Genomic DNA, 72,089 nt, shown 5'->3' on the forward strand with positions numbered 1-72,089 from the left:
TGTCTACCGAGCCTGAGAATCTTCACGTCAGGTCTACCGAGCCTGAGAATCTTCACGTTATTTCTACTGAGCCTGAGTTTCTTCACGTCATGTCTACCGAGCCTGAGAATCTTCACGTCAGGTCTACCGAGCCTGAGAATCTTCACGTTATTTCTACCGAGCCTGAGAATCTTCACGTTATTTCTACCGAGCCTGAGAATCTTCACGTCAGGTCTACCGAGCCTGAGAATCTTCACGTCAGGTCTAACAAGCCTGAGAATCTTCACGTTATTTCTACCGAGCCTGAGAATCTTCACGTCAGGTCTAACGAGCCTGAGTTTCTTCACATCTTGTCTACTGAGCCTGAGCAGCACGTCATGTCTACCGAGCCTGAGCATCTTCACATCAGTCCTGCCGAGCCTGCGCTTCACGTCATGCCCGCCAAGTCAGAGACTGTTCACGTCACGTCCGGCCATGATGGCCGCATCGCTGCCCGAACACTCTAAGCCTGCCACTGAGCCTGTCCTCGAGACTAAGCCCTTATTCCGCCCAAGAAAATTTTGGGGGGGGGCTATAGGTTTCCGCCATGGCCGCCCGAATGGTCGTCTCCGCCATGGCCGTCCGAAGGGAAGTCTCCGCCCTGGCCTTCTGCTCAGCCTGACCCGCCCTGATCTCCTGAACTGCCGGTACTGTCCTGGAGTCTTCAGTCCTTGTTCACCCGTTCACACCCCTGTGGAAGACTCCAGGACCCCCCCCCCCCCTCCCTCCCTAGTTTTGCCATCTGCGGTGCGAGGTTGCGCCTGCCAGGAGGGGGGAGTACTGTCACCATCACTGTCATCGTCACTGTCATTGTAATCATCACTGTCACTGTCTTCGTCATTGTCTGCACTACAGTTCCCAGCATCCTCCTTGACCCACACCTGCACCTCCTCTACCATTACCCGCACCTGCCAGTCATCATCGTCATCATCATTGTCTTCAGCTGTTGTCTCGTTATCTTCTGTGTATTTAGTTCCTGCTTGTTTCTTGTGTCATTGTCGGTTATTGTTTGTGCCTTGCACGCTGTCTAACCTAATGGTGTATTCTGAGTTACTTATTAAAAGAATCTTTGTTACTTTTCTATATTCATCGTCTTCATTGGATCTTAATCGTGACACACAGCTTATATATTATTAAATTTGGATTTCATACATTCATTTCTTATTCAAACAAAATCCTAAACAGATCTCCTCCCTTCCTCTTTCATCCTCATCCTTTTCACAAAAAAATGTATTTGTAAAATAACAATGTCTTTTCTTTTAACCAAATGCTTTTTAATCTTCGGTATTGCTTCAATGCAAATGAACAAGCATGCCGTTATTTGTTACGTAGTGACGTATATGTTCAAGTAAGCCAGAAATGCACAGATTCTGCGCAATATGCTGTTGGCGGGTGTTAATTTCAAACCCTGTTCCTAAATGTTAAGACTAGGTCTCAGCTCATAAATTATGGTAACACTTTACAATAACAGTACATGAATAATCATGTACTAATACCTGAAGAATTAATAGTTACTTCAACATGAACTCATGATGAAGATATGAACTAATCATGAACCAGTGAAGAGCCATCCTTAACTACGACAGGAGTCATAAGGATTCATGCGCTAACAACAGCAGCCTTAACTAGCCTACATGTTAGTATGTTTGATAGTTAATGCATTAATTAACATTTAGGGGTAAACTAAATCAACCAGGCTCCATAAGAAATTTAGGTGGAAAAATAAGAAATTTATGTAAAAAATGGCGGCGCCCTGCTCAGCTGCACTGGCTCCCGATAGCACCAGACATTTAACAGAAAATAAGCCACTTAGACAAGTTAGTTCAGCAGTTTATGTGCAGTGTAGCAGCACAAAACAAATATATGATCGTCATTTCATGCTAGAATTGCATAAAGTTCTAGTTTACAGTAAGTACTGTAGACGCGATCAATCTAGAGTAGACGCTCTGCATAGCCTCGGACTGCAACGCCAGCTAGACCCAGCGGCCCATGAACCAGCGGAGTCTCCCACAAGTAGCGGCCACTCCTGGAGGAGACGGTGGCGGTGCGATAGGAAACAGAAGCGCGGCAGTCCGAGAGGGTTAACAGCTAAGCTAAAAGCTAACCCACGCAGAAAACCACTTCCATCCATTCTGCTCGCTAATGTCCGCTCCGTGGAGAACAAATTGGACTACTTGAAGCTGGACTTAACAACAAAACGGGATATGAGAGACTGCTGTGCCATAATTCTGACGGAAACATGGCTAAAATAAATAAATACCTAGGGTTGTGTTTGTTTTCTTCAAAGACAGTCAAAAAATAAGCAGATCTAGCAGTTTTTAAGGTCTTTATGTACGCAATCGTGCTCTCTCTCCATGAAATGCAAAAAAACTCTGGCTGCTCTCTTAAGGGCCCGAGTGTGCTCGTTGTACCACTAGTCTAGGTCCTGGGTAAGATTTGTGTGCGATTCATTTAGCGGAGAATATCTCAACTGTTATAGACTAATATGACCCCATAGAACAACGTGGGATGTGTGCCAAAATCTCTACCCGGGACGAAAGTCCTGAAAATGACCACAACCTGTGACACTATTATCACACTACAGGTGAATGGGACTTTTTTTTTCCTTAATAGATATCCTCATACATTTCTACCAGTTTAATCTTCATATTAAGAGAAATAATTTTTGTATTACACTTTGTCTTAAAAATAAAATAAAATATGCAAATTAGGCAATATCTCATTAAATATGCATAACGTTACATATAAACTTTTGAAGCTACAGATTTTCTGAGGTGATAACAATGTTTACAATGACCATGTAGTGTAAGAGTTCTGGTTTGATATTTTTAATTGTGTTTCTGTAAATGTTCAGTGTGGATGTCGTGGGGAGGGGGCAATGTCCTGTTTTGTGCTGTATTGAATGGAAAATTATAAATTGTATACAAACAAGGGACTTTTTTAAAAGAAACAAAACAAGCATTTGATTAATATACAGACATACAACCTTGCTATTATCATTGGAATGTTAACTTTACAACAGGTTTATTCCCTGTGTTGCTAGGTAAAACTTTCACCAGAGTGTACAGGCATTCAGTGATATGATTTTTACAACTATTGCCTCCCTTGCATTTGCAGTACTTGTAACAACGGATACCAGCTACTCGACAGGGACACCCATGCTTGTGTGCACACTTGCCACACGAGCAGGGATCTGGCAAACCTTCAGGTTTTGAGATTATAATCTCAGGGACTAATAAACTGCCCTTTCTTACAAAACCATAAGCATCTGCAATTAAGATCGAGGTGGTGTCTGTAAATGGTGCTTGGACCCAAAGCTGCTGTTGATAATAGGCTCTTTGTATATGTTTTCTTGCATTAGTTGAGGTGTAAACGGTCCTCTCAAAGTCCATCTTAAAGGTATTACTATCGAACGCAGCAAGGCGCAGGTCGTCAAATGTCTCCATGTCCGTTTGTATTGCACTCTCTGTTAGACAGAGACAAAAGTTGCAAACAAAAGTTGCCTTAAGGATGGCATGTCACTTTTCTATTTTTCAACCCCCATAATCCACAGAAAAATGTAAATTATTTAATTAAATCTTATCTCACCATGTTTCCCGCTGTAGCCCAGTCCAATGAAGTATTATCTACAGTGGGGAGAACAAGTATTTGATACACTGCCGATTTTGCAGGTTTTCCTACTTACAAAGCATGTAGATGTCTGTCATTTTTATCATACTGTAGGTACACTTCAATTGTGAGAGACGGAATCTAAAACAAAAATCCAGAAAATAGCATTGTATGATTTTTAAATAAATAATTTGCATTGTATTGCATGACATAATTTTGATCACCTACCAACCAGTAAGAATTCCGGTTCTCACAGACCAGTTAATTTTTCTTTAAGAAGCCCTCCTCAAACAGTCTCCAACCTCTCCACAATGGCCAAGACCAGAGAGCTGTGTAAGGACATCAGGGATAAAATTGTAGACCTGCACAAGGCTGGGATGGGCTATAGGACAATAGACAAGCAGCTTGGTGAGAATCTTCAATCAATTATTAGAAAATGGAAGAAGTTCAAGATGATGGTCAATCTCCCTCGGTCTGGGGCACCATGCAAGATCTCAACTCGTGGGGCATCAATGATCAGGAGGAAGGTGAGGGATCAGCCCAGAACTACACGGCAGGACCTGGTCAATGACCTCAAGAGAGCTGGGACCACAGTCTCAAAGAAAACCATTAACACTCGTTAAAATCCTGGATTAAAATCCTGCTGCGCACGCAAGGTCTCCATGCTCAAGCCAGCGCATGTCCAGGCCCGTCTGAAGTTTGCCAATGACCATCTGGATGATCCAGAGGAGGAATGGGAGAAGGTCATCTAGTCTGATGAGACAGAAATAGAGCTTTTTGGTCTAAACTCCACTCGCGTGTTTGGAGGAAGAAGGAGGAGTAGTACAACCCCAAGAACACCATCCCTACTGTGAAGCATGGAGGTGGAAACATAATTCTTTGGGGATGCTTTTCTGCAAAGGGGACAGGACAACTGCACCGTATTGAGGGGTGGATGGATGGGGCCATGTATCTTTGAAGATGGGTCGTGGCTGGATCTTCCAGCATGACAACGTCCTGAAACACAGAGCCAGGGCAACTAAGGAGTGGCTCCGTAAGAAGCATCTCAAGGTCCTGGAGTGGCCTAGCAGACAGACTTCTACATGCTTTTAAGTGGGAAAACCTGCAAAATCAGCAGTGTATCAAATACTTGTTCTCCCCACTGTATGTGACACTGGATGGATAAGTTGTTCTCTCACTCTCTCCAGATCTTTTGGAATTTTGTAAAATAAGGTTTCAAAAATGAGTAATTGGTATGTACCAACTTATCTGTTCTTTGTGAGGAATAACTTCATGACATGAAGACACTGTAACTTCATCAACTATGTGAGCACAAGTTGTGATGTACTGGTGATGGCATTTTCCCCATTTTGCAAAAATAACAACAAAAACAAACACCTGTGACAAAACAAAAGTGACCTCAGGTCACTATGGCTGCCAAGTAAACTTTTGTTGAAAAAAAAAAAGTTGGAGGTGATGACAGCAATATTTAGAACAGGTAGGAAATGTAAGCTTTTAAAGTTTAGGTTAATACATAACTGGCAATTCCTGTATGTTGCTAGTCATTTGTAATAGGTTGACAGTTTTTTAGCCATTTGCTTTATATCAAACCAGAATGCTTACACTCTTCTATGACCTTATAATTATGGTCATTGTGAGCACAATCTGTAGCTTCAAAAGTTTATATGTAACGTTACACATATTTAATGAGATATTGCCTAATTTGCATATTTTATTTTATTTTTAAGACAAAGTGTAATACAAAAATTATTTCTCTTAATATGAAGATTAAACTGGTAGAAATGTATGAGGATATCTATTAAGGAAAAAAAAAGTCCCATTCACCTGTAGTGTGATAATAGTGTCACCGGTTGTGGTCATTTTCAGGACTTTCGTCCCGGGTAAAGATTTTGGCACACATCCCACGTTGTTCTATGGGGTCATATTAGTCTATAACAGTTGAGATATTCTCCGCTAAATGAAGTGCATACAAATCTTACCCAGGACCTCTACTACACGGCGTTTGACTATAAGAGAGAGTCAAAAGTTTCTGTCGCAATATCAATTTCTTCTAAGGTATCTGGGATGCAGAGGAGATGAAACTGATCAGGAATATTATTAACAAAGCAATCTTTAGTGGCAGAAGTGATAGTTCTAACATATTTGCAACACAGAGTCGGCTTTGCAGCCTTGCAGGAGGTGAGACTGGTGGACTGGTACAACACAAACAACCTGCTCCTGAATGTTGACAAAACAAAGGAGATCATTGTTAACTTCAGGAGAAAGCAGCACAGTCACACACCACTCCTCATCAACGACACTTCAGTGGAAGTAGTCAGTAGCACCAAGTTCCTGGCGGTGCAGATCACAGATAGTTTGACATGGACCCTCAACACAGCCTTTCTTGTAAAGAGAGCACAGCAGTGTCTATACTTTTTGGTTCCAGATGAGAAGAGCACACCTTCCCCCTCCCATCCTCAGCACTTTCTACAGATGCACTATACAGAGTATACTGACCAGCTGCATCTCTGTCTGGTTTGGGGACTGCAAAGCCACAGACTGGAAGTCTATACGGAGAGTGGTGAGGACAGCGGAAAAGATCATCAGCTTTTCACTGCCTTCCATCCAAGACCTCGCTCTCAAACACTGTCTGACCCGGGCCCACAACATTACAAAAGACTAGGTTGACCGATTCATCGGTTTTGGTGATATATTGGTGGCGATAGATGATTGGTGGAACTATTTTCCAGTTTTTCCAGGTTGCGTCCATTGCTGGAGCAGCTGAGAATTGTGCGCAGTCATTACATGAGAGCGCTGAGAAGAGACTGCTGGCACTATACAGACAGGGTTGCCAGGTGCCAGCAAGGTTTTCCAGCCCAAAACCTCGTCAAAAACCGCCCAAAAAAACGCCCAATTTTTTGTGTGGCTTGTTTCTCGTTTAAACACATTGAAATCATTAACAAGCTTTAAAATGACCCTTTTAAATGAATTTTTCGACTTAGGCAACTTTAGAAACAATATTCAATCAAATGAACGCAAAAGTAGGCTACTGACCTCAGTCAGACTATACAATTAATAATAATAATACATTTTATTTCTAATGTCAGCTAATATCCGCTTTTCTTAGACTCAAAGCGCTACAATACACAAAAGAGAATAACAACAATAAAATGCAAAAAAGCAATCACAATTCAGTAGCCTACATATATTAAACTATAAGCTATAATGTTACGGAAAATAATGCGATCAACTTAGGCTCTCAATAAGTCTGTTTATTGTCAAACGTCAGAACAAAAGCATTCAGTAACATAAAAACATTAAGTGGATATATGGACATACAAAATAACCCACTTTAACATTTAAATTATTTCAAATTGCATCATGAAACATGCATATGATATGAATAACATTTCATGAAAATCTCGTTGATAGAACAGGGGTGTCGACTCTTTGCAGCACATGACTGGCGGGACAATTCTAGGCTATACAAAAAATAATTTCATAGGCGTACGCCAAATATAGGCAAACTTGAGTTTGACACCTGTGATTTAGAACAATTAATACCAAGGAGTTACCAAGCTATTCCTTGTGAGAGGCAGTTAAACCTATGCTTTTATGAAAATCGCGTTGAACATATTATTTAGAACAGTCAGTGAGCTCTTTTCATAAGCAGAACGTTCATGCATGGCGGGCGGGCCATCTCTAAAAAATATAACAGCAAACTTGAGTTTGACACCTGTGATTTTGAACAATTAGACCTAATACCATAAATGTAGCCTATTCCCTGAGACAGGCAGTTAGGCCTAGAGTTTGAATGAAAATCGCTTTGAATAATTGTTATTTAGAATAATTTGATTAACACAATAACATAAACATTAATGTGTTAATAATTTGAACTTGTTAATAAAATTATTCTGAATAACATGTTCAAAGCGATTTTTACATAAACACAGGTTTTTACATAAACACACGTCAGACCGTTAGGAGTGTGAGTTTTCGTGTAAATCGCTTTGAACAATTGTTTTTAAGAATAATTTGATTAACACAAAAGCTCTAGTATATACTAGTGTCAAACTTGCTCAACAACTGTCGGGGCGGACGGAATGTAGCTGATGTCAAGCCATTACGTGCAAGACCTGTGCGCACATCCATCAACCCTGAAAGAAGGGGTAAGCCCATCCTGCTTCGTAGGTCATCTTTCAGCAGTGTGACTTGAGAAAATGCTCTTTCAACTGGAGCGTTGGATATGGGGAGGGTGAGCAATTTTATAGCACCAAAAGCTAAATCCTGGAAACAGTGGTTTCCTCCAGCATCTTTAAAAGATTCCACCTCAAGCCAGAATGCGTCAATGGCCAGGTTGGGAGAAAAACCTACTGAGGCAACATTTCTCAGCTTAGTCTCAAGAGAATCGAGAGAGCCAGAAAAAAACTCTCTAGGCAACTCTCGGACTTTTGGCTTGTAGGACATCACGGCAGCAGGACATAGGAGCTCCAGCTTGGCGAGCAGCTCCATGGATGCAGGCAGGCGCATTTGGTATTGGACCAGGAGTTCTTTCAAAAAGTCTGTGCAACGTGTTTGGACCAGTAGCTTCATTTCAGGGGACAAGGTGCTTGCTTCCAGCTTCTGGCTGAATGTGGCCCCCAAGTCAGTGTCTGCAGGTGAGAGATAGATACTGGTGGAATTTAGGTCCAATTCTCTGAACTGTTTTTCATTATTCATGCAGAAAACGCTAGGCTTGATCATGCGTCTCATGGTTGACATATAAAGCCGGTTAAGGTCTCGGAATACAGCGAGGCTGTCCCCAGTCTCCAACTGGAAATTCTTGTTTACGGCCTTAATTTCAAACAGCAGCGGACGTAGAAAATGCAAGTACAGACTGTTTGTTTTGTCTTTGTACATCTCGCTGAGGAGACGCGCGGCATAACAATGCTCAGCATTAGCGGCCAATGTAAAATGTAAGGTCAGCTCCTCTTCTTGGTCCAGAATTCGGTCTATGCAGTCTGCTGTTGCTAGCCAGCGGGTGACGCTCGGCGATAGTAACTTTAGGGGAGACCCTCCATTGACGGTCTCGTATATGGCTTTATAATCGGTCTGGCGCTTTGCGGAGTGTGAGAACCAGTTATACGTCTCCCTGATCAGATAGTCTATATTGCTGGGCAGCTGTTTCATCGCTTTGTGGGCAATTATATCCAGGGAGTGGCACACGCATCTTATAAGTTGTAAATTCGGTTGCCTCTGTTTCAGTAACGTGTACACCGAATGATGCCTGCCGACCATTACACTGGCCCCATCTGTTACTATCCCCACCATATTAGCAATGTCCAGTGCACACTCCTGCAAAAATCTAGACTGCCTCCACAACTCCATTGGCATCAGCATCTGAGAGCTCCACCAAACCCAAGTAAGTGCTAATAAACCGGTTGTGTTTTTTGGAGCGATATTTTATGCATATGCAGAGCAATTTGCTCACTAGTGTTAGTTGTCTCGTCCAAATATAGCGAGAACGGGGAGTCACTGATGTCCTCTAGTAGCTCCTGTCTAAAATGAGGTGTTAGCAATGACTTAATAACAGCAGTGCATTTTGTTCTGTGCATCTGGAATGCACCTGTCTCGTCTTTCAGTATATCAGATAGTTCATCAACAGCATTAATGGCCGTGTGGCACGCAATGTACGTTGCTATCCGCAGTTCTCGTCGTTTCTGGACATTGTTGTCAGGGTTACTGGACTCACCCACTCTGCTCACTGTAAATGGTCTGACCGTTGGCTGGCACCTTGCCTTATGCTTTTTGGTGGTTGCATGATCTTTGAGATCTTTTAAATGAGCACGGACATCAGCGTTACAGTATTTGCAGTGTGCCTTTCCTTCTTCTGCACCCTGTGCAATCCATGACTTTAAGTCTGGATCTCTTTCCCACTCTTTCCTGTAACTTTTTTTATATTTTGCCCACTTTGGCATATTGACAGTGTCAGTCAGCTAACTAAGTTTGAAAACCCCGCAATCTAGTGTGTTTGGGGGGAAGGCGGTGCCGGCGTGCTTTACGTAGTAGTAGTGAGGGAGTGTCTGTTGTGAGCTTACGGGGCGGCACGTGACGTCAGCCAGAGCTGTAGTGGGTGTGTGAGTGTATGTATGAATGAGTGAGTGAGTGAGACTGCTGCCCGCTGAACAGAGGGTCGCAGGAAGAAGGATCTGAAGTGCCGGTGTTTCGGCAACAAAAACCCGCCGAACTGATCCGAAACCAGCCCAATTTTTATCCACCCGCCCAAATCCATTTTTGCCCGCAAAATAGATTGCAAAACCGCCCAATTGGGCGGTAAACCGCCCAATCTGGCAACCCTGTATACAGAGCCAGAGCGCCCTCTAGAGGACAAATAACAAACTATCACTGGCTGAGTTGTTTATTGTAACACGTGAGGCTGCGCGCAGCACGGAGAGAAAACGCTGCACGGAGAGCACTGACACTTCAGATGCTCATTTAAAACACAGACAGCGAAACGGTATGAAAACAGAATACTAAAGTACATATTGCCATATCATTATAAAGTAATTCATTTTTTGACTAGATGCTGCATTAGCAGAAAACGAACAGAAGTTTGCCGTCGAGGCTGAGAGGACTAATATTAGTTCCTCAAGCGATTAAAACAATGTGACAAAAACACACGCAAACCTGACCCAAAAGTTTTATGTCGCAATTGTTACCATCTATTTGCATTCATTTATATCCAGCTGGTCACTTTTATGCATTCATTAGCCGACGAAGTTTCATATTTAAAGCTGACGTAGCTTTCTCAAAATTGATATGTTCCTAATGACAAAGATGAATTAATGATATTAAGAAGAGGATCTATGACCTCTGGAAGCATCTCTTTCAATAGTTTGGTCGGTATAGGGTTGAACATACATGTTGTCGATTTCGATTCTTGCTCTCCTATAGCAATGAATTAATCAAATTTTTCCTTAGGGAGACTACAATGCACTGCCTCATGCGATACTGTAGTAGACGGTTGCATAGTTATCATTTTCTCCTTATTATTATCAATCTTGTAAGTAAAGTTCACAAAGTCATTACTACTGTGCTGAGACTGCTGACATTATACAGAGTGAGAGCGCCCTCTAGAGGACAAATAACAAACTATCACTGGCTGAGTTGTTTATTGTAACACGTGAGGATGCGCGCAGCACGGAGAGAACACGCTTCACGGAGAGTGCTGAAATATGAAGGTAAAGGAGTAGCAAAACTCGAGAACACGTAGATGTGAATATGAGACCTTGTACAATAAATATTCGTACTTGTACGTGAACATTTACACTCACAGCTCCAATGTGAAAACCTGTAAAATAAAAATCTGAATTTGAATGTTGAAATTTGCACTCGCAGACAATAGTCACAAACCTGTATTCTAAATTTGAAGCTGCAGACAAGTAGTCACAAATGTGTAAAATGCTATTCACAGAAATACAATGACAGACACAAACTTATAACATAAGTAATATATATTTGCATTTAATCTTACATTCACATTCGCAGCACAACCTCAATTAGGCAGTTGCAACTTCTCAAATCTGTCACTGCAATTTCAAATTTCGCGCCTTGACTTTTGCTACTCTTTTCGCGATATATTAGGTGCAAAACTAATTTGTGTACTTGAAACTCAGTGGCGGTGAGAGAGAAAGGGGGGCGGGAGCCGGGGGTGTATGGGGATAAATTGATGCCAAAACCATTGAAAATGGACAGACTAAAAGTCACAAATAGATATTACAACTTGTAAACACAAAACACAATATACAAATAGATTAAAAATCCGCAAACAAAGTCCTCATGATCCGCAAATGTAAACCAAGATATACAAATAGATACAAAGTCCTCAAACAAACTCTTTGTGATCCACAAATATAAAGCATGATCTACAAAAAGATTACAAATCCACAAATAAACACATCCTGATTCACAAATGGAAATCAGTGACTTGTACTTGAAAACCAGAATTTGAATTAATGTAAAGTGATTTGTTTGCAGGTGAAGATCATGTTCTGTTTGTAGATTGTGTCACATTTGTTTTCAAAATTCTGACACTGTTGTTTCGCTGTTGTGACAAAATAATGCCATAATCATTGAAAATGAAGACACTATGAGTCAAAAATGCATATTACAATTTGTAAACACAAAACAAGATCTACAAATAAATTTAAAATCTGCAAACAAACTCCTCATAATCTGCAAATGTAAAACACAATACTGTATGTAAATAGATTCCAAATCTGCAAACAAACTCCTCATGATCCGCAAATGTAAAACAAGATCTACAAATAGATAAAAAAATCCACAAACAGACTCTTCATGACATACAAATGTAAAATGTGATAGATTTAAAATCCGCAAACAAACTCTTTATGATTCGCAAACAGAAATCAGTGACTTGTACTTGACAACCAGAATTTGAATGAATGCAAAGTGATTTGTCTGCGCATGAGGGTAATTATTTGTTTGTAGATTGTGTTGCATTTGTTTTCAGAATTTTGGCACAACTGTTTCGCTGTTTTTACCCATTAAAAAAATCTACAAATGTCCTCTTCACAATTTGCAAACAAACACAGTCTAACTTGTATTTTCAAACCACTGTAAAAAGAAATTCTTACACATTCTGTGCAAAGCTCAGCATGCAAGTGTTGAATCTGTGTTTGCAGATCACAGGGCATTCACAGATTCCTCTGCACACGTCTACAGATCTTTTTGGCACTATCTTTCCGCAGAGTTGTGTGACTACGATCCACACGTGTAGTCAGCCAATCAGGGGTATTGCTTCAATGTGATATCACGCCCCCTCAATAAGCCCTTTTCAAAATAAGAGCTGACACTTCTCGGATGGGTGGGCTGGGCTCACTGCCATTTACCGGGACATTCTAAAACGCTTACCGTGAAAAACGCTTAACGTGTCTTACTGTACTAAGACAGTGATATTAAAAGACCAAACTCAGTACACATCATATTAATAAACCATACTATGTATAAAAAATCAGATGAGCCCAGAAATTGAATGCAACGCGTTTAATTACACGTTAAGCATTTTCCTCCCATAGAAAACTCTTATAAGAAAATGAATAAAAAAGAATACAAAGCAGCAGAGAGAGCAGGAGGGGTAAAGTTGGCGTTGTTGGGGAATTTGGGGCCAGCTCTTTTGAATGCCAGCTCTGGGAGCATTTCGGGAGGCGTGATCGTAAGGCTTCTCATCTTGGATGACCTGTCATAGAGAGGAAGGGTCCTCTTCTTGGTGCTCACTTGGCTCTCCTTCACCTCTTGAATCATGATTTCCCTGGCGCTGTTTACAACATTTGAGCCATGAACATTGGTTGTGATTCTGTTCAGGTTGTCCCACTCGCTGTGAAAAACAGTGTTTCCCTCGCCGGTGATGATGTGAGGGGTCAGGTGGGTGGAAATGTCATCAAAAGCCTTGGCCATTGCTGTCTCAAGTTCCATACTGAAGTCATATGTTTCTGAGTGTCCTAGTCATGAAAGGATGGTTGTGAGCTACAAAGACAGAAAATTGCTTTAGTAAATATCAAAATCAAATACTTGTATCAAAAAGAGTTCAGCATTGACAATGTAGGACCTCGTAAGCAGTAAATTAACTTATAACTCACCTGTTTGCTTCGATAGAGGTGTCGAAGTGTGGCATATAGGAGGATGTGCTTTGGGAGTTTCCACTTGCTGTTAGTTGCTGCTCGACACACATCTTGCGTAATTGAATAGACCAGCCTCTATGTCTTCTCACACTTTTCGCCATCAAGTGTCCCAGGCACTGAGCTCAGAAATTGTACTGCCTTTTCTGTTTCAAGTGTTACATTTTTCTGTCATACACTTTTCTGTGTTACTTTGTTGGAAAAGTAAATTAATTATTTAATTATGTATAACATTCAGTAACAATATTTTATATTAAAGTAAAGTGTAGTAGCTTTTTTTTTTAGTTTCTGGAATATCCTATTATTGGAGCACTAGGAGGTGCTCTACAATTCAATCCACTACAATCCACAGGTGACCCTCAAAACTCCAACACAGAAACTCTTATTCTCAACATAACAGAACATTATTTACAAATAAACACAAACAATAAAGATGCATAAATAGGTCTTAAATTTATAACATCTGCAAATATTTTAAACTGTAGATTCACAGGTCACAACAGTTTCATATATAAATGTAGGCCTATGCTTAAATTAATTATATATATACAGTATATATACATATATATCCATTTATATATACATATATATCCATTTATATATATCCATTTATATATATATTATTACATATATATCCAAAGATATAAATCTAATATTTATATTTATGAAAACCTCGTGGATCTGGATCTGTTTTTTAAATTAAAGATTATTGCAAAAAGTAAAAAATAAAAATACATTTATTAATTTGGAGTGTTTTTTATGGACTGTGTGAACATTGTTCATTAGGCAATAAAATGTAACTTTAAAATGAATATATTGGTCAAATTAAGACTATTGAATGTCTGTATGTAGGCTACAGTATGTCTGCTCTTTGAAAGTAAAACACATAGGCTAGCCTCACAAGCACAGGATTCAGGAGAAAATGTTTTAGTGTTGTTTTAGGTGTACAATATCTATATGTATTGCCTTTCATGTCCATTTATAGTCTTTACACATCAGCTTGGATACTTGCATGGTTAAAAAACTGCTAATTTCAAGACGCTGGTGTCACATCAGGTCGTCACGTGGGTCACCCGTTCAGAAGTTAAAGACTTTTTTTTTTTTTTATTGACAAAAAACAGCAACATACAAAACTCTCACAGGGGAAAGAGAATCAGTAGTTTTCTAGATATGTCACTACACATTTTTCCTTGTGATTTTAGTAGATGTGATCTAAGGCTTAGAACATCTCCACTTACTGCAATGAATATGATATTTACCCATAAGAATAATCATATTGACTAAATCTGATACTGATGAATCTACATTATCCATATAAAAGAGGATGTGTGGCAAGGTGAGAGTAGGGATATTATCAGTCTTAAGTGACTGCCAATTATCGGACCAGAAGCTTTTGGACACTGGGCAAAAAAAAAAAAAAGTGTTCCAGAGTCTCATCAGCCATCTCACAAAATACACAAGGGTCTACATCAAATTTGAATCTTTTTCTAAGAAAGTCAGCTACCAGGTATATCTTATAGATTATTTTAAAGTGAGTCTCTTTGACTTTTGGGAAGATGGGCCATTTAATGAATTTAAATTTGTTTTTTCTATGGACAATGCAACCATATTCGGAACCTGTACACACAATCCTCTGTTAAAAACAAAAAACAATTTAGATTTCAAAGCATCATTAATATATTTATTATTACATTTATTGTCAACTAAAGTACAATCATTAATAACTAAATTTGGTAATGTTGGTAAGGGTCTTAGGGTCTTATTCTTGTATATAACAATGTGCTTTGAATTAACTGTAATAATGGTCCAGGTATTGCTTTACAGATCTTATTGTATTCTCTATTTGTACAGTTTAAATTATATTTGTCTAAGAAATCTTTATATTCCAAGAAGTTACCATTATCATCTATAACATCATTCACAAACACAATGCCCTTTTCATACCAATCATACCTGAACAATTATTTCCTATTGATTATAATGACCCTATTGTTCCATAAGGTGGATCCACATGGAGAAAAGTTATGGGTGAATATCATTTTCCAATATTGGAGAATTTGTTTGTGGAAGTTTGATAATTTAACAGGAATTTTGGTTACCTCAAAATCACATTGCAAAAGAAAATCAAGACCTCCTACTTTTTTAAATAGATGTCTAGGTATGTGAATCCACATATAATCTGGTTGTGATAAATATGTTTTCAACCAATCAATCTTAAAGGTCCCAAACATGAATTCAAAGTCCAAGGCTTTGATACCACCCATGTCATACTCTTTAACGAGCTGTGATTTCTTAATATAATGAGTTTTATTTTTCCACAGGAATTGGAAAATAATTGAGTTGGCTTTCTTAATATTACCGGAAGAAACATACAGGGAGTGACATGGATAAATTACTTTGGAAATACCTTCTGTTTTAGATAGAGTAACTCTACCAAAGATAGTGAGGTCTCTGGTAAGCCATCGACTCAAAGATTTCTTCATATCTATTAATCGGTTAGAAAAATTAACATCTTCCCTTCTGATAGCATTTTTAGAAAATCGAGACTGAATCAAGGGCAACATCAACCATGAATTTATTTCTTAAAAGGATTGCTGTGTCATCTGCAAATTGACTAATTTTAAATTCCTTTTCAAATATTGAGATTCCATGCAAATCGGGGTTGTGATTAATGAGCATGATAAGTGATTGGGTGGCCGGAATGAACAGTTTAAGAGAGATCGGGCACCCTTGTCTAATACCACGGAGCACCTCAAACCTAGGAGTCATACCAGGATTCAGGGACACAGAACGTCTCGGTTACCAATGTAACCCTCGTTCCCTGAAGGAGGGAACAGAGACTTAGTCGATCGTATACCGACTGTATGGGACTAAGTCTCCGTTCCCTCCTTCAGGGAACGAGGGTTACATTGGTAACCGGATGTTCCCTTTCAGTCGGGTAACGTTCGACTTAGTCGATCATATACCGACTGTATGGGATAACGCCTAGTGAGCCCGATCACTCTGATTACTCTTAAAATCAAGCCAACAAGCTTTGGCAGGTGCATAATCAATGCCCCGCTTACCCTGCGGGTATAAACACGGAAGTGGATGCACCTACCAGTTGTTTTTCACTGAGGAGCAGATCGTGCCCCAGTCAGCGGTGGTCCAGTAGAAGTGGCAAGGGGACTAAGTCTCCGTTCCCTCATTCAGGGAACGAGGGTTACATTGGTAACCGAGACGTTCCCTTTCAGTCGGGTAACGTTCGACTTAGTCGATCGTATACCGACTGTATGGGATCCTCTAACACGCCACTACTACTGCCACCTTCCAGTGCCTAAACACAAAGCTGCAAGAGCCTCCACATGGCAGACAGTCGAGCTTAGGTCAGGAAGTCACTGCTGTTCTTCAGGACCACTGGGAAAGCATACCTTGAAGGAGAGGTCTACGCTGCGAAGCCACATCTACATGAGAGTAACATGGGGAAAACACATATGGATCAGGCGCCTAAGCGGGTAGTACAACATATGGGATGTCATTGAGGTGGCTCCAGCCGCAGAAGGGGGGGGGGGGACACACAACCAGTCAATGACGGCAGAGGTGACTCTGCCGAAGGAAGATACGAGCTTACCATAGGAAGCATGCCGTAGAGAAATACACACATGGGATCACCGTAGGGATCACAACATATGGGCCCCACCTAACACAAGTTTCACAAGCATACAAGTGATAGGACTAGTATCAGACGCTCCACCACGTCTACTACCAATAGGGGGCTCGGAGGAACTCAATAGGTTTCCGTAGAACTCACCAGAGTAAATTTACGCACTTATCCAGTCCAAGGAGGGGAATGGCGTAGCAAGCCGACACTGAACTCAGGCTGAGTGAGGCTGACTTCAGTGAAGGAGCCTACTAAGCCGTGAGTTCAGTACACATTAGTGTAATGTCGCCCAACCCCTATCACAATATCTATTCAGCGAGGCACCCATGTCGACGCTTAGGAAAGAGCACACGCTCCAGGTGGAGGGACTCTTAACCCAAGTGGACACGGTGCACCTTGGACTTCCACCAAGATGATGGCCACACATTCCCACATGGGCCAGCCATCGCACAGGGAACCGCCCTCCTTTCTGCTGGTCCCCAAACAGACAAGTAGTTAGTCCGGTACCGAGACTTTGCGTTCTGTTCTACCACCGCAGAGCGAGAGAAGCAGAGAAAAGTCAGGGCTGGGTCTGCCTCCTCCGAGGCAGCGCTCACAGGCTCACTATCTATTCCCATTACAGGAGAGCCTTGGCATATATCCAGGCCAGGGTCCCCTGCAGGAGTAGCCCTGGCCCGAATCCAGGCACACTTTGTCAACTGAAATGATGCAAGTTCCCACCTTCTGAGGAGTAAAACACAATAGGAGAACTGTTACTTAAAACAGGTTTTTAACTCACTGTCTGACTACTTAGGGGACCGCTCCGAGTGTATAGCACTGGAGAAGTCTCCGAAAAGGTAAGAGCTATGCAAGAAGGATGACCCTTTGCATTGCTCAGGAACCAGACGATCAAATTCTACCCCCCTCAGAAGCCGCACCGTGACGTGCCCATGAGAACATCGTCACCTAGAAAGGTGGAGCGGAAGCCGCACCCCACAATTCTAGTGCAGGAGGGAAGTGACAAAATGACCGAACATCTTAGGGGTTCTTATTTCTAAGAACGCCAATGAACCAGTTCTATTTTGGATCACAAGTAGGCCTCCAGTATGGAGGGGGCTCACGCAGAAGTATTAGTATCCATAGCTCTTTCAGAGGTAGATACTGAACCACCAGTGCGGGTGCCATCGATGCCCATCTTTGAGTGACTCAGAGGAAGTCAGAAGGCTCTCGAGGAATAAGTCTAGTTGGGCCGGAACGGGGCAGCTGAAGACTGTTCCATTCTGACATAGCATGCTGACGTGCAAGAAAGCTCACTGGGTAACGCCCTTAGCATGAACCCTGGCGTCAGTTCGTTCCGATACAACCACTATCCCCAGTGAGTGTCGAAAAGATAGGGGAATACCCAACGCAACACGGATGACCCAGTGCAGCCCCGAGAATCCTCCCCACTGACACCTAGGGGGATGGGGTTTCCACTCTCTTATGGCGTTTGCTATCATGAGGCCCTGAGGCGGCATGATTGAGCAGGCCAGAGTTCTACTGTGGAGAAGCGTACCCAGCTTCAGCCCCATCAGAGGTAGTGGCAGGCGATTTTGTCTGACACGCCCAACTTAACTGAGTACATGCCCATTATACATGGCCCCTGCGTTCATGTCCCCAGATCGGGTCTAGAGTCACTGACTCGAAAACCAAGACCTGTACACGGCTAAGGGTTTGGTAGCACACCACGTGAGTGTGGTACACTGCCATGGCCACTAGCGAATCTGGTCATAAAGTCAAAGTTGAAGCGGTCAACACATGGAGGAAACCATCCAGGATGGCTGCGTCTCACACATGCCCCGGGAGCCTCTGAAATTAATCAGTGGGACCCTTTCTCACCCCAATACTGACCGGACATGTCCCCTAAGGAACATGTAAACCAAGTTCACCTCCAGACTAAGAAAGGTTCCTCTCTGTTTAGGAAAGGAACCCCTCTCAGTTGACCTGTGAACCCCACTGGCTATGCAGCACTCGTAGGGTAAGGGCCCGTACCGAGACCTCCACTCCAGATGCCAGGCACGGAATGACCCATGTCTCGCGGAAGAGTGGAGCCCAAAGTACTGATCCAGCAGGTCCTTCGTTGCAACCACTGAAGGACCACAGTTTTACCTGCTGTGTGAAAACTGAACGGGGGCTTTTTATCTTCCAAAAAAGGCCCGAACAGTAAACACAGATCGCAATGAACTCACTGTAACCCAAGTATTACAGAAACGGATCCCATAGAGACCTGTTTCCATATCGGCTGGAGGAATGGCCTCACCGCAACCCTCACCAGTGGGAAGCGATGACCACGCTCGTCACAGTACTACCTGCACACATAGTGACACAGGCAGCACCGGACCGAACGGTTGCCAGACGAACTGAATCGCCTTAGCCGAGTCAAAAATGCACAAACCAATCGAGACGATTAGGAACACTTTTCAGCGCTACAACTGACCACCCCAAAAGGCTCAGCGTACCAGACCTACTCAGAATGAGGCAACGGTTCGGAGGCAGAGATATAGCTTCAGAGAGCCCGTAGGCGGCCAAAGACCAGGTCTGCACTCCTTAGTTAGCAGATTGCGTGAGAAGGCATGAGCGGGTCCTCGAACGCATTACTGCTAACTAATGAAGCTGAGTCTCTAGCATAAGGAAAAAAGCTGAAACAGCCAGGAACACCTCATGGCGCTACACCGGTGAATCAACAGAATTCCAGATACCATCAACCACAACTTCAGTAAACAGGGACTCTACTCGGAAGGCCCGTAGGCGGCCCGAGACTGAATCATGTGTACATGTAAGTGCACTTACCCGTTTCCCTCGTTTCAGAGGATCTCAAAATAGCGTGAGACGCCCAACCGATACCGAATCGCCATAATGAGGGCTGGTGATACAGACGTGGCTGTTGGTGTCAGGCTCCTGGGTTGCACACCTACAGCTCACCTCTGCTAATGCTCAGGGAACAAGAAATTTGCTCTTTCTTTGAAAATGTAGGTACCGCTGGCTCCGCTTTTACGGGGAGCCAGCGACGGAACAGACATACACAAACAAAGACTCCCCCGGTCCTCCACCGAGGGGAGAGAGTGAACCGGTACCATCTCCAAGAGCAAAATCCCATCCCTGGGTGGCCCACCTCACTAGCGCTTGTGCTTACCACCTGGCTTGGCAGCACCTGAGGTGGGCGGGGCGCTACGCCTGCGTCTGGATCCACGCTGAGCCCCGAGTGAAGGCTGCCGCACGTGCTCAGCGGGAGAAGAGGCGGACACAGGCGACGGGCAGGCAGATGATCTACCCCCGACTGCCGGGTGGAGGCAGCAGCAGGCCGTTGGGGAAGGATGTGCCGGATGGCCTCCGTCTGCTTCTGTACAGTGGAGAACTGTTGGGCGAAGTTCTCTACTGCGTCGCCGAATAACCCAACCTGCGAAATGGGAGAGTCCAGGAACGGAACCTTGTCCGCTTCCCTCATATCTGCCAGGTTGAGCCAGAGATGGCGCTCCTGGGCCACCAAGGTGGACATCGCCAGACCGATCGCTCGAGCTGCAACCTTTGTACCCCAGAGGGCCAAATCGGTTGCAGTGCGGAGCTCACCCATGAGCTCACGATCTGCACTACTCTCGTGCATGTCCATGAGTGCCTGGGCCTGGTGGACCTGAAGCAACGCCATGGCATGCAGCGAAGATGCGGCCTGCCCACAGGCCTTGTAAGCTCTGCCCGCCAAAGCAGACGAGAACTTACAGGCCTTAGAGGGGAGACGAGGGTCTCCCTTCCAGGAGGTAGCGGTCGCTGGACACAGTTGCACCGCAACAGACTGCTCCACTGGATGGATCACCTTGTAACCCTTATCTGCACCTCCATCGAGGGTAGTGAGGGAGGAGGAGCTACCAAGCCTGTTTCTGGCAGAGAAAGGTGCCTTCCACGACCTAGTGAGCTCCTCATGCACTTCAGGAAAGAAAGGTACCGGAGCGGCGGGCTGAGAACCAGACCGGCCCGCTCCAAGAAACCAATCATCCAACCGAGACGGTTCGGGGCGCTGTGGAGTATTCCACATGAGCCCGACCGCCTCGGCGGCCTTCTTGAGCATAGCCGCCATCTCAGGATCCAACATCGCCATCGCCACCCTCCCAGAGGAGGGCAACGGCACCGAGTCTTCCTCCGTCAAATCAAGCTCCCCCTCTGATGCTGCGATGGACATCCCATCGACCGGAGTCGCCCCAGAAGAAATGTCCGGTCGGTCCATCACAGAGGGACCGGCGCATTCCTGCTGAGCTTCCCCCGGCTGCGATGCCTGAGAAACGGGAGAAACGATGCCTGAGAATTACCCCTTACCGTAACTCCCAGATCACCCGTACCCTGCGCCATTCCAGGTTTCCCCTGGGAGGTTAACCCAGGGGGGCGCTCTAGAACGGGGCAAAGGCACGGGGACTACACTTCCGCGTTTAACGGAAGCGAGTCTCGATCTTAGCACCAAGATGATCATATCCCCGCAATGAGGACATGAATCATCCACAAGAGCCGCTTCAGCGTGCTCAATGTCCAGGCACGTGACGCAGCTCTCATGACCGTCAGAGGATGACAGAGACTGACCGCACCCAGAAACGCACGGATGAAATGGCATCTTGAAAAAGACACACAAATCACAACCGTGTTTGCTCTTTTAGAAATGGGACCCGTCACCAGTGCCGGAGCACACAGGGGAACAACCGCGGCAACACTCGAAAGGGAAGCACTCACAACTTCCGCCCTCAACCGCGTCAACAAAACACTCTTACTAAGAAGAAAATGCTGTGGAAACAGCTGAAGAGAGCTTCCGTAGCTCGCGACCACCGCTACAACTGCTGTAAACACCGACACCAGGAGAGTCTTCCAGAAGAACATCGCCACACTCGTTGTATAGCCGACTGAAGTCAAGTCAAGTCAAGTCATCTTCATTTATATAGCGCTTTTAACAACGTAGATTGTTTCAAAGCAGCTTCACAGAGATAAGCGTATAATTTAAGGTAACAGAGATTGTTTTGGCTTTATAGCAGAGTTAAGTTATTTTCCATCTAAAGTTAGTTTTGATTGATTTGCTTCCGTCGCAACGATCATTTGTTATTAAATTAGGGGCCGCTAAGACGACACCATTCCCTCTACACAGACTTTAAACGCGAACCTGTGAGAAACGCTGATGGCGTTCACATGCGCATTTAGAATGGGTTCTATAGTTATGTGCATTTGAAAATATGCAGGTTTGGAATTCCCTACAAGCCAAGCCTAAACAAAGTACTTGTCTTTCCTTATAAATTTTGATAAAGAATTTTATTTTATTTTGTTGCTTTGGGGTAGGAACGCGAAACGAATTTTCCCGACAACGCCTTATCTGTAGAGTGGTAGAGGGATCCTCCATAGGGAGAGACTAGTTGGCACTTCAGCACTGCGTTGTCATCGGGTCCAGGCGCAGGTCCTTCGTCAGATCTGGATACGGCCCGGATCCGGCAGGCTGCAGGAAAACTTTGGGATAAACACAGACACTAAAATTAGCGTAGATGCCATTCTTCTCATGATGTAACGAGTACATCAGGATTTATGGGAAGTGTTCCCGGTTCCGGCTGACCTAATCTATGCAGCCTAACATTAAATTATAGAAGTCTATAATGTATTATGTGAATGCTAGGTCAAAGAGATGTGTCTTTAATCTGGCTTTGAACTGACAGAGTGTGTCTGCTTCCCGGACAATGGTAGGAAGACTGTTCCAGAGTTTTGGTGCTAAATAGGAAAAGGATCTACCGCCAGCAGTCGATTTTGATATTCTAGGTATTATCAACTGGCCGGAATTTTGAGATCGCAATAGACGTGACGGACTATAATGCGTTAAGAGCTCGCTCAAGTACTGCGGAGCTAAACCATTTAGTGCTTTGTAAGTAATCAGCAATATTTTCAAATTTATGCGATGTTTAATAGGGAGCCAATGCAGTTTTGACAGAACTGGGATAATATGGTCATACTTCCTGGTTCTGGTAAGAACTCGAGCTGCTGCGTTTTGAACCAGCTGTAGTTTGTTTATTAAGCGTGCAGGGCAACCACCCAGTAGAGCATTACAATAATCTAGCCTTGAGGTCATGAACGCATGAACTAATTGTTCCGCATTTGTCAATGAGAGCATATGGCGTAATTTAGATATATTTTTAAGATGGAAAAATGCAGTTTTACAGATACTAGACACGTGACTTTCAAATGAAAGATTGGTATCAAAGAGCACACCCAGGTTCCTAACCGACGACGAAGACTTAACAGAGCAGCCATCAAGTGTTAGACAGTATTCTAGGTTATTACGTGAGGAAGTTTTTTGTCCAATAATTAGAAACTCTGTTTTTTCAGAATTTAGAAGTAGGAAATTACGAGTCATCCAATTTTTTATATCAGCTATGCATTCCGTTAATTTTGTGAATTGATAAGTTTCGTTAGGTTTTGAAGAAATATACAGCTGAGTATCATCAGCATAACAGTGAAAGCTAATTCCATGTTTCCTAATGATATCTCCTAATGGTAGCATGTACAGAGTGATAACATGAAACTGAAAGGGAACTATATATGTCAGTATAAAACATCTTAATTATTTTACAAAAATTGTTCCCAAAACCTAATAAATCTAAGACTTCAAATAAAAAGGCATGTCCAACAGTGTCAAATACCTTATAAAAATCTAGAAATAAAATAAAGGCATCAGTATCAATGAGATCTCGATAGTCAAGCATGTCTAGTAGCAATCTGGTATGATTATGTATATTTCTACCCCTCATGAAAGCTGATTGACACTCATCAATCATATGTGATAATCCCTCATTCATACGATTAGCATAGGCAAGTGCCAATAATTTATAATCGTTATATAACAAGGTAATTGCTCTCCAGTTATCCAATAAAAGATTATCTTTGTTAGTTTTGGGAATTAGAGTGATGAGACCATGTTTCATAAGTGGGAAAAAGATTACCTTTTGAGATACAATCTAAATAAGCATTATAGAGCATTTCCCTGATATCACTCCAAAAGAAAGATAAAAACTCCACGGTTATCCCATCTATTCCAGGTGATTTCCCCTTAGACATCAGTCAAACTGTCAAGTCTAGTTCCTCAATTCTTAGTTCATCTTCCATAAGTTGTTTAAAGTTATCATCCATTGTCTTTTTAAACCCCTGAATCTTATTTAAGAAAAAACAACAATCTTCTTTAGAAAAAAGGGATTTGCACAAATTACTATAAAAAGCTTTGATTTTTTTCATTTGCTTCTTCTTGATTTTAAACAATAACATCATTCATATTTAACTTCCGAATTTCTTTCTTCGTCTGTCTTTGTTTTTCCAGACTAAAAAAATAAGAAGAGTTTTTCTCCCCTTCTTCGATTCAACGAGCCCTTGAACGAATAAATGCTCCCTTGGCCTTTTCCAGATATATATTATCGAGATGGGACTGTAGATTGTTTAATTCAGTCTGCTCTTCCAGTGTCAAATCATCTTTACAGCACAGCGTATTAATGTGACTAATGATGTCCCTTTGTCTTATCTTTTTAAGTGTTGATGATTGCTTACTTGTCCTAATAGCTATCTGACTTTGAAATTGAACCATTCCCATTTCCAATTCACCTACTTCTCAGTTGTTTAACTACATTACAAAACTCAGTATCTTCCAAAAGGGTATTGTTAAATTTCCATATGGAGTTTATGTTATTCTCTCTTCCACCCAGAGAAAGTGTCAAAAATATTACACAATGATCAGTCAGGGGTGATGCTGAGATTTCACATCTATTTACCTCAGATTGTCTGAGATTAACCAATAATCCAATCTTGAGCACTGGCCATTATTAGATGAGTTAAACCAGGTAAATTGTTTTCTGGTTGGGTTTTTCATTCTCCTATAATCTATTAGATTGGCCTTTGTGATCAGTTCAACTATTGTTTCATCAAATATGTGGCAGTGTCTCTTTGATGGAAGGTGGTCTAACCAAAGATCAGGGGCCAGGTTAAAATGTCCCCCAATTATTACTCTATCCATTGAAAAAAGCATTTTCCATTCTTCTAAGCACTTACTTAAGGATGAGAAGAGATTTTTGCTCTGTGCTCTTTTGTTATAACCATACACACATAATAAAATGTAGTTTAGACCATTAATTTTTTGTTGCGGAAGAGTCACTTTTATGGTCAATAATTTTCCCAGGAAATCTATTTAATAAAATCATAACTCCTGCAGAGTGTGACGTTCCATGACTGAAAAAGATAGAGTCTCCCCATTGCAATTTCCAAAATTTTGTGTCAGCCTCAGTCGAGTGGGTTTCTAAACACAATTCCTTACAAAAAAGAAAAATAGCCTTATGTTTTACATTATCTTTCAACCCCTTAGTATTTAAAAAAATAAAGGACAACATTTAGGTGATAAGTAGATAGCCTATAAAAAAATGCCCAAAAGAGTGTAATGATGCGCAGGAATGAGTAATTAGTCCTAAATCTACATGTTTAGTGTAACTAACCCTCTATACACTATAGAGGGAGTAAAGGAAAACTACAAACCGAACAGCTATTATAGCAAAGGTCTATTTAAATATGGAATTAACTTCGCCTACTTTGTTGTATTTTTCTTAATTTTTGCAGCCATAAAGCTATTGTTAGTAGACTACCATAACAAAAAATATCAAAGGATGACCAGTTTTAAAAACATTTACACAGGTAAACAAAGTAAACATTCAGTATCTGCCATATGCTGGCATGCAAAAATATTTGGAGTCATCAACGTATCATTGACCATGCTCCGAACATAACAACATAATACTTTGGTTCTTTCGTTTCCATTATTTAGTGTAATTTTCTTGTTTGTTTGTTTTTTTATGTTAATGTGTCTCTTTTTCTTTTTTTCTCCAGGAGCCAGTGAGGACTCTGTGTGGAAAAGGGCAGGCTAGCTGCTTCATTCGGTAGTGTGTGCTTCACCGTGTGATGTGTCTGCTGACAAAACTTCCTTATGGTGTGGGCGCGTGGTGTCTGGATTTGGATTTGGGTTTGGACGACCTCCTGAGTTGCAGCCGGCCTGCCTTGTTCCCACTAAGCCTGGCCCTGGAGAATTATTCTTGTCATGTTGGGAGATTCCTGAGAGCGAGATAATTTTATTGGCGCTGGTAATTTTATAATAAAGTGTATTTTTGTATTGCTCCTCACGTTATCTCTGTCTCCAAATGGTAAAACGTACCTCTGTTTCCTTATTGGGAGTTATTTCCCTGGCGCTCCACCAGGGTGGGGGTGGGGGGGGGGCAACCATGCCTGATTCACACACAGACTTCAACATTCAGCATGCAAACCACAACAATGGTTACAATTACATTTTATAAAAGTAAAGAACTAGAACTCTTGTGTAAATGAACTACACTAACTAAACATTTGTCAGTACAACATACTATTCTTATTTCACTTGTTTTTTGTTGTTGTTTTTTTAGACAATTGGTTTGCATGGTTTTTTAAAGTAAGTCTTACTGATTCTATTTTACAGTGTAGAACTCAAATACAGTTCATTGAATTGTACAGTACATTTAATCATGTCAACAGAGGATTCAGCAAAAATAAATTACTGAAGAAGTTCTTGAGCAATTTGCAAATAAAATTATTTAAGTTGTTGAATGTAACTTACATTTGCGCTGTAGGCAAAAGTTGTGTTTGGAAAGTCTGCCATTATAGCATCTGTTAGCAGAAACAAACTAGATGTTTCAGTTCATACCTCACATTTTCTTTGGTTTGCACAAAAAGAAAGTCTCTAAAAGACTTCATCTAAAAAATAATTTCATCATTCTCAGATTTGAAATACATGGTGAGACTTGTGTCTTTAGCTGCAATAAGTTTCTAGACTCTAAAGGTTTCCCTCTGACAAATGTGCCAAATCTGCAACACAGATAGTGTGCACTCTAGCGAGTTCGGTTGTTTAGCAAAAGTACACTGTAAAAAAAAATTACATCCCCAAGTCAAAAATTTCTAGTGACTGATCACATCTAAATTTTTCAATTAGTCTGACGTATTATTTCTCATTGAGCCAATGTTAACAGACTATTGCAACAAGAATTGCACTTGGGCCAATTTAAACATTTAGATGTGACCAGTCACTGGAAAATTTTGACTTGGAGAGGTTAGAAATTTTTTACAGTGTACAGCAAAACCGACTGTTGGTGAGTGTGATGGTATTGGCTTTATGATGTGTTCGAAACATAGATCAAGTATAGCAGTCTGACGTGTCAACTTCTGGTTCAACCAATGGTAGGACGTTGGGGCAGTCCAATGGGGGTCAAGGTTTAGCTTTGGCAGTTACAGTGTTTTCAAGTCATGTCAGAAAGAATGTATTTATGAGATAAAATGCACATGAACATCAGCACAACTCGTAATTATGAGTTTTGGTAACTTTGGATTTTCTTAAGAGTTAGGTGTGTGACGGTGAGAAAACATGTCAGAGGCAATGAATGCAGAGTCTGCCCTAGTGAAAAAACCTATGCCAAAATGTATTTAAAATAGGCCTACATTTTATTCCATACTAACTATACTACAAACCCATTAATATATTTACTGACATATTGCTTGATACTTACGGATATAAATATTTTATTTGGAGTTCTTTATTGCACAATGTACATTTCTTAATATTAAGCCTAAAATGTGTTTAATATCACTATTAGTAAGGATAGTATGATCACTGTATAATTTAAATGCAAGATATTTAAAGTGTACCTTAAGTATACTTGCAATAGTTTCACTTTAGCACAATAAAATATACGCAAGAATATCTTTAGTTGGACCATACAAAAATACTTGTTCCATTTAAGCAGACTTTAAGTATACCAGTTTAATATATTAAAAATACAATTGCAGGGTATTTATATTAAGTACATAAATATGTAAATGTATTTGTAGTATACTTAGCATAAAATAAATGTATTTAAAATACATTTCAGTATATTTATTTTTCACGAGGGTATAAGTACATGTGTTTCTGTATCCTAAGTTAGTTCAAGCCTGGATCCTCTTACTAATTTCTACGACCTTTGGAAGTCTGGAGAAATTTGTCTTTAGTAAACTCTCTCTCGATACTTTGACTCCTGGTCTTCATTGAGCACACTGGTCTCGTGATGGGCTCTAACTGTAATTCTCCAACATTACGTTTTTTTTTTTTTTTTCATTTAAATTAACCATTGTGAAACGATGAGGGTTTTCTGCTTTTCCACTTGAAGAGTGTAGTTTTCACTAACTCATTGTTTTCTGATTCTATTTGCATCAATATTTATTTGGAGAAAGGTTTCATTTTCTAACTATAGGTAGTCTAAGTAATGATCTATTGATGTTAAGTTATTTCCAAATCTGTTGGTTTATATGAAGTATTAATTGTAACACAAATAGAGCTTCTCTAAAGTGTACAAATCATTTTTAAACACAAATGACTAATTTAATTGGAAGTATTTGAAGATTTTCATCATCCTATTAATATGACTTCAAATATATAAATGTTTATAATATACTTTATTACATTTACATTCATATCCATAAAAAGATTCCTATAATATTTAGAAAAATATACAAATAGATACTGTACCTGTCATTAAAACATCATAAAATAATGTCAGATTTTTTAACTGTTATTAATGATCGACCATAAATAGCTTTGTACCTTAAAAAAGCCTCCATACATTTGATTGCTACATCATCTACTTCTGGATCAAACTTGTTTGCCAAAAGATGGTGTTGCCTCACAATCCATTTCAAGTCCCCAGCTCCATAGACACACACTGCCCGTCTGTGCATCCCAGTGCATGGTGGGTAGGGAGCCCCACGCTTTAGATCTCCTTCATGGTAGCTCCACTTCACTAGACGAGCAATTGAGTTCATGTCTGATTGCTCGTACTTTCTGTTTGGAGGGTTGGATCCTGGTACTGAATGCATCCGCTGTAACGTAGCCCACATGTGCTCATCTGGACTGTATGTGTCTTTCTCCCATTCCATGAAATCTTGAATCTCTTTGCTTTTGAAGATGTGATCCACAAACTCTCTTGAAACCACAAAGTAAGCATTTCCTGAGAACATAGGGCTCTGTATTGGCGGGGGTGACTTTGTAACATCGGTCCGAGTCACAACATTCGTAACATTGTGATGATACTGCCAGCGCACCTTTTTGGAGTTTACGGTCTCGGACTCCAAACTGTTCTTTCCGTTCAGGAGTTTTAAAGACTGAATAATTTCTCCATTGGTTTTAAGGGGGAAATCACTGCCACAGGTGTTGAGCAGATACCTCCACTGGACAGGTGACTTGAGCAGACCCTGCATGCAGTTGATGTCCGCTTGAACTCGAGACCAGGAGGCGTAGATCACATTCTCCAGTTTGCTGGCCACAAACACGTTGGTCAGGCAGGACACAATGGCCCTAACTGCTTCTTTAAAGATCTCAGGTGACTTCTGGTCCACATGAACACAGTACACATTGTCAGGAGTGTAAATGGCTCTTAAGAGCCTTTCAAACATCTCAATCTTCTCGTGGATCACCATTGAGTAAGCAATGGGGAAATCTCTCTCCTCTTTACTGAGAGAAAACATCAGAAACCCTCTGTCTCGGATGTAGGATGGACAATCCTTGGTTGCGTTGAGATAGAATGATTCTGACAGCAGGAATTTCCTCTTTTTTTTCGAGGCCAAGAGCTTCCCGAAAATGTCCTTGTCCACTCCGTCCATGTCTCCTTGGATAATAGCAGAACAAGCCTGTAGTTCTCCAACATCCTGCTTTAGTAAGTGATTCAATACCAGCTCTTTCTTATGAGGACAATTTGTCATCCGTCCTAGATAGATCAGCAAAAAAAGGGACACTGAAATGGAGATTATTTTCAGAATCCTCCGATTTTTAAATCTCATGTTTAATTCTTTAAAATTATATTTTTCCAGAAACAACCTGTACCAGTGAGGTATAAAACATCTTGTGACAAGAAAGCGAATCTTGTAAAAAGGGGAAGGGCAGACTTCTGCGAAAGAGATTAACAATTATTGCACTGAGGTCGATATGAATATCACCAACCAGGAAGGTGTGTATTAGGCAAGGCAAGGCAAGGCAAGTTTATTTATATAGCACATTTCATACACAATGGCAATTCAAAGTGCTTTACATAGAAGAAATTAAAATAATAAAAGAAATAAGAATAATTAAAACAGTTTAGAAAAATAAAATAAAATACAGTACAAACAGTCGGACGAACAGCGGCACAGTGCTCATTCAGTAAATGCACAGCTAAACAGATGTGTTTTGAGTCTGGATTTGAATGTGATGACTGTAGGAGCACGTCTGATCTCATCTGGAAGCTGGTTCCAGCTGCGGCTGATTCCAAATACGTACCTCTGCACACTTTTTTGCAGCGCCACAAATATGTACCACCCGGTACGTATTGCTACAGTTTTGAAACACAAACGTCCACTGGAGTCGCTAAAGAGAAGGACTGTATGTGACATTGCGATCGACAGTCAGAGCAGAGGTATGTGGTAGGCAGGCCTATATCCCATTATCCTAAAACTATTTTATTTTAGTGGTAAATGTTAGTGATATGTGTTGTTTTACTGAATCATGTTTGCTGTAATGGTAAATGTAACGTTAGAATCACGTGAGTGCTCATGGCGTCGGTAGGACAGGCCCATAGACCGTATATAAACGGGACAGGCCTGGGTGATTTAGCTGAAGTTCATAAAGTTACATGCGCATACATCCTCAGAACCCCGGCAAAGTAGGTTTTATCCAGGTCATTTTTTCAGTAGCCTAACGGTAAATGTGACGTTAAAATCATGTGAGCACTCTCGATGAAAGCAATGCCCTTCGATTAACTTAACGTTACGCATCCTGTAGTATTTTTTTGTAGTTAACTTTTGGTGGATAACGTTAGTGAGCTAACCCTGAACTGTCTGAACGATAAATATTTGCAAATACACACTATTATCATATCGTCAGTTATGAGCGCATCCATGTTTGCAAACAAATGCGAGATATGCATTACTTTAAATGTAGATGAGCTTAATCTGTCGTATAGAACTACAGATCCCATGAAACTGTCGACCAATTAAATACGTGATGCCATAATACTGCGTGTACAAACGTGTATTGTTTTATGCACTACGTGGTGTTTGTTTTTACAGTAAGAAACTACATTTCCGTGTAGCCAAATGCCTTACATTAAAAACAATTTTACATGTGCTTGCAGGTTCCAGTCATATCAAAGAGGAAGAAGATTAAAGTTTTTTTTTAGCCTATCAAGGAACAGGAGGTTAGTCTTTTCATGTAGCAACAACTTGTGCCATAGCCATAATTGCATATGAGTGCGTATTACTACATTTATTTATATATTGTACATGCATTTTAATGTAGCAGCTTTAATGTAGTTGGATGTTTCCGCTTTCCCAGCAACACTAGCCAAGCACAACAAGCTCTAACAATTGTTGCTCTTGGCTTTGTGAGCCTACTCTGCCTGGAGTTTCTATGGTTTATATAGCAATTTGGTTACAGTTCCCTTGCTAAAATATGCTGCGTTGATTTGTTTTCAGATTGTCACTGACCCTGTATTTTCTTATAAATGTATTGTTTTTATAAATTAATTATAAACTTCATTTTAACAGATTTGAATGATCAGATTGAGATCATCTGTAATCTCACTATCTCTCTGCCTCTTTCTTATATTTCATATATTTTTGTTATATTTCAGAATATATTTCAATGTATTTGGAAATATATGCCACATATATTTTCGACACTTTTGGGGACCCATACAGAAAAAAATACATTGAAATATATTCTTAAATATAACAAAAATATATGAAATACAAGTATGAAATATATTTATTGGGCCAATTTAAAATATTTGCATATATTCCAAAATATATCCTGAAAATATATTTCAAATATATTTCTTTTGTGTATGGGGATACTTTATTAAAATTGTATAATTCTAGAAACTGCAAGCACATCTGAAGCTGCAACTTCCAAACAACATTTTGGAGATGTAGATGCACACCAGATTATTGGTAAGTTTACCTTAAATGTTTTTAACCATCGGAACTGTATCACTGTCTTCACAAAGTCCCTCTGAATGAACAAAAGTGCCAACATTTTATGATAAATGTTAAATGTACAAATATCCGAGAGATTACTTGTTTAATGTTTTGTGAGTTTGTGCTCTTGGTTTACGAGCTTGTAACAGGTAAGGAGTTGTAATGTAATTTTATTTTTTATTGCAAGATTTACAACTACAGCTACTCCAAAATGCAATGGATTGTGATGAACCCAGATCAGCAGCATCTCATGATTGGGCATTGAGGAAAACCTTGTCTGAAGAACGCTGGCATGAAGCAAGGCCAAAACTCCTTGACAGTTTGCTTGCTTCAGACTGTGTGCATTATGGTCCTTGTGATCACTGCAGCTTGAAAGAAGCAGTCATCAGGTGCAAGGACTGTTTCCCGAAACCCCGTTACTGTGGACAGTGTGACATTTCTACGCATCAACATCTTGTTTTTCACAACCGAGAGACTCTTATAGATGGGTTCTATAAACCTCTCCCACCATCAACTGCTGTGCAAGACCTCAGTGGCCAAAACGTCATTTATGAGCAAGGTAAGAAGTACTTGAAAGCTTATATATAAATATATTTTATATATAAGCTTATAAAAACTTGAAAGTTTTTATTTTAGTTAATATATTTTTCCTTTCATCTAGTGTGTTTGCTGCCCATTACACAACCTGACAAAATTTGTGATTGTGACCCTCAAAACCTGGCTGTTGTAGCTGGACGATCAGTTGTACTCATCTGTATAAATGGTTTGACTTGCAATGTTTTGTATTGTATTTGTCTATTGGCTTAACCTGCTGACTGATGTCTGAAAAGTATCAATGGCTGTCTTTACACTTGGCATTAACATGCGACCTGTATCCGGATGTTGTCCACATACACATTGAAAAGACAAGTGTAAACGCACTTCTGATGGGAATGTTATCCGATCAGTGTGTCCAGGTTCGGAGGGAGTCGAGGACGCATTGTGATCAGATCTCAGTGTAATGTAAATGCAATGCAGCCATCGTGTCTGCATTCACAGGTGGACGTCACACAAGACCCACCCACTGTCTTTACTCCCCCTCCTCTCTCCAGGAATTGGTGAACGTAGCTGTGTGGTTTTTTGATACAGACGTGTGCGAAGTACATCGATTCGCAAATGTACTGAAATGTTTGCTTTTGCACCCTAAAGTTGCAGAACCCTAGCCTGACGTCATCATATTCAGATTCTAGTCAGAATATGAGTCTGATATTGCTCCGTTAGGCTCGGATTATGGAGCTTGTTTCAACCGAAATGCCTCTGCACCCAATTGAATAGACCTACAACCAATCAGAGCAGAGTAAATGGCGTATGTAGGAAGGACGACAAAAACATCTTTCTGATCGACAAATGCCTTGATCGCGGTTCTCTGTTCCTCTTTTAAAATAAATGCGCTGTCGATATCTTCTATGACAGAAGACATATTAGATGGCGGAATCTACACATTTCAGTTCTCCAGCGGCAGCCGTCTTTGTTGTAAACCAGTGGTTCTCAACCTCTCCTGCAGGGACCCCCTGACAGGCTATGTTTCTGTTTTAACCCTGAAATGGCACACCTGATTCAATTCCCCAACAGGAATTAGTCAATTAATCAATTAGTCAACTACTCATTAAGCCTTTAATTAATTGAATCAGGTGTGCCATTTCAGGGTTAAAATAGAAACATGGCAGAGGTTGAGAATCACTGTTGTAAACTAATTCAACCCAAGCGCTCTTTGGTGACATAGATTATTACGTTACTGTTGATCATCTGTCCATCATCGTATAAAGCCCGTCTTGACAACTTTATTTTTCCGAACAGGCTGGCATCCAGGCTAGCAGAACCCACCACTTCAGGTCGACCGGAGCAATCCTTTTTTTTTTTAAATGTGAGATCCGATCTGTTATCCAGATACAGAAGCCACTTGATGTGGACAGGTGTAAACACACCGTGTCCCGATTGGCTTATTATCCGATCTGCTTGAGCAAATCACAGTGATCGCATGTTAATGCCAAGTGTAAATGCAGCCAAAGTGTGTTTACTATTTATTTATTTTCTTTTGAAATCTTTGCAGGTCGCTATGACATGTTCCTGCCAGTGATGAATTGCAGAGTATGTCTTGCATCATGGACACCTGAGGTGGTGGACCTGTTGTTTAGTGGTTACTGGCCAGGCACTGTCGAGTTTCAAACCATATACCAGGTAGACCTCTTCGCATCGTTTGAGGACCTGAAGATCACTGCACCTGGGCTTTCAAGACAAGCCTTTGTGAAAATGTTACAACAGCGCTCACAACAATTTGGAAGGGTAAGACTTGGAAAGTAATTTGTTTTCTGCATTTATGTAAGTCTTACTGGCATGTCACTGTATTCAAATTTTTATAATTTCAGAGTGGTAACATTTGTGGCAACGTCTTCCAAAAAGCTTTCCTTGAATGGACATACTGTCGTCATAAAAGAGAAAAACTCTGCGGCATTGATCACTTCTCTTGCCCAGCTTGCACCCCAGATACAGTTGCTGTGTCTGCTGATGGAAACCGAAAACTATACAGATTCAGCAAAACAAAGGGGTATATTATAACATTTACATTTAATCATTTAGCAGATGCTTTCATCCAAAGAACAATAAAGCAATCAGACCAACAAGAGGGCAACAGTATACACGTGATGTAAAGTCTCAGTTAGTCTATTACAGTACACATAGCAAGGTATCATTTTATTTTTTTAATCAGAAAAATAAATATAAAAGTATAGAATAGAAAAGAAAAGGTAAGTGCTAGTATTAATTGGTCAGCTGCTGACGAAAAAGATGTCTAGACATTTTTTTAAAATCAATATGTTATTGATAACATTACTTTGTCCATATTTCTTTTGAATATTTTTTGTCATTAACATATTTTCTTCCTGTAGGGCAGAGGAACAACCATTTTTTGATGGAGTTTTTCTGGCTAATGACAAAGATGTAGCAACATTTGTTGATTGTGTTCGTGAGAAGACCATTCCAGTAAGATATTTGTCAAAAGATTTGGGATTGTACACAGTGAATCAGGATTTAGTTTGTATATATATTTGATATGACACTGTTACAGGTACATGGAAAAGGCATATGTGGAACATCAACATGGGCTGCAGCCAGGGAGACCTCTAAAAAGACAAATACCAAATGTGATGAAGAGGGCCTAGAGGTGGCAGTTTGCAGGCACAGCATATTGCTTAGAGGTCTGAACATGTTTAGGGGCGAGATATTTGCGTACCCTCTGTTTCTGCAGAAAGAACTGGCAACAAAAACAAACTGCCAGTTCTTCTGCACTGACATCATGTGTCGGTATTGGCCGTATCTGCAAAAGGTGGCTCAAGCTTTCCCTGAAATGCAAAACTTAACTGAGATGAAGCCATTTCTCTCAGTTATGCATGCAAAGGGGCACTCTACAAAATGTGAGGTAAATGTATATTTTCGAACAATATGGTAACTAAGCCTTTTACCATTTTGACATCCATGAACTTGATATTTTTAGTTTGGACATCTGGTGTGCATGCTGTAGGTGCAGTGGGGTGGCAAAAACCAAACGGGGGCAGGCACAACGATTGGTGAAGAAGTTGAGCAAGTGAACAGCTTTTTGTCCCGTGTGGCTCTAACTACAAAATACATGAGTAAGGCTGGTAAGTGGTCCTTTTTTACAGTTCTCATGTATTGTGCTTTGGTAGCATTGTAATTGTTAAAACAGCTTGCTTTTTTAATTTATTTTTTATTTTTATTTTTTTATTTCATTCATCATACTCTGTGATTAACCACTAATTGAAAAGCACATTTAAGCCTTTCATCATTGCAGCACGAGTAGATATGATCACATTGCATGCCAGAGGATGGAATGAGCGAAAGAAAAGAAACCTGCACAAGTACTTGTCTACACGGTACTTGAAGGTAAGTACAAAATAAAAATTTCATCAATGAAGGTTAAATTTCAATTAACTAAAGTCCGCTGATACAGTATGTTGTACATACTAAGCATCTAATAATTTCAGTATTGCCGAAGGTTTGTGTGACTTTCCATTAATTATTCTTTTGAGACTATCCAAAAGACAAAGGAAGTCAAAGAGGACATTGAGGCTATAAAGAAGTGCACGCAAAGGTCTGATGAGGAACTGCAACAGTGGGTCACTGATGTGAGACAGTGGGCAGTTGACAGTAAGTATGTACTTGTTGCTGTCTCCTATCGATAGAAAATTATCATAAATTAAAAAAATATTATGCTGGTTTCTGTTTTAACACCTGACCTCTTGTGGTCATACCAAACAATATTAAAAAGCTTATTATGATTGGAAAACTGTGTTTTTAAAGGGGAACTTGGTAACTATTTCAACTTAATAAAACCGTTTAGAAATCATTTGGATGGTTAAATAACCTGTTCTGGTGACAATGGTGACTTTCCCCGCACCCCCCAGCGTTCCCAGGCGGAAAACCAACCTTGCAACATGGGGACTAACGTCCCGGTAAGTTGGAAATATGAAGTCTCATGAGAAGCGAGAATGATCGAAAAACACAAACTGCTTTACGGCAATTCAACATACACACACACACACACACACTCCCATCATACTGTGTGTGATGTATTACCCACCTCGGTAGAAAAAGCTCCACGCAATAAAGTTGGCCGGCTCCGATAATAACAAAGGCACTTGAGCAGCGGTAGAAAGGTAGACGAGGTTGCCACAAGTGAGGTTGTTGTTTGTTTTTTTACGACAGTGTTGTGAAATATACGCCTCACAGCAGTAGGGGGAGCTCGCTGAGAAAACATGCGACAACAAAAGTGGAAATCAACGAAGAAATGGCTTGAAATGCCAAGTTAATAATTAAACTTGGGTGATGTAGCTTTCTCCCTCAAATTTATAATACTTATTCACCCTTGAAAAATGAGCAAACTGAACAAATGTTTTCAGATTCTTTGGCAGAACATTTGTGGATGTCCTTTTTTGTTTTTACATGTGTTCCTACTACATTCTTCTTATTGAATCCTCCTTTTACCATATTTAATGTATAAGGTGTTTTATAGAAATAGTATAATTGTATAATAGTATAACCTTCACAAATACTTTACAGCACCAGATGATCTCAGAACAGATGATCCAGTGGCGTTGCAACATCTGATTGAAGGCCTATTCTTGGGCATCCAGCAGAAAAAGAGGGATCTGTATCGAGTAACCGGTAAGTAGCCTCCATGCCTTCATGTACTTGTGGAGTTCATTTTAAAATGTGATATCTATAGCTATAACTAAGTAATTTAAATTTGATCACATCTTACATCATATATGTCCAATGTTACCATCACCCAACTCCCTGCATTACTTGAATGTTGGCCACATTCCAGGTTATTTATTATGGTTAAATGACCAGAGGTGTAGTCAAAATATTCTACAATTGCATTTTTAGTCATTGATGATATGTAAGCTTTATAACATAATTTGTAAGGTGCCTTTTGGATGTCCATTAGCACAATGACTAACTTTATGCATATCCTCAATTCTTTTTGCTGAGTTTTTTTTTTGCTGCAGACCGTAACAAACAGCGACACAAGATCCGAAGACGGATTAGAGAGGATAAGAAAAAGCTGTATAATGCCATATCCCAATACAATGATCTTCCAACCACCACAGAATCTGTAGATTCAATTGAAGACCTTCTGGCAACAGAAAGCCCTATCTGGCCTTGGGATTCTGGTATGTAAAGTTTGACATTGATAATTTTAGTGAATCTTCATTTAAACATTTAAACGCTTACCTCATTAAACTCCGACTTTCAAAGGAAAGAGGCCCATGTGCTTTTCATTTGTTTTGGAAAATCTGGGACAGACAATATTACATTTTTATTTTTAAACCGTTTTGTTTTTGCCAACTCTAACTACACAAGAGAAAGTGAGTAAAGGTCTGACTCCTCAGATTAATGTGTCAAGGTGGCTCACCCTTTCCTTTTCCACACTGTAGATTCAACACCAATCACTTGTTGCCTATGTTGTAGGGACAGAAAATTGTACCATTATTGGATTTTACTCCCAATAGGCATTAAGAGGTAGTATTTTAATATGGTGGTTAATTCAATTGGTCATTTGTCTTCATAGAACCTGACACTTCCTTAGGCATGAAGAAGGTTTTTGACAAGGTGATGCAGCTGGAGAGACTGATTGAGAAAGAGGCTATAATTGTAGAAGAAATGAAACAACATTGGACTCATCTTACAAGAACCTGCAGGGCCTTGAAGGACCAGGCTAGTGTACTATCAGATGACCTGGCCACACAGAGTGAGTACTAATTTCTTAATGCTGTTTACTTCATATAGTTATATTAAACTGCTTGCAGATGATACTTCATACAAACTGCCATGTTGATGTTTTGGTTAATTGCCTTTTTATTGTATATCCCAATTTGATTTTTAGGCTACCCTTCAGGACTGTCTGGTCAAGCTTACCATGGCCTGCACAGTGCTGTCCTCCAAAAATGTGAGGAGCTCAAAACAGACCTGGTAGCTGTGAAAGAAACCTACTCCCAAATAGTGGTAAATGGGAATGGTGGAACTGTTGTTGAAGAAGAAGAAGATGATGATGATGATGAAGACCCATATGAGCATGTCTCCACAGATGCCTCTACAGATGATGAATTATAGATTCTCTCCTCTCCACTGCACAAACAGGTCTCCTGACTCTGAGTAGCTCAAGTTAGCTGGGCCCAGTAATTGACTCTCCCTCCTTTCAAAGAAGTAACTTAAATCTGAGGTTCTCTGGTCTAGTCAGATAAGTTTGTGAATCTATTTTGAAGCCAGGCTCTCTCCCCATTGTAAATAATAAAACCTTGAACCTGAATTTTCTATCACTGCCTGACTGATTCTTAATTTCTTTAATAAAACAATTATCATCATTATTTCAGTTTGTTATAAGTTGTAAATTTTATCTTGTACACGTTTGTTCACCACATATTTTCTACGTTGACAAATGGATCAACAATAGAATACACTTCTTTTTTTGGTTACAACACATGGAAGATCACATGTAATACATAGTCTAGCTGAACTTGCAAACCTGATACTGCACGCTTAGTGATGATGTCATTGAACCTTTTGATTATAGGCTTAATAAGTGAAATGGACTATAATCATGGTTAATTATTTAATTTGCCTTTTGTGGCACAGATAACACCATTTTTGCTTTTTAAAAACCTGGATGCAAACAACTGTTGGATCATGACATCTACCATATGGACGGTGCCATCACTGAGGATGGTGAGGGGAAAAAAATGAAGACATCTCATGGATGACATCACACAAACATACTGACAGATAGGTAGAGAATGACCCCATTTTATTTGTATTCTTGTACCACTTTCAACTATTTTGCCTGTACACAATTATAATATTAATACAACTTTTCCAAAATGCTTTGGGGAAGTGGTTGCAGATACTATGAAGGACAACATGCATCTGTTTTTACTTTGTCAAAACACACATAGGCCTATAGGGTAGGCTAGTCTTATTTTTAAGCACCTATTGTCAGCATGAAAGAATAGTAAAGTCATTTATAGGAAAAACTATTTCGGTTATTCTATAGTTGTGGTAATATAAAAATTATAGTAATATGTAGCATTTATTACCAGTAAATACTATAATACAGTAGCCTATACTAAAATGTACTATAGTAAATAGTTTCACGTCCGAAAGTATACGCAAACTAAATACAAACAACGCCATATTCACCCAAATACCATTATTCATATGAATCGTATTAACCCTTGCTGCTAACACAAAATGCATGATTGTTTAGCTATGCTAACAGCACATTTTTAAGCACAAACGGGGGCAGTTTAGTAAAGCCATATGGCCAAACAAACGTTTTAAAACTTCGGCTGCAGTAAAACCTTTATTCTGCTTATAGATGGTTTTATAACCCTACTTAAAACGACCTATTTTGCCAACAGGACGAGCTGTGGTGCTGCTAATGTTTTTATTAAGCTACTCCAAAATATCTGAAATAAACAAACAATCTTTCTTTTTCTTAACATATATCATCTAAATACAGTGTAAGTACGTCTTCGCCTGTACTATATGTTTGATATATTCCGTAGATGTATCTTTTTACAACCCTATTTACAGCAATACTTTGCTAACTGGAAGAACTACAAATATGACGCTAATTTGTATCAAGCCGCATTGCGCTGCTATAGGGAATTGTAGTTTAAATCAATATAACTTATTACTTAGAAATCGGAAGTTATAAATACTGAATTAAGACTACACCTAGGGATATAAGTGAATGTTAATCGCATTTGTGTGATAATATTTTAAATATATAACTGCTAAATAGGTGAAAATCATCTTTGACCATAATTGACTGCACCCCCTTTAAGTGACTCTATCCACAAGAGTATAGTCACACAGCTAAAGTGAAGGGCTCTTTATAACAATTGGTCCCATGCCTGTAGCCCCTTCTCTTCCTGAATGACAAGGCTTTCAACATGTGCTGAGGTCACGGTTCAGAGGTCAATATTTCAAAGCAGGACCCATTTCTAATCTTCAAACTGCCATATATTATTCTCCAGGCCGAGACCTTTCCAAAAATGTATTTGGGTTAGTCCTACGTCAGGCTTTAATTTCAACATTTCATGGACACAGCCCTGTCCCGGGCATAGTTTCAGTGAGGCCTTTGGAGGCTCAACCTCCAATCCCACAGGCAATGCCCTCACAATTGTGTTTATTACAGTAGTGCACATATTTATGTACCCCACCTAAGTAAAATATGCACTATTTAAGTGTTTTTGCACGAGTCATGAACTTGTGAGCATCTGCATTAGTCTAGAGTCAGCCAATTATGTGTCAGCCAATTATGTGTCCAAATGGTACTGGAGGTTCACACAACAGGAAATGCTATCACAATTGTGTTTATTACAGTAGTGCACATATGTATGTACCACACCCAAGTAAAATATTCACTATTTAAGTGTTTTTGCACGAGCCATGAACTTGTGAGCATCTGCATTAGTCTAAAACAGTGGTTCCCAAACCTGTCCTGAAGGCACCCCAACACTGCACATTTTCTTTGTCTCCCTAATCAAACACACCTGATTCAACTCATCAGCTCATTAACCCATGTGATAATGAGCTGATGAGTTGAATCAGGTGTGTTTGATAGGGAGACAAAGAAAACGTGCAGTGTTGGGGTGCCTTCAGGACAGGTTTGGGAACCACTGGTCTAAAGAGTAAACCAATTTTGTGTCCAAATTGTACTTTCATAGGAAGTTCACTCAACAGGCAAAGCCATCACAATTGTGTTTATTACAGTACTGCACATATGTATGCATCAAGACAAAGAAAGAGATTTCTCCATACAAGTTTACAGGATGTCAGTGAAAGTGGATATGATTTATAACTATATTGATGTACATTTAGATGATGCGATATGGAAAGCACAACAGAAAAACATGTATGGTTTATTATTGATTTGATGGTGTTCATTAACAAGTATGCTGAAACTACAAACAGTATATACATATTGCATACATAGCCTACATACATACACTTAAAGTATAATATGGAAATACTAAAGTAAAGTACATTATAATCAATGTACTTCAGATTTTTTACATGGAAAAATAACAATGATTTATTTAAAGCAGCACTAAGGAGTTTTGGACTGAAACTAGCAAGCTCACTACCAAACAGTGATGCAAAAACCTCACAAACACCACCAACAATTAAGTTGGCAGAGATTGAAACTGTCTTTGCACAATACAAGTCAGTAGTCTTATAGGTTAATGAACACGTGAAAAGCAAATACCGGTAATGCATTGTAATAACATGCAAAATTACTTTTAACGTTATTAATCCGCTACTTGGTGATGCCAGTCAGGAGAAACAGCAGCTTTTCTGTTTTTGTTGTCAGAAAAAAAGAAACAACTAAATTCATAAGAATAGTCCAATTTTAGTTTTTGCTGATATCTTATTTCATTTTTGAGTTTTGAATTTAAGAATGAAGGCAGGTAAATAAAAATTAATAAATCTTAAAAGCTTCGATGATATAATGGACATTCTATAAAAGTGCTGGAAAGGAATAGCAATAAAAAAGCTAAAAAAAAAGACCTTTACCCATAGTTAGTATTTTGTCTGTTTCTAATAAAAATACATAATCTGAACATTTTAGCAAAGGGCCATTATTTATATTGTCAATACTTTCCTGAAGATATGTTGGCCTTGATTATCTCTAAGCTATGGGTGAAAACACTTAGTAGTTTTGGTTTGAAATCTAAAAATCAAAGTGCACTATTTTCCAACAGTTGGGTTTCTGATGACAATCCCCTTATACTGTAAATCACTTCATAAAAAGGTCTGTTTGATATAAAGGCAAGGCAGGTTTATTTTGTACACATCTTCAGTGCACCGGTGCTGTCCTCAATGTCATCGAAAGTGCCTATACTGCTGTATGCATTTACAGCCTGTCTGTGTTGACTTCTGAGTGACCTCCGATTGATGAGACTGCTGAGCCCATATGTAGCGTCCTCTGTCAAGTCACCGAAACCTGTAGAGGAATTGCAAGGAAAAACAGAAAGAAAAAGATGACGCATCGTCACACAGCAGTCAAAGCCCCCAAAAACATGACAATTCCAAATATCTACAAATATTCTACAGTGCTGCATTAGTAACATCAAAATAACCTTTTAATCATTATCTTTACTTGTTAAAAGAAAATGCACCTTCATGTAAATGATTCAAGATATCATACAAGTGACTATAAAAATTTGGGTGGAGAGCTTGTGAAATTGTGATAGACAAGCATTTCATTTGTGATTACTACAGCAGAGTAGTATAACATGGTGCTGATATCATATGACAAAAAGTGATTAACACAGTGGTCAACTTCATAATAAACACAAAACTACTTCGTGTCAGACAATGTTCATAATTTTCTTACCATATACCCATTCTCTCATTTCTAGGTGAAGGTGAGCTTTTTAGGGTTTCCAGGTCCCAAAGTGGATCTATATAGCTTAAGAAGTCTAAAAAGACAAGATAATTATTATTAGTGTATGAACCATTATTTTATATTTGTTCTCTAATCACCTGATATTCATACTACAGGTTATTCTGTTCAATACTGTTCAGCTTGTGTAAAACAAGTACCATTTGTTTCTTGGAAATTGAAACAGTTCTCTTTCTATGTATTTCAATCTATTGGTAATTATCAGTCTATGGTAATTATATGGCAATATTAAATCAATTTGATGCTTTGAAGGCATAATTATTGCATTGCCAATGAATAATAGATCAAAAGATACAACTACTACTGGTCTTCTATCCAAATATAGAGGCAGATAACGATGGTACATCTACACGGCATGCCAACTACTGTTCCACTTCCTGCCCTGGGGTGGAACCAGCACCATAATGATGTTCTCCGCTCAATGTCATCTGGACAGAGGGACACAAACCTGAACATTAAGGGCATACAGTAGAGTAAATGTCTCCAACTACATCAAATTTAATTAATCTAAAGTCTAATCAAAATTTAAACTGCCACAAAATATAACAGGTTTCTTCCTGGACCATGTCCTACCCACCCACCAAGTTACAAGAAATCCTGCTAACAAACAATATATAGACAGTTATATATAACTACATACACAGACAAACACAGGTGAGAATATAACATACAAAACTGACATTTAACACAGGATTTTTAATTAGGTTATTTCAAAAGATCTGTATGTACTGTATATAGCATATACAATGTAGGCAATGAATAACAAATCAATAACTTTGTTTATGTTTGTAGTAATTTTATTCATTATAAAATACAAAATTCAAAAAAATGTTTAATTCATTATTCAAGAAGGGAGGAGGGCTCCCAGGAGTCCTTCCATTTGGTCCCACTGTAAAGAGACAACGTTTTGAGTCAAGATTTACTGAGTAACTTAAGTCAGGCAAGCAAAATGGTATATCATTTTATGAAATATAACTATTAAATAATATTCAAACATTTCAGTAACTGTTGACATTGTTAATGTTTAAAATGTTGTGTATGTAATAAACTGTACATTAGTACACCTACCAGGTCTTGCATGGAACCCAACAAATGAGGACCTCCTCTGTTCCCTATAGAATAAACACAAAAAAAATCTATCACAACACAATATCCAGCAAGGTTTGTCTTGGCACAAGTCATGCAATTATGGTGGCAGCAAGTACAGTCTTTATGTCTGGAGTCCTCAAAAGATACTTTGTTGGAAAATATTAAAGCTACACTGTGTGATCCCCCCCCCCCCCACCCCGGTAAAAACCAGTAAAAAGTTATATGACTACCCAGTGAATATTAATTTATGTTCCTTTCAATTCCGAGTGCGTTTTAACTCCTACGGTGGCCGTATTATTCCAAGATTAACATGGCTTCCAGTTCAACTTCGTCCATGAGTATCACTGAGTGTAAAACGCGAAAGGCGAAGCTTGAATTTGCAGCTATGTCCCTCTTTGGCGAATGTATTTTCAAGATGAAGGCGCAACATCGCTGCCACCATTCGAGCGACTCACTCGTATGGCAGATTCTACGCTTACGAGAATACTTAATTAGTTGGTGGAAGTAATTGCACATGAATGAGCACGTATACTTTTGATAGAACAAAGTGTTTTTTGCTAAGAATCAACTTAAAAAGATATACAGTGTAGCTTTAATATGTAATAACATTTAAAAATAACATTTACTGCTGTAAGATGGTGTTTCAAAGTGGTACAGTACAATATCATATACTGTCTGAGGGGTCTAGTAAATTAAATGAAAACCTTGTGACAGTTTCTATTCATGTTGACTTTACATTACCAACTTTTCCAAAGAGTTATCAATTTTTATCTATGCATTAATGTTTTCAGGGTTTCTGCAAGTTTCAATAAGTAAAATGTAAGATTTGTAAGACATTTTTTAAGACCATTGTGAAGGGAATTTAAGACCTATTCCACATCAATACTTGCAAAAAAGTATGAAGCTATGAAGGAAAGTCAAAGTCAAATAATTACTTGAAAAGTACATTAATTTACAGAACTGTGTGTGCAATTGTAGGTTTTATATTGGTCAGACAGACAACAAAGAACTACAACAAGTACCATTCAATAAATTCCAACATAATTAAGACCTACCTAAACATTTAAAACTTACTACGTAATACCTTAATGTATTTAAGGAATGAAAATGTACTTTTTCTACATATTTGATAGTAACCGAAGTATTGTTCGTATAGCAGTCTACATCATATGAGCAATACGTAAAGCCAAATTATTTTCTGTTATTGTAAAGTAAACTTTGTATGTATCTTGTTTGTAAAAATGGTTACAATAGTGCTCACTGCATGAACACTAAATCCAGATTATTGTTTTCCAAACATCTAGTTGTCGAGTCAAGTGCTCAAACAATGCAGATATTTTTTTTAAAGCAGTCTTAGACTGTGTTAGCCTGGTAATACCAAACTCTGCTACTTCGCTTTGCTTCGTAGACAGAGTCTGGCATGGCATAATTGAAAAGCGTTTTCTTTCTCGCGGGGGGTCGCTTGTCTGAAGCTTAAAATCATTGGTTACCCGTAAGCCAATCACATAACGTTTGGTTATGGCGTGTGTTATGCGCAGGCTCAGCTGCATCGAACTTCCAATGTAAACACATGTATGATGCGAAACCAAAAACATCGGGCGAAATACCGGAGTGAACATGGCTGTGAACGACTTTTGCAGATTATGTGAAGTAAAAATCTACGCATCCACGGTACAATCAGCGTCTACGTCACAGCTCTCAGCCTGCCCTCTGTTCGTTGATTGGCCGGCTGTTTTGAGGCCGGAGGAAAACTGGGAGATAGGTCGCTATCTCAGACTCAGTACAGAAGCGAACTGAAATTGAGCGGAAGTACGAAGTCTGACGTAGTCAGGCTAAGGCTGTGTCCACCAAACCGTTTTTAGCCAGCTGATAACGTCTAGCTGTGAGTGCTTGAGAGCGTTTTGGCAGCGCAGCATTTTTTTTTTTTCAGTAGAGATGCTTTGCTTGTTGTTATTATACGGAATATCCGCGAAAGTGTTACTACTATCTAATTTCATAGAATGTTTGTTTCTGTGTTGTTTCTATATAAAAATGTCGATAGATTATAAAGTATTTGCTCTGGCTCTAGTTTAAAATTATTTTGTTTCATTATTATGCTTGTTGTTGTCATCTGTTTACTTTGTATGAGCAGAGTGTGGCGGTTGTGTGGTATTAGTCCCGCCCCTCCTCCACTGTGATTGGACGGCTGAGTAAAAAGTGACAGTGATGAACACTGCATTTTACCCAAAGTTGAACATTCTTCAACTCTTGGCGACCGGTAAAAAACGACGAATGCTCAGTGCATCAGCGTGAAAAAGACACTCAGCGGCGCTCCCATTGAAAACTATTGGAAAAATATGGCAGTCGCGTGAAAAAACACTTTCGTGGACACAGGGCCTTATTCATTGTAGAATCAAAAAGGATTTAAATATTAATAATGAGTGAATGCGAGTACATTGATATAAAGCAAGACAGTTGAAAAGGCTTTAGAAAGACAAACCTCTCTCACTCTTCTTTTCAAAACCTTGGAGTAGTCAAAGTTGTTTTGCCTCACTCTCCTACAGCATTCTGGACATTCATCTGAAAGACAGTCAATATAACATTGAAATAAGTATACCAATATACCAGTATAGACAATACCTAACTGTGACGGCAGAATCAATGTGTAGTTGATACATCATATCATTTTAAATAGAGAAAATGTACTTAACACTTTTTTTTTTGCTTCATCTTGCTGGCTACCTTCTGTTGGACTGGATCTGTATAAAAAACATACAAGATACCTTTTATTAAACACAATTTCTGTCAAGACCACTATCGTCAAATATGATTGACAGTTAGCATATAGTTTGGATTGGTGGTATGGTTCTGTTCTGTGCAAGAACTCTCTGCGCATCCATGCAGCCTAACATAGAATCATAAGAGCAGACATAAATGTATTGCAGATATCATTAATTCATTTTAATGTACAATATAATTAAGAGAATTTAAGTCTGATTCAGGGGTAATCAGAATGCTATAATGACTGACGAGAGGAGGAGCTGGGGATGGAGGAGGGTAATTCGCTCCTGAGAAACGTGACAGCTGCTGATTACTGAAGGAGCTTATATATGTATACAGTAATAGGCGTCGTATTCCTATAGGTAGAAGTGGATCAGCTGATGCGAGCTTGACTAATGTGACCTGCCAGAACTGACGCTATGCTTAATATTTAAATACAGTAAGTTATTACTAATTTAGAATATACAGTATCGGTCAAAAGTTTGGATACGCTTTCCCATTTCCCTTGGATGGGTAGGTGGGTTCAAATTTTTTACTGGTACTATATTAAAAAAACATAGTTCTGTGATAACATACTTATTAACATAGTTCTAATAACACATTACTGACTAATAAGGAAATATACTTCACTTTGTCTTTTTTTTGCTTTCTGGCCCCAGGGTCTTGTGGCTTTTGATGAGCCTGTGGTATCAGTGGCAGTAGCTTCTGGAGTGGCGTTGGTCTCAGTGGCTTCTGGAGTGGCGTTGGTCTCAGTGGCTTCTGGAGTGGCATTGGTGTCAGTGGCTTCTGGAGTGGCGTTGGTCTCAGTGGCTTCTGGAGTGGCATTGGTGTCAGTGGCTTCTGGAGTGGCATTGGTGTCAGTGGCTTCTGGAGTGGCATTGGTGTCAGTGGCTTCTGGAGTGGCATTGGTGTCAGTGGCTTCTGGAGTGGCGTTGGTGTCAGTGGCTTCTGGAGTGGCATTGGTGTCAGTGGCTTCTGGAGTGGCATTGGTGTCAGTGGCTTCTGGAGTGGCGTTGGTGTCAGTGGCTTCTGGAGTGGCGTTGGTGTCAGTGGCTTCTGGAGTGGCGTTGGTGTCAGTGGCTTCTGGAGTGGCGTTGGTCTCAGTGGCTTCTGGAGTGGCGTTGGTCTCAGTGGCTTCTGGAGTGGCGTTGGTGTCAGTGGCTTCTGGAGTGGCATTGGTGTCAGTGGCTTCTGGAGTGGCGTTGGTGTCAGTGGCTTCTGGAGTGGCATTGGTGTCAGTGGCTTCTGGAGTGGCGTTGGTGTCAGTGGCTTCTGGAGTGGCATTGGTGTCAGTGGCTTCTGGAGTGGCATTGGTGTCAGTGGCTTCTGGAGTGGCGTTGGTGTCAGTGGCTTCTGGAGTGGCGTTGGTGTCAGTGGCTTCTGGAGTGGCGTTGGTCTCAGTGGCTTCTGGAGTGGCGTTGGTGTCAGTGGCTTCTGGAGTGGCGTTGGTGTCAGTGGCTTCTGGAGTGGCGTTGGTCTCAGTGGCTTCTGGAGTGGCGTTGGTGTCAGTGGCTTCTGGAGTGGCGTTGGTGTCAGTGGCTTCTGGAGTGGCGTTGGTCTCAGTGGCTTCTGGAGTGGCGTTGGTCTCAGTGGCTTCTGGAGTGGCGTTGGTCTCAGTGGCTTCTGGAGTGGCGTTGGTCTCAGTGGCTTCTGGAGTGGCGTTGGTGTCAGTGGCTTCTGGAGTGGCATTGGTGTCAGTGGCTTCTGGAGTGGCATTGGTGTCAGTGGCTTCTGGAGTGGCGTTGGTGTCAGTGGCTTCTGGAGTGGCGTTGGTGTCAGTGGCTTCTGGAGTGGCGTTGGTCTCAGTGGCTTCTGGAGTGGCGTTGGTGTCAGTGGCTTCTGGAGTGGCGTTGGTGTCAGTGGCTTCTGGAGTGGCGTTGGTCTCAGTGGCTTCTGGAGTGGCGTTGGTGTCAGTGGCTTCTGGAGTGGCGTTGGTGTCAGTGGCTTCTGGAGTGGCGTTGGTGTCAGTGGCTTCTGGAGTGGCGTTGGTCTCAGTGGCTTCTGGAGTGGCGTTGGTCTCAGTGGCTTCTGGAGTGGCGTTGGTCTCAGTGGCTTCTGGAGTGGCGTTGGTCTCAGTGGCTTCTGGAGTGGCGTTGGTGTCAGTGGCTTCTGGAGTGGCATTGGTGTCAGTGGCTTCTGGAGTGGCATTGGTGTCAGTGGCTTCTGGAGTGGCATTGGTGTCAGTGGCTTCTGGAGTGGCATTGGTGTCAGTGGCTTCTGGAGTGGCATTGGTGTCAGTGGCTTCTGGAGTGGCGTTGGTGTCAGTGGCTTCTGGAGTGGCGTTGGTGTCAGTGGCTTCTGGAGTGGCGTTGGTGTCAGTGGCTTCTGGAGTGGCGTTGGTCTCAGTGGCTTCTGGAGTGGCGTTGGTGTCAGTGGCTTCTGGAGTGGCGTTGGTGTCAGTGGCTTCTGGAGTGGCGTTGGTCTCAGTGGCTTCTGGAGTGGCGTTGGTGTCAGTGGCTTCTGGAGTGGCGTTGGTGTCAGTGGCTTCTGGAGTGGCGTTGGTGTCAGTGGCTTCTGGAGTGGCGTTGGTCTCAGTGGCTTCTGGAGTGGCGTTGGTCTCAGTGGCTTCTGGAGTGGCGTTGGTCTCAGTGGCTTCTGGAGTGGCGTTGGTCTCAGTGGCTTCTGGAGTGGCGTTGGTCTCAGTGGCAGTGGCTTTGGGAGGATCAGTAGTTTCTGTGCTACTTGTGGCCTTCTTCTGTCTTTGAAAATGAACTTGCAGACAAGACAAACATCACACACACAAGAAAAATTAAACAGTTTGCCTTAATCTCAGTGCCACTTTATTCCATATAGCCAATGACTAATTAATTGAACCACAAGGAAGAGGACCTGCGGGCGAGTGATGATAACAGGCTAGTATTTATAATAAGATTGATTTCTACATTACAGGTGTGTTATGTTATGATTAAAAAGTAAAATTAATTATCTACAGTCTATATCAACAAATATAGTCATCGAGTTCCCAGTCAAGGTAATAATGTCTCTTAATGTCTGATCAGAGCATTCTAGATTTTCTGCCTACTTTTTATCTAGCTTGTTGACTTGGCTTAACTGCTAAAGAAAACAATTGGGTGATCACATGCTGCTATCCTATTATGGCTGAAAGTAATGCTCATACTTTGCATCAATAGAAAAATAAAGATAATGATACTTGTCGGTTCACATTCCTTTGGGTTCCTTAGGGTTACCAGTGTTTTCAGATTAATCCAGAGCTTCATATTTGTAAAAAAAATACTTACTCTTTAGCACAGCTTCATACATATGTTTAACCCTCTGAAGCAAATCAGGATCCAAAATATAATCCCCTCCTAGGATGACATCGGCCACCAAGCTTCCTTTACACTTCTTCCCCAAAAGGAGTATGGGGAAAAAATCAAGGGCAGCAAGTTTGTCAAGCTGAAATAAAAACATTATTAAATAAAAAAAACATGCACCGAATACAATAATTTAATTTAAATATTAATTTCATGACAACAGTTTAATGGTCATATTAAATGTACAACTCATATCAAGGAATTCATTACTAATACTACATGTTTCACCAGCCATGTTTCCATCAAAATTTGGGGAAAAAACATCCTCAATTTAGCAAAAACATTTTACAGTCGCTTGAGGTGTTTTTTTTCTTTTTCAAAAAAGAGTTAATGTGCTGAATGGAACATGGTAACAGCTTTGCCCAAGTTCTGACATAAAGAACATTTAAGTCATATCACTGATCAGCTGTTTACGCAGTCAGGCACAATACTAAGCGGGGGAAAAGAAACTAACCAGGAAACCCTCAGTAGCGGCGAGCAAAGAGCCCAGCACTAAATCCCCATCTGACATGCGGTGTGGGAAATGTGGTGTATGGGAAACCGCTTGGGCGGTGTTGCTCGGGACCCTGAGTCTTACTGATCATGGATCAGCCTCTGGAAGGTGTGAGGCCGGTAACGGCCCCCATAGCACCGAGGTCCCATCTCCTGTTGTTTGCAACCCAAAGCTGGTGGGAAACGGGGCGGGTTAGGGACAGCTTCAGTGTGGGAGGATCCCCTCGCAGGATCTTAATTAATTCCCTCCAACCCAGTTGATAGAAATACACCTGATTGATATTTTATACTTTTTTGAATCATTTCAAAAATTCACTTGACAATTACATGGAAACATGGCTATTGAGTGGTAAACTTTACTGTGTTAATTGACTTAGCTTCATAAATTCCTATTAGAATCCTGAACTTTGACCTAACCTTACCAACACATGGCTGCTATTGAGAACAACTGTCCTGTTGTTGTTTTTCTTGATTGACTCCTTCCATTCATTTTTTTTATTTTGAAAGTTGCATCTTTTCGCTGCAACTTTTGATTTGTATGGCTGCAGTTCTTTGCAAAGTGGGCAAGCCTTGTATGCAACACTTATTAGGGTGTTGCACCCTAGACACATTTTCTTAGAACTTCCTGGCATCTCTAAAATGAAGTAAAAAATTAGATTAAAACCTTAATACAACTTGTTTTTCGAACATGAGATCCAGTAACAAGAGGTAGAATTCTTTAAAACTAGGTTGTTACTATAAAGGGGTTAGTACTACTGGCTAACCTAGCCACTTGCTAATGCCAACTGTCACGTGTCACCTATTAGCCGGGACGTCCGGCCTAATTGATTTGTCCCATACGCGACGTCCCTTGTCCCGTTTATTGTCTGCTACGCTGATCTAACCACTGACTGATAAAACAGAAACAGCAGCAGAGTTACAAGCACATGTAAAGTCATGTTTTTCCTATTTCCTGTATGATTGTTAAAAGGCGCGTGACATGTCTGGGGTTTCTCATTCTAGATTTATGCAGTAACGTTAGGCCAAGTTATATTGTTATTACTGACACATCATGAGTCTAATGACAAAGAAATGCATCAATTATAACATTTAAACAAAACGTGATCATTACTTATTATGAACCTCGTAACTTACCTGGACAGAGCGCAATGAGAAATGAAATCACTAAAGAAATCACCCAATCGCAAAGCGGACTGGCTACGTCTCCATAACAACGGATGCTTAGGATCACGGGTAATGCTGGCATCCACTAATTAATTAAATTAAATTAATTAAATTTATTTTAATTAAATTACTACCCAAAGCGAATCCCCGTTCTCACAATCGAAGGAGAAACAATTAAAACTGATGGTATTAGGCGATAAGGCTCATGGGTTATTATGTATATTACTGTTAGATTTGACACACCAAACCGATCGAAAAACGGTATTTCTCAAAAAATAAACAGCAACTTTTAGAAGCAATAGCCGTAGCACAACTCTGCAGTCTCGTTAATTAACGGGTAGAATATATTTACTATATTTTGACTGGAATGAATCATGAGAAGCTTACAGAATATAAATCAATAAAAACAAGGACAAAAATATCTCTGATTAAATGTTGAGTAATGTAGTGCTTAAAGTAAATAATAATAATAATAATAATAATAATAATAATAATAATAATAATAATAATGACAAATGAGGGAGAAAAAAAAAAACTGTTCCCGAGTGGCAAAAAGAAAAACGTGGTGCAGACACAAAATATAGCCTACTTCCTATTGAAATAGCGACATTAGATCGAAAGTCGTGCTGAGAGACACGAAAAAAGGGGAAATTTGTGTTCAAGAACACGAATCAATAGTTAATATTTCGTGCCGTAAGAATAAACAATGTCACTCTTTAGCTGTGATATATTCCTCTATTTTTCTGGGAGTGACTATGTTTTATTATTATTGTTTTATTTTATTTTTTTATTTTTATTTTCATTTTTTTTATGCATTCAATGCAGTGCTGTTTCTTCTTTGTAAAAGGAATAAAAAAATAAAAAAATAAAAAAATGTCACTCTTTAGCGACTCCAGTGGACGTTTGTGTTTCAAAACTGAAGCAATATGTACCGGTTGGTACATATTTGTGGCGCTGCAAAAAAGTGTGCAGAGGTACGTATTTCCCATGAGACCAGGTCTGACTCTAGGGACACACCGAGATTCCTGACTTGATTTTTAGTTGTTTGACCCCTAGAGTGAATGTATGCGTTCACCTTGAGAACTTCATCTTTGTTTCCAAACGCAATGACTTCAGTTTTGTCTTTGTTTAACTGAAGAAAGTTTTGACACATCCAACTGTTGACTTCGTCAATGCATTGGCACAGGGAGTCAATGGGGCTGTAATCATAAGGCGATAGGGCTAAGTAGATCTGTGTGTCGTCTGCATAGCTGTGGTAAACAATTTGGTTCTTTCTCATTATTTGGCTCATTGGGAGCATATACAGGTTGAACAGGAGTGGTGCAAGAATTGAGCCTTGAGGTACTGGATGTCCACTCAGACTTATGGTCACCTATACTCACATAATAACCTCTCCCATCTAAGTATGACCTGAACCATTTTAGGACTATCCCAGAAAGCCCCACCCAGTTTTCCAGCCTGTCAAGAAGTATGTTATGATCAACAGTGTCAAATGCAGCACTGAGGTCGAGTAGTACCAGCACTGATAATTTACCTGAATCAGTATTTAAGCGAATATCGTTTATTATCTTTATGAGCGCTGTCTCTGTATTAAGGTATTGTATATCACGTCTGACCGCTTTGAAGAAGCTATTTGTTTTATTACCAGATCTGTAGCCTGTATGTCATGGATTTAATATTCTTTAACTTAAAGGTTTTTATAATCACTCTAGTTAATAGTAATCTATAGACTCTGTTCTTTCTTACTTACTTGTCTTGTTTCTGGTCCAAATATCTAAAAATTCTTAAATCAAGATACATTTAAGTAAAATGGCATAAGATATTATGTGAGTTTTCACTTAAGACACACTTAAGTTTCACTTAATTATCTGCCAGTGAGGTATGATAAATAATCTTGTTTCTGATTGAATTAAGATACTTACATGTACATGTACATGTACATGTACATTCATCTTGATTTGAGAATTATTTTTTTCATATATTTTTATTGGATACAGCGTTCAAACAATATTTGCAACATAATACAATATAAGTCTCCATTTTGTGTTTTCAGACTGAACAATTCTTCAAAACAAATGTCTTTTTGTAGTTTCATCCCATATTCCTCCCCCCAACCCCGGTAGCCAGTTAGACACACACACACACACAAATAATAATAATAATAAAAAAATAAAAAAATTACCAGACAAATATATATATATATATATATATATATGCATTAGGGGTGTAACGGTACGCAAAAATCACGGTTCGGTACGTACCTCGGTTTTAAAGTCACGGTTCGGTTTATTTTCGGTACAGTAAGGGAAAGAAATGCAAACATTAAACTGCAGGTTGTTTATTACTATAAACGTTTTTAACAATTTGTTTACACTTTTTTAAACACTTTTTAATATAATAAAATATATATAAAATAAAAAAAAGAATAAGAAATAAAATACTGCTGCAAAGTTCTCCACTAAATAAAATACTCTCAGTCTCAAACCAATATCACATAATAAATTTAATGAAAAATATAAATAAATAACTATGATTACAGTGCAGCATTACCAATCCCAGCTTGTAGGCCTGCTCATATTTAAAAATTAAGACTGGGAAAAAAAATGAACTTTAATTGCACAATTTGCTGTAATTAATTGCAATTCCTCCAAGCTTGTAATCATCAATAATTAAACTTAGAATCACCTAATTAAATGAAACACCGGGGAAAAAAGGAACAGAAAATAGCCCTATATTAAAATAATATTAAACATATATATCAATGTATTATTATTTTTCAATAATCAATCAACAATCAATTTAAGATTTTTTTTCTTTTTTTTACTAATTATCAAAATAAAATATATTCCTACAAAGCTAACGTTATTATTACCAGAGCATGTGATCAGAGCAGGTCATTTTACCATTGTTGCCAGCATGACTATACCAGCTCAGCAAACAGAAGTCCACTAGTACTGAGAAATTTCACCTTATTTGAGCGGACTTTGCTTTTCCAGTGCATAATCGGTACATGATTGGAGTGTTTGGGCCGTTAACGACAGAGCAGAACGCGCAGCGCAAACACGGACTCGAACATTGAACAGAGAGCAGAGAGCGCAGCGCGCAGACCATGGCGTAGACACACACACACGCGCGCGCGGAACGGAGAGTGCGGCGGCGCACACGGAGCGGAAAAGCTTTTTTTCGCCCTGCAGTCGATTTCATTGGTTTAGGCAGAGAATGTCTAATATGGCGAGAAGTTTCACTCTCAGTACACTTCCGGCTTCTGAACTGGTTGCAGTTCCTCTCTGATTCCATATGAGGGCGCTCACAGGACGAGTGCAGAATGAATGGAGGTCTATGGCGCAATACCAATAAAAATCCACTTTTCTCAGGATATAATTTTTTGTCTAGTAATTTGAATGTAGTATTCGAAAGGAGATGCAAATAAATTACACATTGCTGGGTGTTAGATTTTTTTGAGTCACTTATTTGCTTTAAAAAGTCTTTTAAAGTGTCAATGACGTCATATACATGTACGACCAGAGATACTGCTTCACGGCAATCCTTCAGTCACTTTGGTGCGTTCGCGCTCTGCACTTTCTTTTCACTCGAGGCATCGACAACACAGCTGACACAGGTAAACACACTTGCTAGAAGAGTTTTTGTTTTGTTTGTTTCTGGTCCCGCTGCGGATGCCACGATGCCATCAAGCGGTTTCTCTGGTCGTAATCAGTCCTTCACTGACCAATCAGCGTTCATTAGCAGAATGCTAGCGTGTTATGGGCAACAACAACTCAACCTGTAAGAAATCGAAAGGACATAAGTACTCGTTCATTCAACTTTCGACCTAAAACCCATGTTGAACTTGCAAAATCTACAATCAGATTTGAGATTTATCAACGGCAATCGGGTGAAAGAAATACATTTAGCCGTCTAGCCCCATAGACTCCCATTCATTTTGCACTCATGGCGATCACCCCCAGTGGAACTCTGCTGGTACTACAACCAAAATTCAGTACAATAGAGCTTAATAGGGAGTGGGCAGGCTCTCCGTAGACGGGCTCTGGTTTAGGTTACAGTGACGACGGGTAAAACTGGTAAAACTTTAGAATCAGCTGCAGGGCGGGATTTGCGCTGAACGCGGAGACTTCCGCCACTTAATATGTTCGTGTGGAAACACGAAAATGTACCTATGTTCCGCACACAAAATATTGCATTCGGTCATTCGGTACACACGTGCACCGAACCAAAAGCCCTGTACCGAAACGGTCCGGTACGAATACACGTACCATTACACCCCTAATATGCATATACATACATACATACGCATATGTACACACGCACATAGATACATAAAGCTCTTAGAGAGCGAAATCAGGAAACAAAACAACAAATAACAAATAAAACAAATGAGTAAGTTAGGAGGACTGAGTGAACTGTAGAGAAAAGTTAATAGTTGCCGACACCCAGGGTGCTGTGCCAGGCTGCTAGGATTCAAAGATCAGCAGGAATCATGAGGGCTATGGCTCAATTACCCCTATAAAGTGGCTTATGGTGTGGCGGGTAGGCAGTGAAGTATAGCGAGGTAGGAACCTATGCAGACAAATACTAAATATGCCACTACAGTGACATTTCCCTAACGGAAAGCTGGTTCACATAATTAAGATTTAAGAATTTTTTTATAGAAAATATAGAAAATACTAAGGAAAAAAAAAAAGCTGCTTTTTTTGTTGCAGTGTTTGAAGTGTCAGTATAAGCAATTACAAGAATTCTGTTCTCCTTTTTGGTTCTGTCCTTTAAAGATATCTATAATCATAGCTCCTCAACCCCAAAACCAGGTGTGCGAGAGTAGGTCCAACAAATCCAACAATATTTGTGTAATAAACATTTACAACTCATTTTTTCTGGTCTTGGTATTTAAGGGAAACTGGCAGAATAGTGTTTGGAAATCTGTAACCAGAAAACCCTCACGCAGTGCTGTGTGAGTGTCTTGAGTTTTTCACTCAGGGAACTCACACACTGCTGTATGTCTCTCCGCTGTCAGGTATGCATTTCTTTGTATTTTCAAAATTGTAATTGTGTTACACATTGTGCTCATAGAAAACACATTACAGTTGTTTGTGTTACTACATGTACAGTACACATAGACAAGTTGAGTTTATTCTTCGAAATACATGACTGCTTTATTGTAAGTGTTGTATGCAATAAATTGGTTAAAGGTTGTAGATTAGGGTTATAACTTTTTTTACAACTTCATGTTCCTGTATTTTAAGTCGATGAACGTTTGCCTATAAGCAAAGAAATGAACTTTCATTTCAATATCGTTTTAGAAAAAGGTCACCCTGAAAAAAAAAATTTGTTTTTGCCATTTGGAACTTTATATTTAATATGCATATTGCATGTGTAACCGTGGCGTGAGGTCACACTTGATCCCGACTATGCCACCGGGGTTGTATACCCACGGAAATAACTTAACAGCAACGCAAGTTCAAATAGACAGTACTAGATGGAAGAACGAAGATGTGACTTTCAAGCTCAAAACTTTTATTGAACAGGAGTCATGAACTCTGAATCAACAATCAACTTTAATGGTGAATAATATAAAAGAGGGATCACAATTTAATAAATATAGACATTAGGTCAATTATTAAAATCACAACCCACCAGTCTTAAGACAGGAGTGACCAAACCTGTGGGAAGAAGAGAAAGAGTCACTGGGCCACGGACCCGCAGCCCTAAGAGCACACACCACACATGCACAGTTCTCAAGATCATTAACCAACCACTTCTAAAGAGAAGTGTAGTGAATAATACAAACCACTCTACACGCCCAAATCAATACCCATGCAGTGCAGGAAATCTCACGCCACATGCAGTGAAGGGAGGAAAGGCCCAAATGACCCCAGAGGAAAGTACTTCCACACAGGCTGGCTCCTAAAACACAGAAGATATGAATTAAAACTCCCCTTTACACATCACATAAACCTCAGCGGTTGGTCTAAACCAAACTCAAATAGTAAAATCAATTACAGACATAAACAAGAAATCAATTCAAAACAGAAAAAATCAGTATAACCATAAATTTAAGATTTGCATAACAAAAATAAATCATAAGCAAAACAGCAGGGCCTAGACGTCAGAGGCCCACATGCATAGAATTCCACAAAGAAAGATCTGCCAAATAAAAACAAAACAAAACAAAACATAACATAAATACCAAACAAACCATATTCAAATCTGAATTTAAAAAAAAAAAATGTTTATTAGACATTAGACATAACAAACATCAAAAAACACAATAACATGACATCCAAAAAGATAACAATCTAAAAACAATTTTTTCAAAGAAAAATTTCAGAATAGAAAAAAAAAAAAAAAAAAAAAAAAAAAAATTTAAGGGGATAAAACCAATCTGTTATGTATAGAAACCAATAATTGGTACTACTTAAAAAAAACATATTAAATCAATTTTTAATTAACTTCAATTCTTTAGCAAATATAATTGTATCACTACATTATCAATACAATTGAGAGACTCAATATACAATTCAAATTCACTCAAAAAAAACCTTCAAACATGGTTTAGAATTACTCAATTTACTCTTATGAATATGAAATTTACCTAACAATATCATAAGATTCATCATAAAATTAACAGAAGCAATTTTCGAATCAAAATAAATGATAACATCTTTGGATGCAAGTTCACAATTATGACCAGACTTCTGTTGAAAGTGCCTAGAAAGATCATCCCAAAATTTTTTAGAATGATAACATTCAAAGAAAAGATGTAGAATTTTTTCTGGCTGATCCAAACAAAAAGTACAATTTTCATCAATATCCATAAATTTTGCTAAAGTATAATTACTAACATAAATATTATGAAGAATTTTCAAATGTACTTCTCGAAGTTTGTTAAATATACAAAACCGAAAGGGAAGCAACCAAGCTTTTTTCCAGATAATCTCTGAGAAGCAAATATTCCAGAAAATCTTCCCTCTAGGCTGAACAAATCTATTTTTATAAAATATATTTCTAATGAATTTATTTGAACACTTTTTACTGGTAATGTCTACACCATTTAAATAAAGAATGGGATCAATTCTACAAATGTTAAGGGACATCATATGACTTCTCATTAACATCATTAGACCATTAGGAATGGCTTTTATTACATAATAATACTCTTTATATTTAATAGGAAATGCCCACTTATTCATGAAATTTTCATAAGAAAGAAACTGAGCTGACTGATCTAAAAGGTCAGATAAGAAGTAAATTCCTTTATCTTTCCAACTCTGTAAATAAAGAGATTTCCGGTTTACTGTAATATAAGCATTATTCCACAAGATTGCTTTATGTGGGGAAAAGTTATGTACATAACATAACTTCCAGGCCTTAAGAGCTTGTTGGTAAAAGTTGGATAATGTCACAGGCAGTTTGCTAAATGTCACATCCACCGTCTGTCTTCCTCATCTGTCTCTGCACTACACTCCCCAGAATCCTCCTTGGCGCACACCTGCACTCACTCTCCTCACTCTCCCCTGAGTAATTATCATCATCACCTGTACCTCGTCATCTCACCCCTTTATATTCAGCACACACCCTTCAGTCATTGTCTGGTCTTGTCAATATGTCAACACATGACACAGACTCTCTGCCATACTTACCTGTTGACCTACCTACGATCCTGATCTTCTCAGCTAGTCATCATCCCGTCTTCATTGGAACCCCTTCATCATCTGCAAGAGAATCTTCATCATCTGCTTCTGCAAGAGAAAGAGAGACTTTGTTATCATTCAGTTAAGCTATCATCTGATATTCAACTTACTGTTTACTCACCTGTTTCGCTGTACCGATCCATTCTGCAAATTAAAGCATTTAAACTTACCATCTTGCCTGCTTCGTCTATACGAAACCTGACAGAAGACCAGACCAAGATGCAGAATCCTTTGGATTCCAGGTTGAGTCAGCTTTCATTATTCTACCCAGCCCCGTTCATCCGGTTGGTTCCAGCCGAGCCGGCATACCAGTTCGGGTCCGGAATGCCACCATCTCCAGCCATCTTCACCACGCCACCCATCATCTTCCGGAAGTCAGCCGAGCCTGCACTTCACGCCAGTCCAGCCGAGCCTGCACTTCACGCCAGTCCAGCCGAGCCCGCACTTCACGCCAGAGCTGCCGAGACCAAGGCAGTATGCGTCATGACCGCCGCGCCTGTGACTGACAGCGTCGTGCCCGCCAAGCCTATGTCTGAGGTTGATGACTTCAGCGATCTTCCTCCTCTCATCGGCCCTGACGACCCAGAGCCGTTCGCCTGCCCGCCAGAGTCTGTGAGCGTCGTTCTCCCAGAGCCAGAGTTTTCAAAGCCCTCTTCATCGCTGGTCCCGTCCAGCACAAAGCCCTCATCGCTGGTCCTGTCCAGCTCAAAGCCCTCATCGCTGGTCCTGCCCAGCACAAGGCCCTCTTCATCGCTGGTCCCGTCCAGCACAAAGTCATCATCGCTGGTCCCGTCCAGCGCAAAGCCTTCATCGCTGGTTCCGTCCAGCTCAAAGCCCTCTTCACCGCTGGTTACGCCCAGCTCAGAACCCTCTTCACCACTGGTTCCATCCAGTACAGAGCCCTCTTCACCGCTGGTCCCGTCCAGCACAGAGCCCTCTTCACCGCTGGTCCCGTCCAGCACAGAGCCCTCTTCACCGCTGGTCCCATCCAGTACAGAGCCCTCTTCACCGCTGGTCCCGTCCAGCACAGAGCCCTCTTCACCGCTGGTCCCGTCCAGCACAGAACCCTCTTCACCGCTGGTCCCATCCAGTACAGAGCCCTCTTCACCGCTGGTCCCGTCCAGCACAGAGCCCTCTTCACCGCTGGTCCCGTCCAGCACAGAGCCCTCTTCACCGCTGGTCCCGTCCAGCACAGAGCCCTCTTCACCGCTGGTCCCGTCCAGCACAGAGCCCTCTTCACCGCTGGTCCCGTCCAGCACAGAGCCCTCTTCACCGCTGGTCCCGTCCAGCACAGAGCCCTCTTCACCGCTGGTCCCGTCCAGCTCAGAGCCCTCGTCGCCGCTGGTCCTGCCCAGCTCAGAGCCCTCTTCACCGCTGGACCTGTCCAGTTCAGAGCCCTCTTCGCCACTGGTCCTGCCCAGCTCAGAGACTTCTTCGCCCCTGGTCCTGTCCTGCCCAGAGCCGCCTTCGCCCCCTGTCTCATCCAGCCTTGAACCAGAGCCTGATAATTTCCCCAAGAAAATTTTGGGGGGGGGGGGGGCTATAAGTCCTCTGGGGGGGACCGTGGAGGCCTCACCGACACGGTTCCCAATGCCGTCCTGGCCGCCCGAAGGGTCTTCACCGCCGTGGCCGCCCGAAGGGTCTTCACTGCCGTGGCCGCCCGAAGGGTCTTCACCGCCGTGGCCGCCCGAAGGGTCTTCACCGCCGTGGCCGCCCGAAGGGTCTTCACCGCCGTGGCCGCCCGAAGGGTCTTTACCATGGTCACCTCCTCAGCCTTCACCATGGCCACCTCCTCAGCCTGCTTCACCATGGCCGCCTGACCAGTCTGTTCCGCCATGGTCGTCTGGACCATCCTGGAGTCCGTTCATCTACACCCGGTCCACCTCCCCATCACGGACTCCAAGATGCCCACCCCCCCTCCCGTGTTCTGCTGCTTTCGGCGCGGGTCGCGCCTTGTGGGAGGGGGGAGTAATGTCACATCCACCGTCTGTCTTCCTCATCTGTCTCTGCACTACACTCCCCAGAATCCTCCTTGGCGCACACCTGCACTCACTCTCCTCACTCTCCCCTGAGTAATTATCATCATCACCTGTACCTCATCTCACCCCTTTATATTCAGCACTCACCCTTCAGTCATCGTCTGGTCTCGTCAATACGTCAACACATGACACAGACTCTCTGCCATACTTACCTGTTGACCTACCTACGATCCCGATCTTCTCAGCTAGTCATCATCCCGTCTTCATTGGAACCCCTTCATCATCTGCAAGAGAATCTTCATCTGCTTCTGCAAGAGAAAGAGACGTTGTTATCATTCAGTTAAGCTATCATCTGATATTCAACTTACTGTTTACTCACCTGTTTCGCTGTACCGATCCATTCTGCAAATTAAAGCATTTAAACTTACCATCTTGCCTGCTTCGTCTATACGAAACCTGACACTAATAATCACATACTAACAAAAAATTTAAACCTCCAATCTTTTTAAAGATATTACATGGAATAAAAAAACATATTGAGTCTGATTTTAAGAAGACAGTTTCTGAGCCATTTTACTTTGAAAGTATAATTTAAGTCGAAAAAATCCAAAAGCTCAAAACCACCTTCATTTCTTGGACCATGAAGAACCTCCTTTCTTAAATGATGTTTATTCTTCCAAACAAATTTTGTAAATAACTGGATAAACAAATCTAGATACCCCTTCTGCTTTGGTTAATAGGACTCTGCCTATGATAGTCAAGTCTCTTTGAAGCCAATTATTAAAGATGTTTTGAGTTTTTAAGTTTGGGGAAAAAATTTAATTCTTGTCTTTCCGCTATATCTTTTGTTACATTTATTCCTAAATACTTAACCTTGTTTTTTACTGGGATATTACATATATTTTTTTCTTTTGAGTCATAGAGACACATTATTTCACATTTACATTTAGCTTTAATCCTGAGGCATCAGAAAATGCACCTACTAGCTGCAATACTGCGGGCAACTGTTTTTTATCTTTCAAAAAAAGAACAGTATCATCCGCAAGCTGAGTTAGTCTAAGCTGTTTATTGAAGATGGTAAGTCCTTGAATATTTGGAGAATTCAAGACTTTTATGGAAAGAAACTCAACTACAGTGAGGAACAAGAAAGGGGCTATAGGACAACCTTGGCGCACTCCTCTACAGATGGGGAATCGTTTAGAGGTGTTAGGATATAAATTAATCGAGCTATTAATACCTTTATGGAACATTTTAATTATAGAAATAAATCTTTCCCCAAAACCAAAGGATTCAAAAGCCCTATACATAAACTGATGCTCAATCGTATCAAACGCTTTGTGGAAGTCTAAGAAAACAATTAAAGCCTCTGAATCTACTAAATTTGAGTAGTCTAATAAGTCCAAAATTAGTCTAATGTTCCAACTTATGTGCCGTCCAGCCATAAATCCAGTTTGACACTCATTATTTCGTCTAGACCTTTTTTCAAACGAACTGCATAAACAAGAGATAACAATTTATAATCTACATTTAATAATGTTATAGGGCGCCAATTATCCAAGATCAATGGATCTTTATCGGGTTTCGGAAGGAGGGTTATTAATCCCTGTTTCATCGAAGTCGATAACTAATTCGAATCAATACATTCCTTATACATTTCGAGTAAGGGGTTTTCAATAATATCCCAGAAGCAGAGATAAAATTCAACTGAGAGACCATCTGTGCCTGGCGATTTTTTTCTTCTTCATTGAATGAATAGCTGTAAACAACTCTTGTTTCCTTAGTTCTTCATCACAAAGGTCTCGAAATTGAATAGAAATAGATGAGACAGATTGCTTAACTGGCACAAAAAAGTCGGAACATTTATCAGTTTCAAAAACTGATTCATATAACTTAGTGTAGAATGATTCCACATAATTTGTAATCAATTTTGGATTTGAAGTTAGTACATCATTAATTTTAAGAGAGGAAATCATTTTTCTTTTATAATTTCGTTTTTCTAGAGAAAAAAAATAACTAGTATTCTTTTCCCCCTTTTCTAAACCACTTGGCTCTTGAACGAATGAATGCCCCTTTTGCTATATTAATATATATATGATCAGTTTGAGTTTGTATTGTCTCCAATCTGACTTTTTCTACTTCTGTAAGATTAACTTTTTTCAAAAGAAAGTCTAATTCTGTCATAAGAGCCTTTTCCTTATTCAAATTTTAATTTTTAACTTTCTTACTAAAATAAACAGCTGACTGTCTAACTTTAAACTTAAATAATTCCCATTTTTTAACGTGAGACATTTTCTTATTTCCAAAAATGAGTTGAGCTACTTCTCGAACCTGGGTAACAAACCTGTAAGTGGACATTACTTTGCTTGTGTCGTTAATATGAGTTAGTCACGTCCGGGTAACAGACGCACCCTGGAACTGATATAAGCAAGCTCAGTGGCTCCTCTCGTTAGAGATACATCCACATCGGAGCAGGAAGCATTTGGCGCATGTAGTACGCTGTCTAAACGAATGGCGAGGATTAAATGGATTTTCCCAACCCTCTGTTTAGATGTTTGTACCCTTGGTAAGCGGAGCGAGGTAGGTGTTTGATTTTATTGTTGTTGATGTTGTGGAAAAATCGATTGTGTAATGCTAATTTAATGGAAGATGTGTTTTGATGTGCGTATTGTAAGATTTATTGTGGCTTTGTTTGTTTTAGTTTCACGGTGCGTGAAGAAACAATAAAGATATTTGCACCGGTCGAACTCTACACGGGTTTATTGATGCCAAGGACTGCTACAGTGAAACTCGACGCTACGTAAGCCATCCGTTGCTTGTCACGGCGTTAAAGGTATACTGAAGTTCTCTTACGAGAGGTCTCTCGTACTGCATAAGGTATCTTACGCTAGGGGAAAATCCTTTTTCCACGAGATATTGAAGCCAAAAATTATCCTTAATTTTGAAATAATGCAAAACGCGTTGCAGCAGCATGCAGACATAGGCGAGACAGCTCGAGCCTATCGAGCGAGGCCTGGCGTGACGCCAGACCCAATGAGGGTGCTTCGCGCCCGCTGCGTCACGTCCCGCCGAAACGGGCGTGGTCTAGGCCTATAAATATCGCTCGCAGGCAGCTATTATCTGATTTTTCATCCTTCAAGCGAAGCACACGCATCGCTGGAGCTGGAGAGAAGCCGCGCCGTCGAGAGAGAGCACCTTTAGCGGGACGAGTCACTGAAGTCGCTGGCCGCGCCGCCTTCCTTGCCTTCCTGCTGCGCTTTCCGGCGCCTATATCCTTTCATTCTCTGTGTTGTTTGTGTGTGTGTTGCTAACGCGACACACATTCTAAAAGAGCAGCGTCTTTTTAAAGATGCCTTCCTGCGGCTCGTGCAGAGCCACACTCAGCGACGGGGACCGCCATCTTATCTGCGTTTCCTGCCTGGGTGAGGATCATGCAGCTCTCGCGCTCGCTGACGGCGGCTGCCCTCACTGCGAGCTACTGCCCATGGCGACTCTGCGGACTCGCCTGGCCTCTTTCGCCGAGACTGCTCCCCCGCTCACCGCGGCATCGCACCGTAAAAAGCGCCGTGCCCAGCGGGTCCCGGAACCTTCCCCCAGCCGCCAAAGCTCGCCGGTTCGCCCGCCTGCTTCACCGGCTTCGTCAGCCTCTCTTCCCGACGGACAGCGGCCACCGGCCGCCGCCGCTTCCGTTGATATCGCTGACGAGGAAGCCCTGCTGGGAGAGGAGGATTCCTGTTCTATCCTGGCGTCAGGCAGTGAGGATTGGGCGAGCTCTGAGGACCTCGCGCCCCCTGCCCGCACTTTTTCAGGCAAGAGAGCGTCCATTGAGATGGAACTTATGCGAGTACTCGCACAGGCCGCGGCGAGCCTCGGCCTCGAGTGGTCTTCGCCCGAGCAACCCGCTCGCAACCGGCTAGATGGCTGTTTCCTGCCTGGGGATCGCGCTTCGCCTGCTTCCAAACCAGCGCCTTTTCTTCGTGAGTTACATGAAAAAGTCGCTAAATCCTGGAACGTCCCCTATTCAGCTAGAGTGCGTCCTTCTGTTTCGCTGGCATTCTCTGCAGTTGACGATGCCAAAAACAGAGGATATCATTCGCTGCCGCCGGTCGAAGAGGCGATTGCGGCCCACTTATGCCCGCCCTCCGCTGGACGGCGCGCTAACCTGGCCCTACCCTCTAAAGCTTGCCGCACAACGTCAAGTCTGCTCCGCCGTGCTTTCTCCGCCCCCGGGCAGGCCTCGTCAGCGCTGCACACCATGGCCACACTTCAGATTTTCCAGGCCGATCTCCTCCGAAGGCTGGACGAGACGGGACCTGAAGCGATCTGTGTGCCGGACTTAAGGAGCGCCACGGACCTCGCTCTCCGTGCCACTAAGTCCGCGGCTCAGGCTATTGGGCGTACGATGGCTTCTCTCACTGTTACTGAGAGACACCTCTGGCTGACGCTCTCGGACATGGCCGATTCAGAGCGCACCGCCTTCCTCGATGCCCCGCTTTCTCCCGCCGGTCTCTTCGGATCCTCCGTGAAGGACTTCGCTGAGAGATTCGCTGAGGTACAGAAAGCATCTCAGGCTATGAAGCACTTCCTACCGCAGCGCTCCAGTTCTGCTGCAGGCCGTGCGAAACCGTCTGCACAGAGCTCTCAGCCCCAGCCGCCGCCCACTGCCACTGCTGCGCAGCGCCGCCAGGCCCGAAGCGCGAGACCGCGCTCCCGCTCATCCGGCCGCCGCCCCACCATGCGCGGCCCGCGGCCTAGGATTGTGGTAAAGCCCGAGGCCCCGAAGTCGTCCTAGCACGCCTAGGAAAACAACGGTGTTCGAGTCCCGCTGCGGCCGGACTTCCACCAAAGCTATTCGCTCGTCCAGTTCCAGAAAATGTGACTGTTCCAGTGTTTTATGCAGTCAACAAGCCGGTTCTGTCACCCGCTTGCCTGCACGCAAAAGCTGTTTTTACGGCTACCCAGATAAATCCCCAAGAGAGCGTATTTTCTGGTGTCCCGGCCACGGCCGATGGTGTTTTATGTGTAGAAAAAATGCCCACTGTCCAGTGCCCATCACTACACACAAGCACAGCCTGTCACACAAGGCTCGCGCACATAAAATCGACCCAGATCGATTGCGCTTTAAACGTTGTAAATGTGCCCACTACCCAGTGCCCACATACACCACGTTGTGCATGTCTCACGGTTTCTGTAAAAACGAAACCAACAGGCATTCGCTTCACTCAAGCGAAAAATGCTTTCAGTGTAATGAATGTGCCCGCCGTCCCGCGCCCACATCTACACACAGACATGACAGTTCCTACGGGACTCGCCCAGCCCTCCCCCTCTCGGTTGACCACCGTAGAGGAGTCTAATGCGGGCAATCTGCCCGCTGTTATCAGCGCGCCCCCTGCCTCAAATGTCACGAGCGCGACGACTATGTTGCAGTGCACCGAAGCATCTCTATCGCAGGGCGAGCAGAGCGAGCTTCGTCTTCAACCCCTAGCTATTCATGCGGATGCATGGGCAAAGCTGCCCGGGGTTTCGAAATGGGTGCTAGACATTATAGAAAGAGGCTATTCGCTGCAGTTTCGCCGGCGCCCTCGCCGTTATACGGCGTGCGTCGAGACCACGGTAAAAACAGAAGTAGTACATTTACTTCGAGCCGAAGTGACGAAACTATTGAGCAAAGGGGCCATAGAGCCTCTCTCTCAAGTTCAGAGCGAGGGAGGGCTATACAGCAGATACTTCCTGGTACCCAAAAAAGACGGGGGTCTCAGACCCATACTAGAGCTAAGGCAACTGAACAAAGTGCTTGTGAAGCGACAGTTCAGGATGCTCACGACCAGGAAAATCCTCGCGCACATTCGCCGAGGAGACTGGTTCGTGTCGATAGATCTGAAGGACGCGTATTTTCAGATACAAATAGCGTCACGTCACAGGCGATTTTTGAGATTCGCCTTCGAGGGCCAGGCATATCAGTACACAGTCCTGCCGTTCGGTTTGTCCCTGGCACCCCGTACATTTACGAAGTGCATGGACGCGGCGCTCGCGCCCCTCAGAATGAAGGGCTTGCGAGTACTGAACTATTTGGACGATTGGCTGATTCTAGCGCAATCTCGCTCAGTGCTCGTAGAGCACACGACCATTTTACTCGACCACCTCGAGAAATTAGGTCTCAAGGTCAATTGGGCGAAGAGCTCTCTGTCTCCCAGTCAGAAGATATCTTTTCTGGGCACAGAGCTGAACTCGCTGTCTATGATAGCGCGTCTATCACCACAGCGCGCGGTGGACGTTCAGCGCGCAGCGAGCTCTTTCCGCTGCGGCGCTTCTGTCCCGCTCAAGAAATTTCAGAAGATGCTGGGTCTCATGGCCTCAGCATCCTCAGTGCTCCAGCTGGGCTTGCTCCGCATGCGCCCACTGCAGTTCTGGCTGAAAGCGCGAGTCCCACGCCGAGCGTGGAAGTCCGGTTCGCTTCATCTCAAGGTCAATCAGAGGTGCGTTGCGGCTCTGAAACCTTGGAAAGTGGACGACTGGTACCGATCAGGTGTAAGCCTGGGGACTTCCTCGAGGGTGAGGGTGGTGTCTATGGACGCATCCACCTCGGGATGGGGAGCGCTGCTCGAGGGCAGACCGTTCTTTGGCCAGTGGTCAGAACGCGAGAAGCTCCTGCACATGAACGCGTTTTTGTCCCCAAATAAAGGGACACCACGTTCTGGTCCGGTCGGACAACATGTCAGTGGTGTCCTACATAAATCGCCAGGGCGGCCTCAGGTCCAGAAACCTGTACAGGCTAGTGAAACGCCTCCTGGTGTGGGCTCAGTGCAATCTGCGCTCGCTGAGAGCAGCGCACGTGCCGGGGCTCCTGAACATAGGACCAGACAGACTGTCCAGGAACAATGTTCCGGCAGGCGAATGGTCTCTACACCCACAGACAGTCCAGCTGCTGTGGAGGAAATTTGGCAGAGCGGAAATAGACCTGTTTGCGTCTCAAGAAAACGCTCGCTGCCCGGAGTTTTTCTCCAAGAGCAGGGACGCGCTGGCACATGTGTGGCCCCGCCGCCCGCTCTATGCTTTTCCCCCCGTCTCTCTCCTGCCTCAGGTAATAGAGCGGATAAGGGAAGAAGGATGTCCAGTACTGCTCGTAGCGCCGCTCTGGAAAAACCAACCTTGGTTCCCAGCTGTGATGCAGCTAGCGAGCACTGTCCCGTGGCCAGTGCCAGTGAGGAGAGACCTCCTCTCCCAGGCTTACGGCTCGATATGGCATCCTCACCCGGAACTGTGGTCCCTTCATGTCTGGGCCATCAACGGGTACATGCTGAGCTCCCTAAGGGAGTGATGAACACGATCACACAGGCTAGAGCTCCGTCTACTAGACGCCTCTACGCATCAAAATGGTCAGTGTTTGCGGGCTGGTGCACAGCCCGTGACGTGTCACCCACAGCTTGTGGAGTGACGGAGGTGCTTTCCTTCCTACAAGAGCTGTTGGAAAAAGGTAGAACCCCTTCCACGCTCAAAGTTTACGTGGCGGCTATAGCAGCGTTCTCTAGAACAATGCTTGGTCAGTCAATAGGAAGGAACGATTTAGTTATTCGCTTCCTCAGAGGAGCTAAAAGACTGAATCCTCCCAGACCTCCCTCAGTCCCTGTATGGGACCTTTCTACGGTTCTGGAAGTCATGAAAGGTGGCCCATTCGAGCCATTGCAGACGATTGATCTGAAACACCTGTCTTTCAAGACCGTGTTTCTGCTGGCTCTCGCTTCGGTGAAGCGCATAGGGGACTTACACGCGCTCTCAGTGAGCGCGACGTGCATGGAGTTTGGGCCAAATGACTCGAGGGTTATACTCAAACCTAAGCACGGTTATGTTCCAAAATCTCTCAACACACCGTTTAGGGCGCAGGTTGTTTCCCTGTCAGCCCTACCGGTCCCTGATGAGGAAAGAGACGCGAACCTCCTTTGCCCAGTCAGGGCGCTGCGAGCTTATGTGTCTCGCTCGTCTGCTTTCAGACAGACAGAGCAGCTCTTTGTTTCGTTCAGTGGGCGTTCTAAGGGACTAGCCGCGTCGAAACAGAGCCTATCCAGATGGATAGTTGATGCTATTGCGCTAGCATACGCTTCCAAGGGCGAGCAGTGCCCTTTGGGTGTCAGAGCGCACTCCACGAGAGGCATGGCAAGATATTTGCCTTGCAAGATATTTGTACGGCGGCGGGCTGGGCCTCCCCGTCTACATTTATAAGGTTCTATAACCTAGAGGTTCCCGCCCTGCAGGCCAGGCTGCTGTCGGTCTAGTTACCAGTATTGTCTGTCCTGATACTATCAGCCCAGAATGCTGTGTCTGATGAGCGCGGCTCATTGATCGACAGCGTAAAGTAATAGCACTAAATGTGTGCGGGCAGAATGTGTAAGACCCACTTTTCCATCAGTTCAGGCCGTACTCCGCCCTGTCTGTGTGATGTATTAGCGTCTAAATGACGCTGCTATGTGTGGAAGAGTACGGTTTCACCCCTCTCTCTTCCCGGACTCCCTGTGAGTTCCATGGGTGATTGTGCACTTTATGAACCCCGGGCTTTCGCCCTTGGGTCTATGGTGTCAGATCCCTGCACGCACGACGTTTTGCATTGGGTCCCCTAGCGTAAGATACCTTACGCAGTACGAGAGACCTCTCGTAAGAGAACGTACTCGGTTACTAACGTAACCTCGGTTCTCTCTAGAAGAGGGAATGAGTACTGCGTATCTTGCCGTGCATGCACACGCTCTGGTTGCTTCTATGATGAAAAACCAGATAATAGCTGCCTGCGAGCGATATTTATAGGCCTAGACCACGCCCGTTTCGGCGGGACGTGACGCAGCGGGCGCGAAGCACCCTCATTGGGTCTGGCGTCACGCCAGGCCTCGCTCGATAGGCTGCTGCAGTTGCCGCAGACCAGCCAATAGGCGCGCAAGCTGTCTCGCCTATGTCTGCATGCTGCTGCAATGCGTTTTGCATTATTTCAAAATTAAGGATAATTTTTGGCTTCAATATCTCGCGGAAAAAGGATTTTCCCCTAGCGTAAGATACCTTACGCAGTACTCGTTCCCTCTTCTAGAGAGAACCGAGGTTACGTTAGTAACCGAGTACGTTCAGCACACACAAACGGGGATGCGGCTGTAGAAAGAGACTTTGGCTCGCTGGAGGGTGAAATCCGCCACAGCTATATGAACTGTCTAATAAGTTGATCTGGTGTGACGACCCAAAAGCTACCTGCTTATATGGACAGTTGATTTAAAATATTTAAAGGTTTTAATATTATTAAATGTGAAATGTGGGTCTGTAATAATGTGAGGTTTGAAAATAGTTCAAAGTTTTAAAGGTATTTAAGGTAATTTGTAATCGGGTATTTTCAATTCTGACCTAGTAACGTCTATTGGGAATTTATAATTATTTTTGTTTTTGAAATACTTTAGTATTTGGTGATCATTTGTACTGTATTGGTTACTAACTTTGATGTGTATTTTCTAAGTGTCCGATGTTTGATATGATTGGTGACATAGTTTAATTGTTGCATTAAAGCTAGGGTAGGTAATCCTGTTCAGAAACACTTTTTTTTATACTGGGTGAAATGGTCCTTCCATCCTGAGAGTAGTCAATACATTATGTGTTTAGAAAAAGGAATGAAAACAATCAGACCTCTGTAGCAGCTGCAGGACAGTAAACACTATGACCAATCACTGCCACTCGGTCCGAGTGTAAAGAACAAATCAGGTGCCTTCATGTCTCGTGCCCGCGCCACACTGCGTGCACTGCCCTGCGTGCGCTCATCACATGTCACCGTTCCCGGAAATATTCAGCTCAAAGCACCTGCATATGCAGTCAGCGAAGGCAAACAAGGCAAAAACTACTTCCTCGGACCCTGCCCGCACTCTTGAACGACCTCCTCTGCTTCGCCCTCAACCCCGGACCTGTCCTCGAACCGACGATGCGGTACTTGTCTCCGGACTCGGACGTTAGTCTTCATTAGAGTCAACAATGTTTTCATCATGGAAACTCTTACATGCAAAACACCGTATATGTTATGAATCTTACACGAAATTCACCTTCATCACAGTGTAACTGATGGTAATGGAAAAACGTGTATCAATGCAACCTGTTTTTAGTTTTGCCTTATAAATATAGCTCGTTACCTATAAATATAGCTCGTTACCGAATCAAACTTTACCAGTATCGATATGCTAGCTTGATAGTGAGTACTAAAATAAATCTTATTTGTTTATATTCATAGTGATAAAGTTAGGTATTTTATTACATGTGATTCTGACATGATGTCACTGTATGTACTGCGCTCCGTCCTCTCCACTCGTCTCAGGTAATAAATGCGTCTTCCAGCTGAGCCTGAGCGTTTGGCGTCGCGCGTTCATGTGTTTTGGGGGCGTGGCTTTGGAAGGAGCTCAGAAGGGAGGGGGTGGGAGTGAATGGAAATAATGAGCTGTGTTTATTGCAGATTAAAAGGTCTACAGTCACTCGATTTTTATATTCTCTTTTTCAGAGTACTTACATTTTAATTATGTATTGGTATATAAAGACAGTTTAAACAAATTTGGAATGTTTTTTTTTTAGA

The 72,089-nt window shown here is 41.6% G+C and overlaps 2 protein-coding genes and 1 long non-coding RNA gene across 3 annotated transcripts; 2 read left to right on the plus strand and 1 right to left on the minus strand.

The window, feature by feature from the left end:
• Window positions 1-25,904: 25,904 nt before the first annotated feature.
• Window positions 25,905-29,454, minus strand: LOC307161794 (beta-1,3-galactosyl-O-glycosyl-glycoprotein beta-1,6-N-acetylglucosaminyltransferase 3-like; the record flags this gene model as incomplete). Its single annotated transcript, XM_079876738.1, has 2 exons — window positions 25,905-25,998; window positions 28,583-29,454. 2 exons carry the CDS (start codon window positions 29,452-29,454, stop codon window positions 25,905-25,907), a joined length of 966 nt encoding a protein of 321 aa, XP_079732864.1.
• Window positions 29,455-31,883: 2,429 nt separating this feature from the next.
• On the plus strand, window positions 31,884-34,570 carry LOC307162389. Its single transcript, XR_013821917.1, has 5 exons — window positions 31,884-31,959; window positions 32,174-32,545; window positions 32,648-32,749; window positions 34,076-34,308; window positions 34,392-34,570. It is a non-coding gene; the product is annotated as an uncharacterized lncRNA (long non-coding RNA).
• Window positions 34,571-35,404: 834 nt separating this feature from the next.
• LOC307162390 (uncharacterized protein) lies at window positions 35,405-38,857 on the plus strand. Its single transcript, XM_079877641.1, has 8 exons — window positions 35,405-35,440; window positions 35,543-35,660; window positions 35,831-35,922; window positions 36,069-36,186; window positions 37,099-37,203; window positions 37,551-37,715; window positions 38,114-38,293; window positions 38,429-38,857. The coding sequence occupies exons 1-8, from the start codon at window positions 35,408-35,410 to the stop codon at window positions 38,653-38,655; spliced, it is 1,038 nt and encodes a 345-aa protein (XP_079733767.1). The 5' UTR covers window positions 35,405-35,407; the 3' UTR covers window positions 38,656-38,857.
• The last annotated feature ends 33,232 nt before the right edge of the window (window positions 38,858-72,089 follow it).

Source organism: Squalius cephalus (genome assembly GCF_949319135.1).
Source record: "Squalius cephalus genome assembly, chromosome: 7".
In the NCBI taxonomy this organism is placed as follows: domain Eukaryota; kingdom Metazoa; phylum Chordata; class Actinopteri; order Cypriniformes; family Leuciscidae; genus Squalius; species Squalius cephalus.

Coding starts and splice junctions, on each gene's coding strand:
- LOC307162390 (XM_079877641.1), top strand. CDS start 35,408: ATGCATGCAAAGGGGCACTCTACAAAATGTGAG. Junction 35,661..35,830: donor AAAATACATGAGTAAGGCTG/GTAAGTGGTCCT, acceptor TCATCATTGCAG/CACGAGTAGATATGATCACA. Junction 38,294..38,428: donor AGATGACCTGGCCACACAGA/GTGAGTACTAAT, acceptor TTTGATTTTTAG/GCTACCCTTCAGGACTGTCT.